Genomic DNA, 60,948 nt, shown 5'->3' on the forward strand with positions numbered 1-60,948 from the left:
TGCCCGTTCTCTGGGCCAGGTTGGTACTGGTGCCATAGTTACAGGAAGGATGACAGTCTCAGGCCTGCCTCAGCCCCCTGTTCTCCGTGTGAGCTCGGGGAAGAGGAGTGGGTTTGGCTGAACTAAGGGCTACATCTGCACATCACACAAGGAGAGGGGTTCCCACGGAGGTCCCTGGAGACACAGGCCATGACACAGCAGGCTGGATGGCTCAGGGTTTGCCACCGCAGTGAGTGGGTGCTGAGGGAAAAGGGGGTACCTGACTGTGGTGCTGGCAGCTTGGTTCTCCAGAAAAGAGGGTGCTGTCAGGGGAGGGGGCAGTGGGAGGGCCTTCCTTTCTCTTCACTCCCTCTCTCTTCGGATGGCACACACAGAGCCAGCTCCACCACCTGCCTACAGCCCGTAATTAAGCTGCCTGGCTGCACCAGTGCTTGAATGTTCTGACTGTGGAGAGCACAGTGATTGGCAAGTGCCTGGCGGGCCCAGCTGTCCTGGTAGCAGAGGCAGGAGCATAACTAAACAACTCCCCCCCACTTCCATGAAGTCTTAAGTTTTATCTTAACTCTAATTTTTTGCTTCTTCATCAAACTATATCAGTATTTGTTTTTATAGGGAAGTAAGTAATCTGTACTAATAAAAGGGTAATGTGCTAATTAGACCAGACATCTTCCAGACGTCCTTCCGGACAAAGCCACGGTGGTGGGGGCCGAGGCAAAGACGGTTAGGGGCCATCAGGCCACCAGGGGAGAGCAGTTAGGTGCAATCAGGCCGGAAGGGGAGGGCAGTTGGGGTGATCAGGCCAACAGTGGGGGGCGGTTAGGGGGCAATCAGGCCAACAGGGTGGAGTAGTTAGGCCAATCATGCTGGCAAGCAGGTGAGCGGTTAGGAGCCAGTGGTCCCGGATTGCGGGATCGGGCCTAAACTGGCAGTCAGACATCCCCCAAGGGGTACCAGATTGGAGACGGTGCAGGAAGGGCTGAGGGACAGCCCCCCGTCCCGTGCATGAATTTCGTGCACCAGGTCTCTCATTTTTCTAATAATACCACATTAAGTAAAACTAATGATCTATGAGCCATGTTCATTCTGGGCCTCTGAGTGCACCTGGCACACCTCTATGCCCCTCTGAGTGCACCTGGCACACCTCTGTGTCCCTCTGAGTGCACCTGGCACACCTCTGTGTCCCTCTGAGTGCACCTGGCATACCTCTGTGCCTCTCTGAGTGCACCTGGCACGCCGCTGTGCCCTTCTGGGGATACATGTGCCCAGCTAAGTATCTGGCATGACCCCTCCCACCAAATAGTATTGAGGAAAGCTGACTGTCTAGGAATTGGTGCAAGTGGAGGGATTTTGATGGTTTTGTGCATTGCGTTGGGGAAGGAAGACTTAGGCAGAGCACAGCAGTGAGAGGTCCTTCAGTCAGTGTGGTGGCATAGGTCCCTAGGAGGACGTGGGCAGGGAAGAGGAGGGAGCAGGCAGAAGTGTAGGCAAACTTCGGCTACTGTGAAACTTGACCAAATTCAGTCTTGGTGCTCAAGGGCCACACGGTGGGAAGAGGCAGCAGGAGGGTGGGACTGGGGTGGAGGAGGAGCTTGTGTGGGGAGGAGCTGAGGAGCCGAGGTTGGGCCGGGAGGTGGGAAGAAGAAGGACTATCAATAGCACCTCGATTTCCTCACTCTCGGTCTGGAGCACTCCTGAGAGGGCTCGCAGGGTGACCGGGAGTGGAGTCTGACCAGGGGCCGGCTGTCCGCATGCAGCCTGGTCCCTAGTGGCACCAAGAGGGGCTGGTGAACCCCCTGGGCCTGGAAGCACTCCGGGTCTTTGGAGCCTGGCACTAGGCCGGGGAAGAGGTAGTGAGGCCAAGGGGGCTCCCCCACCTCCTGATCTGGAGTCTGAGGCCTGTCACAGAGCTTGCCCCCTGTCCAGCAGTCCCGTCCCCACCTGTGGAGGCCCTCCCTGCGATTCCTACTTACAGACTCTGCCAAATGAAGCACAAACTTAACTACATCACCCCCCTGACAGGACAGGGGAGGGGCCGGGGCAGCACACTGGGCTGCTCAATCCCCCAATCTAACCGCTGGCGGGGGTCATTTCAATTACAGACACCAGAGTGTGCGGGGGCCTGGCTGCTCATAAGAGCCTCCATGCTGTTGCTCCGCTAATTACAAAGCTCGTACCGCCTCCCTCGGCAGGTAAATAACAGGGCTGAGAGGCTCAGGCTGCTGAGATGGAGTGTGAGCCAGGGATCGGGGCAGGGAGGTGCCTGGACTTGCAGGGAGGGAGGCACAGCCTTCCTGGAGGGAACATAGAACCGAGGCCTCTGCCCCGAGGTGACCATCCACCGTCCAGGAACTGGTGGAGAAACTCCTTGCCTGCACACCCAAGATCTGGAGTTTTTAGACACCGCAGGGCCGCAGGGCAGCCTCAAAGCTGTAAGCTCCAGCCCTTGCTCCTGGCCTCTCCTGTGCATGCGCAGGTCCTTGAGGAGTGAGAGGACCTGGGGAGCCCAGTGCGGAGGGGAGGGCTATCTGTCGGGCGGTCTCATGCTGGTGCTCTCTCATTGGCTTCCTGGTCTGACCTGTCCAGGCTTAAAGCCAGACCCCGCAGACGGTTGGGTCCTGGACATGGGAGGGGCGAGGGCTCAGCTCCTTGCCCACTAAAGCTCCTCTCCTCTGCACAGCCCAGGAAGGAGATGGGGTGTCTGGGAGGAGAGCGAGACCCTCTGCCACCGAATGAATGGCCACACAAAAGGCTGCAAAGGCTCCGAGAAACCGAGCAGCACCGGCAGTTATTCTGAGACGTATCGACGAACAGAGGCTGCCTTCTAGCCGGCGGCTGTGCCTAAACCTCTATTCCAGACGCCAGCGTCCCCAGAATCGGAGTGTGGTTTCTTGGTGAGTGCGGAAACTACCTTCGGCTCTGGGGAACGGCAGATGGCAGGAGCACTCACAGCTGGGAAAGCCCATTTTTGCTCTGTTCCTCAGTTTCCTTCCCCTGTGAAATAGGCAGCGTGAGATTTATAAACACTTGGAGCGGCTGCGCTAAGGCTGCTCTGTAAATACGGGCTCCTGGCACCCCATCTCCCTCCCATGGTGGAGGGACACCTCCCGGGAGGAGGTCTTCCGTGCCACTTGTCTTCCTTTTAAATATATATATATATTTTTATTGATTTAAGAGAGAAAGGGAAGAGAGAGAGATAGGAACATCAATGATGAGAGAGAATCATTGATAAGCTGCCTCCTGCACGCCCCACACTGGGGATCAAGCCCACAACCCAGGCATGTGCCCTGACTGGGACTTGAACCATGACTTCCTGGTTCATAGTCGATGCTCAACCACTGAGCCACGCCGGCCAGGTGCCACTTGTTAGTAATGGCATTTACTGGATGTAGAACTGGCCCTGGGCCTCCTTGCCATGTTGAGATCAGTATCACTTGGCACATGAGCAGAGGAGGCCACACTGGAGCCCAGCTTATCGGCCAGTCTTCATTTCTAAAGGGCTGCTTCTTATGGGCTGATGTAAAAAACTTGAGAGATGTTCTTTTTTTAAAATATTTTTAATTGAGTTTAGAGGAGAGAGAGAGAGACCCGCTACCTCCTGCGTGTCCCCTACTGGGGATGGATCCCAAAACCCGGACATGTGCCCCCGACCAGGATTCAAACCAGTGACCTCTCGGTGCATGGGATGATGCTCAACCAACTGAGCCACAGCAGCCAGGGCTTGAAAGACATTCTCTGGGAAGGGAGCAAGGAAGGAGCTGTAATAGGAGTGGGATAGAAAGTCCCTTTGGCAGCTCCTCCCCTCCCAAGTCCCCTCCAAGGAGGCATGCGATGGCTTCAGCCTTGACCTTGGGATCCTGGAATAAAGCACTTCGGGAAGTACCAGAGACAATAACTGGATTCTGATAGAGGTGGCTGGAATGGGAGCCCACACCAAAGACTCAAAACTGGAACCCATCTGCTCATAGCAAGCAGGTATTTTTATTTTGCGGTGTATTATTTACTCTTCAGAGTGCTGTTGAGTACATTGCTTCATTCTGATCTTAACAATTCTGTGATGTGGGTAGAGTAAGTATAAGCAGCCCCAATGTCAAATACTGTAGTTAAAGCTGAAGCTCTGAGAAGCTAAGCTCGAGGTCCCCCGTAGACAGTGGTGGCGCCAGGACGTAAACCAGGTGCTTTCTCCAAGACACGGCTGGAAAGGAAGGAGACTCCATAGCGGGGAGTTCGCCGCCGGCTTTTTCCTCCTCTAGCAACGGAGGTAGTGAAGGGGGATTGAGGGATCGACTTAGAGGCTCACTGAGCAGGTCGAGGCAGAGGAAGCCAGTGGTACAGAGTAGGAAGTGAGGAGGGAGACAGGTGGAGGCTTGCATGGACACTTCCTGTTCACAAACTTCTTATGCTCCTCATTTCATTAACAGCAGCAGTGGAATTTCATGGGCAATTGGCATTGAGCACTAACTGGGAGGTAATGAGAGAGAGAGGATGCAGGTAAAGGCTGTTTGAATTTAAATTCTTTTTCTTTGGGGGCAGGAGGAAGGAGGGAGGCAGATTTTTTTTAAAGGCAATTTGAGTGCTGGAAAAGTTTTTAGCAAACAGCTTTGGACTTTTGCATCCGCTGTGGCAGCGTTAGGAGTGATGACAGTCATCCAGCCCACCGTGCTCTCCTACCCACCAACTCCCGGTGGCTGCCTTGGGGTGAGAGACGCTGAGGGACTGGGTGTTGGACCTTAGGCAGATGCTGCCAATCAGACTTGGGAAGACACACTGGGAATATGTGCATCACCAATGAGTTAGAACGAGTTGCTCTGTAATAGTTATTGCAGAATTGCCATAAGCAAAACTCGGTATGGACCTGGGCAGAGATGAGGGATAAACTAGAAATAGAAAACAGGGTTACTGCCCTAGGAATGTGTGATCTATTTGACAAGTGACATACACACACACACACACACACACACACACACACACAAAACATTCAAAGGGAGGAGGGTAAAGGATAATGTAAGACTAAAGATAGAGAAGAGGGCAGGGTCATGAGGTGACAAAGTGACAACGGTCGGGGGAAGGAGGCTGCTGTGCGCAGGACTCTCAGTGACACTCAGGTTAGTGAACTGAAGGGAGAGGCTTAGATGGAAGTAAGGCTCCCCCGGAAGGTGGTCAGCAGGTCCGCTTGGCTGGACTAAGGACTGTCATCGGAAGCAATGAGAAATGAAGAGAGTCAAGTGTAAGGGGAGGGAAATTTTGTGGAAGGCTTGAATTCTAATCTTCGGATTCAGGTTATGAAGCCACTGGAACTGCCACAAAATAGGCAAATCAATGCAGATTTGGCTACGAAAGAGTATAAGCAAGAAGTGGATTGGGTACCCAGGTGCCAGGTGGTCAGGGCTCCTTTGTTCAGGACGAGGAGCTGTGGGCACAGATAGGAAGGTAAGGAGCCATCGGGGTGGTGATGGTTAACTTTATGTGTCAGCTTAGCCAGGCCATAGTGCCATTCTAGATGTTCCTGTGAAGTTATTTATTTAGATGGGGTTAAAATTTAAGTCAGTAGAATTTGAATAAGACTGATTATCCTCAAGAAAGTAAGTGGGCCTCATTTAATCATTTGAAGACCTTAATAGGAAAAGACGGACCAACCCCCAGAGGAAACCCTGCCTTTAGACTCAGACTACAACTCTCCCTGAGTCTCAAGCCTGCCAGCCTCCATAATCACATCAGAGTTAAGGGCTGAATTGTGTCTCCCCAAAATGTATATGTTATATCTTACAAAATGACTATATTTGGATATAGGGCCTTTTAAAAGGTAACTAAAGTTAAATGAGGTCAGTAGGACATGAGGTCAAATAGGTCATGAGGGCACATATGACTGTGTCCTTGTAAGAAGAGGAAGTTTGGACAGACACACACAGAGAAAAGACCACATGAGGATACATGGAGAAGACGGCCATCTACAAGCCAAGGAGAGCACCCTCAGAAGAAACCAACTCCGCCAGCACTTTGATCTTGAACTTCCAGCCTCCAGAGCTGTGAGAAAATAAATCTTGGTTTAAGCCACCCAGCCTGTGTCATTTTGTTATGGCGGCCCATGCAGACTGAAACAGGATAGATGATAAATTCCTTGAACCCAAGGGCCATGCATTGAGCCTGTCCCCCAGCTCAGTGCCTTGCACGTGGTGTGTGATGGCTGTGTGGACCTAGACTGCCCTGGAAGCCTTGGCACCTGGTTTCCCTCCAAAGTGATGCACTGGCTGCTGAGGCAGCAGAGGAAGATGGGCTCACAGCGGAACAAGAACTTCAGGATACAGGCATGGTGGAGAGGCTCGGGCTGCTGAGATGGAGTGTGAGCCAGGGAACAGGGCAGGGAGATGTCTGGACTTACAGGGAACTGAAGGTCGATGCAAGGTTGACCTCAGGAATCCAGTCAAGGGAAGGATGAGCTGTGACTAACTTGTTTTGTATTTTCTGGTGTGCTTAACACAATGCCTAGAATTTATTTGACACCCAATAAAGGTTTTGTTGAGTGACTATATAAGTGACCAAGACAGGGCTGGGAGATGGAAGGATCTTACACTTAAATAAACCTGCAGAAACATGCATGCATGCTGGATGTACTTAGGGATTTTCTGAAAGAGATTGCTAACTTTCCCTGTGTGCCCCAAACTGTTTCTGCATTTTCGTCATGACTGCATTACCCCTGGGTCATTTACTCTCTCATTAGGTGTGCAGACCTGGGCTGAATGAAAAGAGGCAAGAGGGGCTAGAGAGCTTTTAACCCACCATTCCTCTCCTCTAATCTCCCCACAAAATTTTCAGCCTCCACCTGCTGCGAGAGCACGTTGCTGGAGACCAGCCAAACCCGTCTTCACAGGCGGCTCCACAGTGCCCAGAGGGAGCACAGCGTGATGGCGTAGAGCCCCAGCATCACAAGGTAGCCTTGAAAGAGCAGTCGGTCAACGCGTTCCAGGAGGGCCAGCCACCCGACCTCCTGCTGGGCCGCCTGGTCCTGGGCTTGGAAGTAGTTGCTGATGGACTGAAGCTGGGACAAGACTTCCTTCAGGGTCCCTGAGGGGGCCTGGTGCTCTCGACAGACAGGGGACTCTGCGTGAGAGAGGAGAACACCCCAGTCAACCAGGGACGGCCAAGGCCCCGTGGACTTCCCACTGAGGCTGATGGCCTCACCCTTCAAGAAAGGTTGTAGGCGAAACTGGGCAGTGGGCTGAGTTGGGGTTGGGGACTCTCTTCCCACCTGCTGAGGGGTTCAGAATGAAGAAAAAACCCTTTAAGTTTTTACATAGAACTAATATCAATATTACTAATAATTATAATAACTAGAAGAAGCTACCATTTCCTTACCACTGCTGTTTGCTAGGCACCAGACTGTGTTTCCTATGTTTTGTCTTAGTCAATCCTCACAGCAACTCTAGGGCTGGGTATTCTTATCTCCATTTTTATAGACAAGGAGCCCCAGGTTCCTAGAGATGAAATTGCTGAAGGGAGCCCCGGAGAGCATATCTATGTGGGGTGTCCAGGTTAGACCCATCCAGGAGGCTTTCTGAGCTGGGGCCAGCCCATGTTGACCCAGGCAGAGCTTTGTGGCAGAGATGATTTTTAAACCTTTGCACATTAAGCAACTGCAATCCAAAGCTATACCTACACAGTGTGTGTGTGTGTGTGTGTGTGTGTGTGTGTGTGTGCGCACACGCGTGCACGTGTGCACACGGCACCTAGGAAATAAAACAAGCTAAGGGAATTGAGAACCTGACCTCCAAGCTGAAATGAAACTTTCTGGGAAGCTAGCAGGAGTTAGTGGCCTTCAGTCCCCAGAAAGGCCATGTAAAATGCAGCACAGAGGCCAATGAGCAGATGTTTCAGACTTTTCACGCAGCCCGGTGCTCCATCAGTGGGAACGGGTGCTTAGGGTAGGAACCTCAAAGCTTCTCACAAACCTGTCACCCCAACAAGCTGAGTCCTGTGATCCATTATAAGCCCATCAGCATCAGTGTCCCCTCCAAGGCCCAAGAGGGGCCGCTCCTGCCCGCTGTGCTGCTGATCATGAAGGAATTTGACCAACAAGATGGATTTAGATAAGCTGAGAACCAAGAAGGCCATGCAGACGGTGAAGAAGACGCCTGGGGAAGAAGAAGAACCAGGAGGTGGAGTTAGCTGGAGTCTCGGGGGCCTCTCCCTCCCCAGATCTGAAATGCAACAGCAAATCTTTGCCAGGAGTCATGCAAGACAAATGTCTGGCGACCCCAGGCTGCTTACCGATCAGAGGGGTGCTCACTGCGCTCTGTGGCATCTCGTCAGACATGTTGACCCTGAAAACGGTGTAGCCCACCAGCAAGCTGGTCTTGAATATAATCCTGGCACGGCAGGTGGGGGGGATGTAGAAGCTCCCCAGGTCCACAAGCATGAGGAAGATGCTGGGAATCAGCAGGCTCACCACATAGACCAGTGGGCGCCTGCGAATCACCACCTGGACAGGGACAAGAAATCTGCTGAAAAGAGGGTCTAAGCCAGCCGTGGGCAAACTACGGCCTGCGGGCCGGATCAGGCCCGTTTGAAATGAATAAAACTAAAAAAAAAAAAGACCGTACCCTTTTATGTAATGATGTTTACTTTGAATTTATATTAGTTCACACAAACACTCCATCCATGCTTTTGTTCCGGCCCTCCGATCCAGTTTAAGAACCCATTGTGGCCCTCGAGTCAAAAAGTTTGCCCATCCCTGGTAAGCTGATGGACTAACATTTGGCCAAAACCAAAGCCAAGAAGTCCTAAATAGGACTTAGAAATAGGAGACTATTTTGTGGTTTAAAACCATCTGTTGTTTGCTAGACACTGGACTAAGTGTTTCCTATGTTTTAATCTTAGTCAATCCTCACAGCAACTCTAGGGCTGAGTATTATTATCTCCGTTTTACAGACAAGGAAACCAAGATTCTTAGAGATGAAATTGCTTGTGTAAGCTCACATAGCTGGTCAGTGAGAAACTGTTTAAAACCAGGGCTTACACTAAAATCTTTCCTCTTAAACCATGTGTGATGCAACATATTGTGTGTATGGGGTCTAGTCTGTCTTCTTACTTGGAATGCGAGCTTCTTAGCACCTGTGAGTGTATCCGTCGGAGTCTGGGCAGGAACAGAGCATAACTGACTTGGGAAATCTGAGGAGGGCTTAATAAAGAGACGGTTTACAGGGTGCGGGCAGGGCACAGGAGAGCCACAGGAAGGAGGGCAGTGTTCCAGGGTGCTGGGGGCACTGGTGAGCTGTTCCATCCCTCAGGCCTGAAGGGACCTGAGAGAAGCTGTGGGGATAGGACTGCGACAGTTGTGCCTTCCTCTTAGGGACAAAGCCAGCCTGGCTGCGACCCCACAGAAAGAGAATGGAGAGACCCACTCACTCCCATCTTCTGCCTCTGTCCCTATTGGCCAAACATGGCCAGGGCTCCCATCCCTGCAGGCCACAGCTCAGTCTCAGGAGCAGGGAGCAGCGGCAGGAGGGGACCCGCCACAGGCCGACGGAAGAGGCCCAGCGAGGCCTGCAGTGGGGCTGACACGCAGGGTGCTGAGTGGGTTTTGTAGCTGGAAATCTGAGTCTCATAAAATCACTGTGATTGTTGTTGCCATTTTTTTTCGTTTCTCTGGGATGGTGACGGGAATTGTCTTTAATAAACACAAACTAGTCTCCTCCCTTGAGAGAAACCAGTGAATGACAGGGCTGTTTTCCTCACCAGATAGTGGACATTTTGAGGGTGAAAACAGCAACCTATTAAATCTCCCACAGAGCCTAAAGGAACGCCTATTTTGTAGCGGGTATTCCGTGAGTGCTTGCTGATCAAATGAATGGTTTGGGACCTTTACTGTTGGGGTTTCGGAAAAAAAAAATCTGAAATTTCCCATTTCTCTGATTCTCAAAGCAATAGAAGGTTTTCCACGTGTCAGAGGGTGTGCTTGGTGGGTGGTCTTAGGCACATGGTGTGGTTTATGTAATCCTCGCTGCGAGCTTGCTGGCAGGTAACCTAATAGGCCTGCTTTATGGATTTTAACAAATGAAGCTCGGCCCCTCAGTGAGATGAGTTAGTGGCAGAGCTGGGAAGAGCCCCGATGTCTCCCAATTCTGAGCCCAGGGTTCTTTTTCATACATTGTAGCTACAACTCTTGATCTGGCCAGACCTCTGAGTTGAGTTCAGAGTTCTTCTCCCTCCTCTCTGTCTCCTGTTCTGGAAGAGAACCACAGAGAAATGAGCCAAGACAGAGGCCAGGGATGGCGCAGACAGTGGCAGGGCAAGAGCTTGCCTGGGCGAGGCCAGACAGCACCTTGCTGATGAGAGCGGGGACCCTCCCCCTCCAGCCCGCCATTGGGTCTGAGAGCATATTCCGTCTCAGTGGTGCTTGACAGGCCCGAGTGTTTGGCGGATTGCAGTCTGCCTGTTGTCTTTCACATTAAACATAATTGGCTGCAGATACCTAAACCAGAGCAACACTCACTGCTTTGCAATAATTTGGTTAAAACACATTTGTACCAAAGTGCAATCAACAGCAAAACAACAACAAAATGAACTGTCATCAACCTGCACCCCCCTAGCTCCCGTCATCACGCTGCGCTTGACTGCGGTTAGATGGGGCAGTGAGCGGGGTGCCCAGTGGGCAGAGTCCATGGGGTCCTAGAGTGGGGGCCCAGGCTAGCCCACTGGTGATCTGGACATACGGGTGGGAGGTGACCAAGCCTGCTGTCTCTGGTGGGTAGAAGGAGAAGACCCCCTAGAGAAGCAGGTCTCAACCTGTGGGTTGCGGCCCCTTTGACAGTCAAACGACCCTTTCACAGGGGTCGCCTAAGACCATCCTGCATATCAGATATTTACATTACAATTCATAACAGTAGCAACGTGACAGTTATGAAGTAGCAACGAAAATAATTTTATGGTTGGGTCACAACATGAGGAACTGTATTTAAAGGGCCAGAAGGCTGAGAACCACTGGACTAGAGGCTTCGTGGTAGATGTTACATGAAGGGTGAAAAGAAAAGTATAGGTGGGCGCACTGGTTAAGCAGAGAGTCCAGGCGTAGTCCAGGGAACAGGGCTCCAGAGCCCTCGTCCCTAGAGCCTACATGTGCTGGGTGAAGCTCGGCCCCTCAGTGAGGTGAGTTAGTGCTCCTGGGTGAGGTATTTCACCTCTCCATGCCTGATTTTCCCTTTTTAAAATATTTATTTCAGAGATGAAGGGAGAGGAAGAGAGATATAGAAACATCAATGATGAGAGAGAATAATTGGTTGGCTGCCTCTTGCACACCCCACCCACACTGGGGATAGAGCCCCGCAACCCCAGCATGTGCCCTGACTGGGAATTGAATCATGACCTCCTGGTTCATAGGTAAGTGCTCAACCACTGAGCCACACCGGCCGGGCTGCTTTCCCTTTCTAAAAGATCAGTTTACTGTAGCCTTGCCGAACATCTTGGGTGCAGTTGATATTACTGTAGAAGTCTTTCAGTGGAGTTCCTGTATAAAAGCAGGACCTCAGATGACTGCTCTCCAGCCAGAGGCAGCTGCAGGGAATGAGGGTAAACCAGGGCCAGACCCAAGGATGGCAGCGTGGCTCCTCTGGCCCCTGGTTCCAGGAAGGTGCAGCTGCCGGGGAGAGCTGTGGCAAGAGCTAAGAGGCCGGGAGGCAGGCCGGCTCCCGGGGCATGGAGCCTGTGCAGTTTGTTAATGCTCTGCTGGTGCCATTTTGAAATTGGTAGTAATTTTTGAACAAGGGGCCCTGCCTTTTCACTTTGCACTAAGGCCACACAAATTCTGCAGCCAGTCCTGCTGGGAGGGTATTCCTCTCTGGACCAACAGTAGCTGAAAGCAGAAGGAAAACGGTGGGCACAGAACGAGACAGCTACGATGTAACGTACAGCAGAAACCGCTCCTGTCTGTGTTTGGCTTATAAAATTGTGAATCTAGACAGGCCCTCCAAAACGACCTCATCCATCTTCCTACCTTTAGCGAAGGATGCTCCCGTTCCGAAGACAGACAAGATAGTGCCTATAGTTTGGTTTTGCTTCAAGAGTGAAGGAACCACCTTTTCTTCTAGGTTGATTTAGGGGCAATGTTACCTATGTACTAGGCTAATTTTCTCTACTAGCTGAGGATAGCCTAAAAAATATTAATCTTACCACCCAGTTTTCAGAAACGTTTTGTTTTTTCATCTCTTTTGATCCTCAAAGCCCTTTATTCCCTTGCTCAAGGGACATTAATTGAGCATAAACAGTGTCAGACTCTATCCTAAATATTGGAGTCAGGACTGTTAATAGGAAACTTCCCCATCTTATGGGGTCAGGAACCAGACTCTGGCGGTTAGATGTTTCCCAAGTCTACAGAGGGAGAGGAATGGGCCATGCCCAGAGTCTGTGCCTGCTTTAGATGGTGAGATTTGGGTTCTTTTGAGTTTATATTAAGATGATATTTTGGTCTTAGAATTGGAGCAGGCTTGGGGTAAGATGTTTGGGGGTGCTGGGACAGGGTGAATGTATTTTGGGACAGACACAAATTTTCAGGAGCCAGAGGATGACAGACTGCAGTGGGTTGAATAATGAGTCCAAGAATCCATGCCCTCCTGGAAGTTCATCAAGTCGCCGAACTTGGAAACGGTAATTAGTTAAGAGGAGGTCGCACTGGGGAAGATGCGCCCTTCATCCAATATGACTAGTGTCCTTTTATGAAGAAGAGACACAAAAAGGAGAAGGCCATGTCAAGATGAAGGCAGAGATTGGAGTGCTACATCTGTGAGCCAAGGAATGCTGAAGACTGCCGGCAACCGCAGAAACCAGGAGAGAGGCACGGGACCGATTCTCCCTTGGAGCCCAGAAGGAACCAGCCCTGGTGACACCTTGATTTCAGGCTCTGGCTTCCAGAACTATGAGACGAATCAGCTCTGTTGTTTTAAGTCACACAGTTTGTGGTACTTTGTTATGGCAGCTCTCGGAAACTAATACGGGTGACTTGCCCAGTAACACACAGTGCACAGATGCCAAAGAATGGACTGGAATATACTGCATCATGTTTAATTGTATCATCATCACATAGGACGAGGCATAGTTTCTCGTGTTAGATTGCCTGGGTTCGAGCCCAGGCTCCACTAGTCACCCCATTACCTTGGTAAATTACTTAACTTCTCTGCAGCCCAGCTCATCCATTTGTAAAAACCTATCTTATAGAGGTGTGAGGGTTACATGTACAAAGTCGTGAAACGGTGCCTGACACAGAGTAAATGCTCACTTCTGTGGTTATTGTGAGTATGTTTCCCTGGGCGATTGTGAGGTCTATGACAGGTCCCATGAGCCTTGTTTTATTCATGTTTGTGTCCTCGGTGCTTACCATTGAGCCTGGCACAGAGAAGAGCTCAAAAGATGTTTGTTGAGTTGCATTGTAGTCAATTAATAATTCTATGTTTAGTTCAATGGGGTGGGATCCTGGGAGTAGCCCCAATGGGGGCTCTGCAGCTGAGGTCAGCCCTCTGAGAGCTGCCTCTCCTCGGGTACACCAGAGGCAACAGCCCTGCTAATTCTGGGGGAAGGTACGTCACCAGCTCAGTGAGACGCTGCTCTCTGCGGAGCTGCCCCTACCTAGAGCCCATCATTTCTAATGGACTAAGGGAGCTGGTGCCTTTAAATTTCACAGAGAGGGAAGGAAAAGCACTTTAGTTTCAGTCTGTGTTCTCCATTAGACACCCTTCAGGTGTTAGCAATATTATGCCACAATTTCATTATCCATTAAAGCCAGGTAATAATAAGTACACAAAGGTATTTGGAGCCTATTGTTGTTAATGAAAGAGATCAATCTAATTCAGAATGTGTGTGTGGAGAGCTCCTTGGAGATGGAATAGGCCCCAAGGTTAGCCTCTAATTGCCTCGGTGATGGCAGACCCCACCAGCACTCAATTTTGCATGACCGTCTTTATGACATAGTTGGAATTTTGACGCCCAGGCTCAGGCTTCATACTGAAGCCCGTTTTCCTCTTCTCCCAAGCCCCTCTCCACAGTCCTAATTCAGAAAGAATGGGAAAGTGGCTGCCATCTAAGATCTAAGTAAGATCCTTCCACCTTCCACAGAGTGGGAGTTTCTCAAACCTGGACCATGGATCAGCGGATTAGCAGAGTCCGTGATTCTGGGATTACCTGAGTGACCCTGGAAAGACTTCCAGGGCTCTAAATTCAAATATTCTCTCTCTCTCTCTCTCTCTCTCTCTCTCTCTCTCTCTCTCTCTCTCTTCCTCCCCGGCCCCAACCCCATCTCTCCCACTCTTGAACTGGTGGTGCTCAAAAGGATCTTCTATCAAGTTTATGAGCTGCATTCAATAGATATCTGAACAAAACAACTCTATCCTAAACTAGAAAAGAAAATCATGTCAGGAAAAGAAGACGAGGCACCTTTCTTTCTCCAATGGCCCTCTGCATTTTCCTGGACGCCCCCTGTGGGCCCCATTCCTGCCTGAATGAGCATTTACTCAGTGTGCGGCTCTGTGGTTGGACTCACTTTCATTCCCACAGTGTCCACCCTCTTCTATCCAACGTGGGTTCTTAAATTTTATTCCTACCTCCTCCCCTTCTACCCTCATTCTTTAAAAAACAAAACCAAAAGGCCACCATACCGACACCGAACGCTGGCCCCGCTGTTTCTGGGAACTAGCACCTCCGAGGGGGTGTTGGAAGAAACCTCCCCTCCGGTGGCTGCTGGCTCCGGCGCCAGCTGCTCACAGACATCCTCGTAGGCAGGGGGCTGTGCTCTGGACCCCCCGGGGCTGCAGCCTCACCCCAGGCTGCGGCAGTACGTGCCCCAGGGCTGGCACATATGATTGTACATTCGCTGGAACTAGCAGGGCAGCCAGAACATGGAATTTGGTTTCAATGGCAACAGTGCACCTCAGGCCCAGGTGACAACGTATTTAGAACAGATCATTGTAGCTCCTGCCTGCCCCACCTGTCCCCGACCCCCTGCTGTCCCAGCCTGGACTGGGACACAGCAGGTGATCAGACTCAGAGGGTGGTGACTCTGCTGCCAGGACCCCAGCAGCCCAATGTCTGAATGGAACTGGGCTCCCAATGTCTTGTCATTGGCCACGGGCTGCTGAAGGACACGTGCCTCGGCTGCTACATTCAGAGTAGGATGCGTGGTAGGAAGTCAGGGCACCTGAGCCCAGCCACGGTGCACAGAGCAGAAATGGGGAGGCAGGGGCCTGGCAGAGGCCAACGGAGACAGAATTGGGATAGTCACCAAATCTCCTTTAAGCTCCTGAGTCTAGCTCCCTGCCCAACCACAGATCACTGTGCGTCTACTCAGGATTCTTGCTCTAGTCTGTTCTGGAGGGCCAGGGTGGCCGCCAGCCCCGCTAGATCACCCACCTTGGGCCCCGGCAGAGGGCCTCAGGGAAGAGCTCTCAGAGCCTGAAACCTTATCTCTGCCTGCCTTCAGCACACCCATCAGAGACACTGTGAGTGGAGAATAAAGTGCCAGGACCATGGCTCCTGAGACCCGGGACCTTTCCTTCCATACGCAGTCTTTCACACCGCTGGTCATCGTAGTGCACAGACAGGCCTCAGCCACTGTTGAGATGACAGATTACTACTGAGGGCAAAGGGTGACATGTGTGTACCGATAATGGCTGCCTATGGAGAGAGTGTGTGTGTTTACCTACCCGTTTCCTGCTTTCCCTCGTCTCTCTCCATGCAGTGTAGGTAATGGCGTGTGCAGCGTTCTCGGGGTGCTTGGTAGGTGCCTGTGTCCCACCTTGCATGTGCTGCTCCCTCACATTTCCCTTTAATGCTCTCCATTATTCAGCTGCATTAATAATGTTTGCGGGCTGATATCTTTAAAATTAATGAGGTGTTTACTCTGAGCCAAGAAACTCATTGAAATTAAAAAAGCTTTCTTTTCTCCACTCCCTTTCCCTCGCTAAAAAAAGTGGACAAAAGAGCCACAATGCAGGCTTTGCTAAAAACCAAGCAGAATAGGCAAGAACCCAGACCCCACCACTGGGAAGATACAAGTTGTGATCAGCCAGTGCCCAGGGTTATACATGGGCCAGGTTCACACAACAGCTGTCTCTAAGAGGTTCTAACTTAACAAGATCTTTCCTTGAGAGCTGCAGACACCTTTCCACCAATGCAGGGGCACCTGTGCCCTCAATAACAGCTCCTTTCACAGCCGCAACCCCTTAACACGCAATTATCCATTGTAACCATAGCACCTTCATCTAGTCTGAATTTTCCTTCTTATCCAAAAGGCTTGTTTCCAGGACAATTCATCTTGTGTATCCTGGTCTGTCTGTAGTCTCTATTTTTCAATGGAATCCCTTCCCTGCCATAAAGGAGGCCCCCCCCCTACCACTCCCCAAACTGCCACCACCACCGGCTGATTCTGTGCAGGAAAGCAGAACTGAATACTAACGATGTGCGTCTATCGGTTGCATGGACTTGCTTTTGCTCACACTCGGGATGGTTTGCCAGGAGGGCCAGGGAGGAGAGAATGGCTCTCTGGAGTGCAGAGCAGCAGGCTGCACTGTCCTGCACCCCCACCCTTCCCCCCCTCTCCAGCCCTGCTGTACAAATTTCTCTGTGAACAAGGCAGCCAAGAGCATTCGGGGTGGCACTTCTGAGCAGTTCGGGTTTCCATCACATCCTTTTAGGGCAATTGTTCTCTCTGATCCGGAAACCACCAGCGGTCTCTGCGGATCCTGCAGGTGATTTGTTAGCTAATCCCTCCAGATATTCAAGTTAATAATATGGTAATTTTATGCACCTGCACCTGGAATTAATTAATAATTTACTCAACTAAAAACAGGACAATAGCGCTGAAGAGGCACTCTCTCCCAGTTGGTTGTTGTGCGTGGGTTTTCTTTGGTTCCTCTCCGTAGGGATTGAAGGTGGCGGTGTTGGTGTGAACTAACAGGCCTGAGCGCCTGCTGTGGTGGCTCATGTCTCTGGAGTGTGAAAACCACTCTCTTTATATTCACGTGGGGAATGGCTACAGCAGGAGCCCAGGGGCTGCGCCTGCCCCGCTGGCCTCTGAAACGCTGACAGCCAGTGGACGTCCGGAGCCGGCTGAATCGGCTGTTCCCGAAGGATAGTGAGTGAGGATAAGCAACAGAGCAGAGACCCCTCCGCCCAGCAGAGAAGGCCAAAGAGTGCGGAGAAGTAGGCGGAGGCGACGGGGAGGGAAGGACCTACGTGAAACTGAATCTGCGCGACATCTCCAGCGCTGCCCTGCAGGATGCTGTAGGCGGAGGACACAGAAAGAAGTTCCCACTCACTGTCATTCGAAAATGCTTTTCTGTCCTGCTTAACGTCTTCTCGGCTCCGCAGGAAGGCCAGGTCTACATCTTCCACTGAGAAGAACAGAAACAGTGGGCACCAACACAAAATCCTTCCTTTTACTCCTGCCCCGCCATGTCCAGCCTTATTGAGATGGAGTGGATATAATCATGTTGAATTAGGGGTAGAGGTGTGGGATAAAATCTCTCTAGCCATGGAAAAAGCATCTATGAATGTAGGGCTTGGATTCCACTATCCATCCAATGATGGAGCTGCCCCTGTGACTTCTATACCATTCCCAATGGCAGTAGAGGCCTAATATTGTATTCCCAAACAAAGAGCGGCAACTGGGCTGTGCGTCTGGGCCCAGCGCCGCACTTGGTCTGAATGACAGCACGAGCCAAATAACGGCAGGAAGAAATTTAGGTTTGCAAGAAGTTAGTTATGTGCAAGAATGAAATGGACCTGAAGAGTGGCATAATATCATTACGCCTGTGTGTGCCAACAAGCCAGCACAGGCATGTTCCCCCCAAGAAGGCTGTACCCCTCCTGGCTTACCTGTGTGCAGAATGCTGTTGAAGGTTAGGCTGCAATTCTGGATATCAAATGGAAAAGCGTATGTCTCTAAACTGCAGGCAGAGACCACCTGGATGGACTTAGAGTTCCTGATGGTCCCGGATGAGTTCACATACACATAGTGAAGTTCGGGTAGTCTTTCAATGTCCACGCTGTATGAAACACAAGAGAATCTGTTGTTAGAGAGAGAGCTGTAGTCATTCCAACGCGCAGAAATGATTGTGAGGTGGTAGTGACGACGACACCCAAGACTAACCTAGAAGCTCAAGGACAGTCACTTTTCCCCGAGATGATTCAGCAAGGACACCTCATAAATTAACTCGCTACTATTACGATACAAACACACTCCATGAGTAACCTCAAGCATTATCAACCAAATCCATATCTTAAACCAGTGGTTCTCAACCTTCTGGCCCTTTAAGTACAGTTCTTCGTGTTGTGACCCAACCATAAAATTATTTTCGTTGCTACTTCATAACTGTAATGTTGCTACTGTTATGAATCATAATGTAAATACCTGATATGCAGGATGGTCTTAGGTGACCCCTGTGAAAGGGTTGTTCAACCGCCAAAGGGATCGCGACCCACAGGTTGAGAACCGCTGTAAAACAATGTCAACTTATGGTACTTTTAACCTGAATATTCCCAACAGTATGCTGGTCTTTAAGTTGAGAAACAAAAAATAGCAACAATGAGTGAATGTAAGCAGAAACTATCCTGAATATTCTAAGACATCTATACCCCACAGAAATATATCCAAGGCACTTACAATTCATTAATGATGATATCAGGGGCCCAGATGGCACTTAGAGGTAGGGAGATCTGGCTAATATCATCAAACATGCTGGAGTTCCATGATAAAAACTCATCATCCCAAACCTGTTAGGAGTAGCCAGAAAGGAAACTTATCAAAAAGGGGCAACATCAACCTTACCAAAGAACTGAAAAGAGATTTGGAGAAATAACCCAACGGATCAGCCTGTTGGTACTGTTGGGGCAGAGGACTTCCCATCCAACACCAAAAGATGGTAGCCTCAACCAGGAAACATGGCCTCCACTTACATGGATTCTAACAAGTTAGGTTTGCTGCAGATCTAAGGAACTGTAAACACAGAGATAATGTCTATTCCTCAGAGTAATAACATGTTTCAACAGGTCAAGATCGGGAGGGCAGCATGCTCAGAAGGAAACAGTCCTTTACCTCACTGTACCAGACATTTGTCTTTAATTTTTGGTTCTGTGCATCCTGCAAAGCACAAAGAAAATACACACCAAATATTAGCATGTCAGCAAATCAAAGCCCAGTTCAACAATACGACAATTCAGAGGAAGAAAATCAAATGTAAGTAAATAACGCTCATTTTAGAAACATTATCTTGACTCTTCAAGATCGGAGTATTTTCAGTTCCTATTTATTACATACACCTGTCACTGTGAGCTTTACTATCTTATCTATGACAAAATGGCACTTTGACTGCACTTGACATCTTGAATGATTTGCTAATCTCTTTCCCACTCTGATTAGTTACTCTGCCATTAATCAGACTAAAAAACGATATGTAGTCGTGGTAAATTCTGGGCTAAAAGGATGAGACCAAGCTTATATTTGTAATCAAGATATTATTCATGCCTTTCAATGCCTGTTATCTCAGTCACTATTGGCAGCCATTCCTCAGTTACCTTATGTTTGGATTTCCATTCTTATAAATAGACTAAATGAGCATATGCAAATGAGGTATTTTTGATGATATAAATAGATGATTTCCCATGTCTGCAATGAGTCAGTGATTTTTTAATAGACCCCCAAAAAGAACAACCAAAATAAAACCTCCTTACTGATTTTTATATCTAATCTAGTAAAAAAAACAGTCTAAAACTACTATGTCCTAAGAGATTTAAAATTTTTATACCATATAAAAATTAACTTGACATGAATCACAAATCTTAACTTAAAAGCTAAAACTATTAAACCTTTAGAGAAAACACAGGAGTAGTCTTTCATGACTCTGAATTAGGCAATGGCTTCTTAGATATGACACCACAAGAACAGCAAAAGAAAAAATAAATGAGACTTTATCAAAAATAAAAGCTTTTGCATTTTAAAGGACATCATCAAGAAGTAAAAAGGCAGCTCACAGAATGGAAGAAACTATCTGCAAATTATTTATCTGGTAAGGGCCTTGTATCTAGAACAGGGGTGGGCAAACTTTTTGACTCGAGGGCCACAATGGGTTCTTAAACTGGACCGGAGGGCCGGAACAGAAGCATGGATGGAGTGTTTGTGTGAACTAATATAAATTCAAAGTAAACATCATTACGTAAAAGGGTACGGTCTTTTATTTCAATAGTTTTATTCATTTCAAATGGGCCGTATCCGGCCCGAGGGCCATAGTTTGCCCACGGCTGATCTAGAATATATAAATAACTCATAACTCAACAACAACAAAACATACAACCCAAATTAAAAATGGACAAAGTGCCAAAGCAATCTTGAGAAAGAAAAATAAAGCTGGAGGCATCATGCTCCCTGATTTCAAACTATATTACAAAGCTATAGTAATTAAAACAGTATGGTATTGGCATAAAAATAGACACATATTTCAATGGAACAGACTATGGAGCCCAGAAATAAATCCACACATATATGATTAATTAATTTATAATGAAGGAGCCAAGAATATACCATGGGGAAAGGATAGTCTCTTCAATAAATGGCATTGGGGAAATTGGACAGCCACATGCAAAAGAATGAAACTGGGCCACTATCTTATACCAGTCACAAAAATTAACTCAAAACGGATTAAAGAATGTAAGACCCGAAACCATAAAGCTCCTAGAAGAAAATATAGGTGGTAAGGTCCTTGAAATAGTTCTTGGCAATAATTTTTAAAACCTGACACCAAAAGCAAAAGCAACAAAAGCAAAAATAAACAAGTGGAACAGGACTACATCAAAATTAAAAGCTTTTATACAGCAAAGGAAACCATCAACAAACTGAAAAGACAGCCCCACTGAATGAAAGAATATAATTACCAAATATGTATCTGAGAAGCGTCAAATATTCAAAATATATAGAGAATATATATAACTCAATAACAAAAAACATCTAATTAAAAATGGGCAGAAGATCTGCATAGACATTTTTTCAAAGAAGACACATAGGTACATGAAAAAATGCTCAACATCATTAATCATCAGGTAAATGCCAATCAAACCCACAATGAAATATCACCTCACACCTGTTAAAATTGCTATTATCAAAGGACAAGAAATAACAAGTGTTGACAAGGATGTGGAGAAAAGGGAACCAACCCTTGTATACTGTTGGTGGGACTGCTGAATGGACTTTCCTCAAAAATTAAAAATCAAACTACCATATGGTCCAGCAATTCCACTTCTGGGTATTTATTCAAAGAAAATGAAAACATTAATTCAAAAATATATGTGCACCCCCATGTTTATTGCAGCATTTATTTACAATAGCCAATTTGTGAGAACAACTTAAGTGTTAACCAATGGATGAATGGATAAAAGAATTGTGTTACATATATAATGGAATATTATTCCACCATAAAAGAATAAAATCATGCCATTTGTAACAACATGGATGAACCCTGAGTGTATTATGCTAAGTTATAAATTAGACAGAGAAAGACAAATACCATATGATGTCTCTTATATGTGGAACCTAAAAATAAAAAACAGCAACAACAAAATCCAAGTTTATAGATAAACAGAACAGGTTGGTGGTTGCAAGAGGTAGAGTGGGAGGTGTTTTTGTTTTGTTTTGTTTTTAGTTATTAAATTAAAATGTAAAATATTTTAAAAAGAAAACAAAAGAACAACTTGACTTTCAATCATAATAAATGTTTAAGGGCTTTTACAAGCACTCTAAGTCATTGATTGTAAGCAGCTACTTACAACACAACATTAGCTTTCCAAATGATATTCAAATGATAATTAAATTTGACCATAAACAATATAACAATTTGAAGAGAAAGCTTTGTAGTAAAAATAATCTGAAATTTTGTATTTCATAAGAAAATTTCAACATTCAAAATAAAGCACACAAAAGAATATCTACAAAGGCTTTGAAGGCTATGTGCTTTATGTAATGTTTATTGGCTTCATGGTTAAATACACAATTCCAACTGGTTTCTTTTTAACTGTAAGGACAAAATTTAATTTCTCTATGAGAAAATACCTTACAGAAAAAAATGGACAAAGGACTGAATAGACATTTCTCCAAAGAATATATGTAGTCATATGCTGATAATAACTGGGTAATTTCTGAGAAATGTGTCATTAGGTGATTTTATCATAGTGCAAACATCATAGAGTGTGCTTACACAAACATAGGTGGTATAGCATGCTACACACCTAGGCTTATGATATAGACTATTGGTCCTAGACTACAGCCTGTCCAGTGTGTTACTATACAAAATAACAGGAGAATAAATCAAACGCAAGAGGAAATGATGCAATCAAATGCAGTAAACATGAGATGTATGAGGCTGCTGCCGGCATAACACAGCATAACACAGTTTTACTGCAAACTTTTTTACAAGTAGAAAGAGTATACTTTAAAATAACAATAAAAAGTATATATAGTAAATACATAAACCAGCAACATAGTTGTTTATTATCATTGTCAAGTATTATGTTCTCTACGTATTGTATGTGCTATACTTTTATTCGACTCAGTGGGGTAAGTTTATTTACACCAGCATCATCACAGACACGTGAGTAATGGGTTGTGCTATGATATTACTAGGCGAGAGAAAATTTTCAGCTCCCATTATAATCTTACTAGTAGCCCTGCGCACGAATCCTTGCGCCAGTAGTTTTCCAGTAGCTTGCTGCCACCCTCCAGTAGCTCTCTGCCTGCTACCCTACCCTCCTGTAGCTCCTCCCACCCCTCCACCCCCACCACCCCTCATAGCTTGCTGCCCTGCTCCCTCCAGTAGCTCTCTGCCAACCCTCCTGTAGCTCCTCCTACCCCCCACCTTGACCACCCCCCATAGCTTGCTGCCCTGCTCCCTCCTGTAGCTCTCTGCTGCCTGCTTGTAGCTCGTTGCCTCACCCTCCTGCTGATCCGGGATCCAGTCCACCATCCATGCAGTCCATCATTGATCAAAAGATTGTTATGCAACATGTGACTATACAAATGGCTAATAAGCACATGAGAAGATGATCACCGTCACTACTATAGACCAAATTGTGTCCCTCCAAAGTTCCTGTGACTATTTGGAGATAGGGCTTTAGGAGGTAATGAGGTTAAATAAGGTCATAGGATAAGGCCCTAACCCAATAAGATTAGTGGCTTTAGAAGAAGAGAAAGAGAGAAAGATCTCTCTCTCTCCTCCACGTGAGGACACAGTGATAAGGCAGCCATCTACAAGCCAGGAAGACAACTCTAACCAGGAACAAAATTGGTTAGAATTTTGATCTCGGGACTTCCCAGCCTCCGATTGTTTAAGCCACCCAGTCTATGATATTTGTTACAGCAGTCTGATTGACTAATACAATCACTAATCATTAGGGGAATGTAAATAAGAACCACAATGAAAAACCACTTCACACTCATTAGGACGGCTACTGGCTTAGGGTTGTTTTTGTTTTTGTTTGTTTGTTTCAGACTACTTTGTTTAGGTGGATTCCATTTTCACTCCTCAGTAGATTTTATGTATTTCTCATATGCTTCTTCACTCATTAGTTCATCTAGTTCTGAAGGGTTACTCAGTGTCATCTTGATCAGCCAACCATCTTCATAACAAGATTTGTTGACAAGTCCTGGATTTTCTACAAGAGCTGTATTAATTTCAGTTACTTCTCCTGACAGAGGACAATAGAGTTCACTAGCAACTTTCACACTTTCCAAAGCACCAAACTCACCTTGCTTGTTCAATTTTGTCCCAATTTCAGGCAGACTACAGTAAACAACATCTCCCAATGCTTCCTGTACAAAATTGCTGATTCCCACTGTTCCAATACCATTTTCTGTTATTATCCATTCATATTTATCTGTGAATTTATGCACCAACAGCAGATTGGGACCGGTGTGCAGTGTCCGGATGGCGCCCGCCCTCAGGCCCCAGGGCCACAGTGGGCAGGTCGCAGCAGGCACCCACGCAGTGCCCAAGCTGCAGGCTGCGGCCTGCACGGTCCATCTGGTTTAGTGTTTTTTAAAAGAAGAAAACAAGTGTTGGTGAGGATGTGAAGGAATCGGAATCCTGTGCACTATTGGTGGGAATGTAAAGCTGCTATAGAAAGCAATATGGCAGTTCCTAAGAGAAATTATAAATAAAATTACCATGTGGCCCATCAATTTCTCTCTTTAGTATACACTGAGCGGCCAGATTATTGTGCCCACCTGACGTTTGTAGGCAAATTAGCAATAATTTCGTGCTGAAGTTGCTAGAGGGCCAGACCATTATAAATAGGGAAGCAGGTTGTTTCCACGACAGAAGTGATCTTTTTCTGAAGATATGGGTAAACAACGTGATTTAACAGCCTTTGAATGTGGGAGATATATATATATATATATATTGAATGGCCAGATTATTATGACCATCCCATCAGTACTTCGTTGGGCCACCTAAGCCTTCAATACTGCGGCGATTCTTCTTGGCATTGACTCCACGAGATGCTGAAAGGTGATGTGAGGAATCTGACACCATGCCTGATGAATAGCACTGTCCAGTTCTGTGAGATTTGATGGTTGTGGAACCAGCTGCCTTGCCTGATGGCTCTTTTAACTTCATCCCACAAATGCTAAATTGGATTGAGATGTGGTGATTGTGGGGGCCACCTCAGCAAGGTAAAGTCTCCCACATGTTCTTGAAACCACTCCTGCACAATACTAGCACCGTGGCATGGCGCATTGTCTTGTTGGAAGAAGCCGTCTCCATTGGGATACGCCATCAACATGATAGGATGAACTTGATCAGCAATGATACTTAGGTATGTTGTGCTATTCAGACATTGGTCCACACGAATTAAAGGGCCCAAATCATGCCAGGAAAACTTGCCCCAAACCATAACACTGCCCCCACCAGCTTGAAGGGTTGTACTCATGCATGTGGGATGCATGCTTTCATGCTGTTTCCGCCAAATTCTCACTCTGCCATCTGCATGATGCAACTGGAAACGTGATTCATCGGACCACATGACTTTTTTCCAACGCTCGACTGTTCAATCCTTGTGTTCCTGTGCGAATTGGAGACGTTCTATCTTGGTAACTGCAGACAGCAAAGGTGTTTGAACAGGCCTTCGGCTTCCATATCCCATACGATGCAGTGTGTGGCTAATTTGCCTACAAACGTCAGGTGGTCATAATAATCTGGCCACTCAGTGTATCCAAAAGAATTGAAAGCAGGGACTTGGGTGGATATTTGTATACCCACGTTCATAGCAGCATACAGCAACTAAAGCATGAAAGTACCCCAAGTGTCCATCAACACATAAACAAAATGTGGTATGTACATAAATGTAATATTAATGTGACCTTAAAAAGGAAGAATATTCTGACACATACTTCAACCTGGATGAACCTTGAGACATTTTGCTAAATGATATAAGCCAATCACAAAAGGGCAAATAGCATATGATTCAACATATATGAGGTACCTAGAGTACTCAATTTTTTTGTGACAGAAAGTAGAATAGTGATTGCCAGGGGCTGGGGGAAAAGGGAATGGGAAGTTAGTGCTTATTGGGCATAGAGTTTTGGTGTTGCAATAGGAAAAGAGTTCTGGAGACGCATGGTGGTGATGGTTGCACAACAATGAGAATGTACTCAATACCATTGAACTGTACACTTAAAATGGCTAAGATGGAAACTTTTATGTTATGTGCATTTTATCCAAGTAAAAATAATAATTTTAAAAATGAACATAGGACTTTAATAGATATTTCTCCAAAGGAGATAAACAAATGACCAAAGAACACATGAAAAGACACTTCATGTCATTCATCTTTAGGGAAATGCAAATCAAAACCACAACGAGATACAACTTCACCCCACTAGGATGGCTAAAATAAAAAAGTCAGAAAAAAAAACAAGCATTGGCAAGAATGTAGAGAAATTGAAGCCCTTATACATTGCTAGTAGGATTATAAAATGGTGCACCATTTTGAAAAACAGTCTGATAGTTCATGTTAAACATAGTTACCATACAACCCATCAATTCCGTTCTTAAGTATATAACCAAGAGAATGAAAACCTAAGTCTACACAAAAGAACTGTACAGGAATGTTCATAGCAGCATTATTCATGACATTCAAAAATGGGAATCACCCAAGTGTCCATCAACTGATAAATGGTTAAATAAAATGTCATATCTATACAATAGAATAGTATTCAGCAAGAAAAAGTAATGAAATACTTATGCATGCTACAACATGGATGAACCTTGAAGACATATGCTAAGGACTTTGGTCAAAATGGCAGCATAGGTAAATGCGGTACTCAAATCTTCCCACAATGACAACTAAACTACAGAAAAAATATAATTCAGAAATGCCGAAAATCTAGCTGAACAGAAGTCTTACAACAAAAGATACAAAGAAGAAACCATGTGGAGACTGGTAGGAGGGGTGGAGATGCAGAATGGGCTGGCTCCACGTCCATGTGTGGCAGATAAAAATTGAAAGGGCTATCTCAGCTGCGAAGGTCCCTCCAGTGGAGGAAGGGGTCCCACTCTGACACCAGGCCCCTGAGCCCAGGGTTCCAGAGCCAGGAAGAGAAGTCCCCATAACTTCTGACTATAAAACCAGTTGGGATATGGCTGAGGGAGGCAGAGTGTTTCTGGAGTCTCAGGCTTTCCTCTTAAAGGGCCTGCACATGGACTTACTCATACTAACTTGCTCTAAGCTGCAGTACTGGGGCAGGAACATATGGGGAGGAAATGAATTGTCTAGCATCAAGGTAAGAGCTGAAGGAGTAGTTTTCTCCCAGAAAGAAGTACTGGCAGAAGCCATTGTTCCTTCTCTGAGGTGGGTGCCATATCTTAGCCTCCATCAACCTGGCTATCACTGCTCACCCTGCTTTGGTGATTCCATGAGATACTTCCCCCACCCTTCTCTACTAACTTGCAGGCCCATCCAAGCTGGTTCCAATGACTTTACCATACAAATGGCCTGTCTTAGCTTATGTTTCAGACTTCCCTAAAATCTCTCAAACAAGCAGCATCTGGCCTCAGTGTGCCACATACTTCTTGTAATGTGGCCCAGGCCCACCACTAGCAGTAGCCAGCCTTGATCACAGCTTAGCCTCTCCTGGGCATCTCTGAGCCAAGCACAAGTAGCAGCCATCTGCAGATTGCTTTGTAACTTGTGCCAGGTGGTCCTAGACAGGACACAGGCAGTGGCTGACCTTGGCCTGCACCTCCTGAGAGGCTCCAGAACCACCTTCATCGTGACACATTCAAGGAGCGAATTTAGTGAGCACCAAAGTCCCACTGCTCTGTGGGGGTGGTCCTCTGCACAACTGATATTCCATGCTGGTGGCAACCAGTCCTTGCAGCTGATCAGTCTGGGGTAAATCCCTACCATTGATGTGCCAAAAGCAATTAAGGCTCAACTACATCAGAAGGCTATCCACAGCCCACACAGGGGCCACACCTTGAGTGCTCAGCTTGGGTATTGGGGAGGCTGTGCCACTGGGCCCTACAGAACACCTACTACACAAGGCCACTCTAACAGCCTGGGACATGTAGCAGCTCTGCCTAATACACAGAAACCAACACAAGCAGGCTGCCAAAATGAGGAGACAAAGAAACATGTCCCAAATGAAAGAACAGAACAAAGGTCCAGAAAAAGAACTAAACAAAATGGAGACAAGTAAACCACCAGATGGAGAGTTCAAAACACTGGTTATAAGGATGCTCCATGAACTGAGGAAAGCATAGATGAACTTACTGAGAACATTAACAAAGAGATAGGAAACATAAAAACAATACTAGAAAACTAAAAAGGAACCGTCAGAAAGGAAGAATGCATTACTAGTAACTGAAAGGAAGAATGAATTACAGGGAATCAACAGTGGAGTAGATAAAACACAGGATCAAAAGAGATATTTAGAAGATAAGAAAGCAGAAAACACCCAATCAGAACAGCACAAAGAAAAAAGAGTATAAAAAAATGAGTATAGTATAAGAAGCCTCTGGGAGAACTTGAAGTGAACCAAAATTCACCAAAAGGAGAAGAGAGAGCAAGAAATTGAAAACTTATGAAAAAAAAATAATGACGGAAAATTTCCCTAACTTAGTGAAGGAAATAGACATACAAGTTCGGAAAGTTCAGAGTGTCCCAAACAAGTTGAACCCAAAGAAGCCCACATGAAAACACATCATAATTAAAATGCCAGCCCTAACTGGTTTGGCTCAGTGGGTAGAGCGTCGGCCTGCGGACTGAAGGGTCCTGGGTTTGATTCCGGTCAAGGGCATGTACCTTGGTTGCAGGCACATCCCTAGTAGGGAGTGTGCAGGAGGCAGCTGGTCGATGTTTCTCTCTCATCGATGTTTCTAACTCTCTATCCCTCTCCCTTCCTCTCTGCAAAAAATCAATAAAATATATATTTTTTAAAAATGCCAGAAGTTAAAGACAGAGAGAATTTTAAAAGCAGCAAGAGAAAAGCAATTAGTTATGTACAAGGGAGCTCCCATGAGACTGTCAGCTGATTTATCAACAGAAATTTACAGGCCAGAAGAGATTGGCATGAAATATTCACAGTGATAAAAAGCAAGGACCTACAACCAAGAATACTCTACCCAGAAAAGCTATCATTGAAGGATATATAAAGAGCTTCCCAGACAAGAAAAGCTAAAGGAGTTCATCACCACCAAACTAATATTATAAGAAATGTTAGCCCTAACCAGTTTGACTCAGTGGATAGAGTGTCGGCCTACAGACTGAAAGGTCCCAGGTTTGATTCCGATCAAGGGTATATACCTTGGTTTTGGGAACATCCCTAGTGGGAGGTGTGCAGGAGGCAGCTGATCGATGTTTCTAACTCTCTATCTCTCTCCTTTCCTCTCTGCAAAAAGTCAAACTGCCCTCTCGCAGTCTGGGACCCCTCAGGAGATAACGACCTGCTGGCTTAGGCCTGCTCCCGGGTGGCAGAGGGCAGGCCCAATCCCTAGGTGCAGCCCCTGGTCGGGCTCAGAGCAGGGCCGATTGGGGAGTTGGGGCACTGTCCCCTGTCATGCATAGAGCAGGATGATCGGGAGGTTGTGATGCCACCCTCAGTCACGCTCAGGGTAGGGCTGATTGGGGGGTTGGGGCACCGCCCCCTGTCACACTCAAGGCAGGGTCGATGGGGAGGTTGCGGCGCCACCCCCTGTCACGCACAGAGCAGGGCCAATCCAGGGGTTGGGGCATTTCCCCGGGTCACTCACAGAGCAGGGCCCATCAGGGGGGTTGGGGCTCTGTACCCTGTCACGCACAGAGCAGGGCCAATCAGGGGGTTGGGGCACAACCCCCTGTCACGCACAGAGCAGGGCCCATCAGGAGGTTGGGGCACCGCCCTCTATCACCCACAGAACAGGGCCAATCAGGGGGTTGGGGTGCCGCCACTCTCACACTCAGTGCAGGGCCGATGGGGAGGTTATGGCTCTACGCCATCACACACAGAGCAGGGCCCGTGGGGGGTGGGGGGGTTGGGGCGCCACACCCTGTCACACACAGAGCCGCAGGGTGATCAGGGGGTTTGGGCGCTGCCCCCTGTCACGCTGATCCCAGTGCTGGGAGGCATATTACCCTTTTACTATATAGGGTAGAGGTCTGGTGCATGGGTGGGTGCTGGCTGGTTTGCCCTGAAGGGTGTCCTGGATCAGGGTGGGGGTCCCCACTGGGGTGCCTGGCCAGCCTGGGTGAGGGGATGATGGCTGTTTGTAGCTGGTCACACATCCTTCAGGGTGGGGGTCCCCACTGGGGTGCCTGGCCAGTCTGGGTGAGGAGCTGAGGGCTGTTTTCAGGCTGGGGGTGACTGAAGCTCCCAACCGCTCCTTTTTTTTTTTTTTTTTTTTTTTTTTATTCTGGGCCAGCTTTAGCTTTGAGGCTTGGCTCCAGCTCTTAGGCCTCCACTGCTGAAAGTAGGTTTCTGGCCTTTGCTTACAATGTTGCGATCCTGCTGGCTGAAGCCCAGAGGACTAAAGCAGGTTTCCGGGGTTTTGTTTAGCTTATATGTTTGTTACATAGTTGCTTGCAGCTCAGAGGCCTGCAAGGGCAGGCAGGGAACGTTGGAGTCCTCCGTCACTGAAGCAAGCAAGCCTCACGTTAGTTTCAAGCTGCCTGGCTGTTGGCCGCCATCTTGGCTGACAGTTAATTTGCATATTGCCCTGATTAGCCAATGGGAAGGGTAGCTGCCGGGGTCCAACCCCAGCAGGTCCAGGGGTCCCCAAAGGTGTGGATGGAGTCAGCGAAGAAGGAATGACACAGAGACAGCGTTCAGTTGATCAGCAGCCTAGCCAGGATCTCTAGCCAGGATCTCCAGCCAAGTTCTGGTCTGGATCTCCAGTGAAGTTCTGCTTCAGATCTCCAGCCAGGTTCTGTGTCCATGTTCTCCAGCCAGGTTCAGTCACCAGGTTCTAGTCAGGTTCTCTTGCCCATTTCTGTAGTCAGGTTCAGTCCAGGATCTTTTGCCATGTTCTCTCCAGCGAAGTTCTTCTGTCTCTAGAGAACGTTCTGTGTAGGTTCTGTGCCTAGGTTCTGTCTCTCTTGGTTCTGTGTTCTAAGTTCTGTGTTCTAAGTTCTGTCTTCTTACAACTGTATTTATACCAGTTGATTCCAATCCTATCAATCTCTATTACAAAGATTAGGGCGTTTCTTATCTCCATTCCAGAGAGTAAAGATTATGTAGCTTAAGCATGATTGTTCATAGTTAAAGTGATTAATTACCCGCCTGGCACTTAGTTGAGGGGTTTTATTCCCTCCCTAACTTCAGGGGAAAATCCCTACCTGGGGAAACAACCTTTCTCAGAGACCTTGGTTAAAACACATAGTGCCAAGAAGGTGAGCAAACATATTAAGAACAGTATGCCATATATGCCAGGTCCTTTGAAACAGCAAGGATGGACCGGCTCCCGGCAGGTAGCGGTCGTACGCCAATTACCATGCTTCTCTTTTATTAGATAGGATTTTTTTTTTAAAGATATGTTAAAGGATCTTCTTTAAGATAGGAGGGGGTTTGGGAGATGGGTGAAAATGTGAAGGGATTAAGAAGTAAAAATTGGAAGTTATAGAATAATCACAGTGATTAAAATACAGGATAGGGAATATAGTCAATAATATTGTAATAACTATGTATGGTGCCAGATTGGTACTAGATTTATCAGGGTGATAACTAAATAAGTTATATAATGTCTAATCACTGAGTTGTACACCTGAAACTAATATAATACTGTATGTTAACTGTAATTTAAAAAATATTTTAAGTAAAAAAAAAAAGATATGCTAAGTGAAAAAAGTCAGTCATTGTATGATTGTATGATTCCATTTACATGAAATGTCTAAGATAGGCAAATCTATACAGGCAACGTAGATTAGTATTTGCCAGTGGGAGTGGGGCATGGGGTGTGAGTAAAGTGATGAAATATTCTGAAATTAGTGGTGATGTTTGGATAACTTTGAATATACTAAAAACCACTAAATTGTTAAGCTGCTATTTTAAAATTGCATTAATAAGGAAAAAGGAAACCATTTTGAAGACATTTTCAGGGAATTTATAAGTAAAAAGGCTAATAAAAACTATTAATGAAATTGCCTTGAAAATATGTATACATGGAAAATATGTATAAAAATTGCATTCCTAGAACAAGAAAAAGAGAAATGGAAAAAGTCAAGCAGAAGATGTGAAATAAAATGTGTAAAACGTTTCCCTCGATGATTTAGGTTCAGAGCTGAGGAGTTATTTAGATATCCTTTGTTTTTGTGTAGTATTTAGTAAAATATCAAATTTTAATGAAATAATAGAGTTTGGGGGACTGGTGTCAAAAAGCAAATAACAACTCAATTTTCCTCCTAGAACAGGATATATTAAACAAAGTATCCAACCACATCAAAAATGTTTAATTTTTGTACACTGGTCAAGACCACTACTCTCTTCAGTCTATGTTTGGTAGGTGATAGGGAGATACCATTGCTGTTTAGTCCGTGCAGGTGGTGTACCTGGAATTGTGCAGTACACAGGCTATCCAGACATACACAGGATGGTGCCATTTGGAAGAGAAACACTGAACTTTTTAGATTAAAGCTCCTCCTTTTTGCAATCAAAAAAGCAAGTTGCTAATGAATCGGCATTTTTAGGCACCATGAGAAAGAAGAAAGGATTGCGAGCAGATACGCGGTAGCCCTGTTTTAGGGGTCTTGACAGGGTCTAGTCCAGGGGTGGGCAAACTTTTTGACTCAAGGGCCACAATGGGTTCTTAAACTGGACCGGAGGGCCGGAACAAAAGCATGGATGGAGTGTTTGTGTGAACTAATATAAATTCAAAGTAAACATCATTACATAAAAGGGAACGGTCTTTTTTCTTTTAGTTTTATTCATTTCAAACGGGCCGGATCCGGCCCGCGGGCCGTAGTTTGCCCATGGATGGCTGAGTGAACTTGCTGCACAGATTTTTGTGGACTTCCGAATGGATACTTGGAAAAGGCCGGTTTTAAAGTAGTATACAAAGTGAAAAAACTGAATTCACAAGGTTTTCCACAAGGAACAGCTTGGAGGAGAAACAGAGGGGATGCCCAGCCAAGATCAGCAATGCAGAGGCCATGGTAGTCAAAAAAAAAAAAAAAAAAAAAAAAGCCCTCTGTTGAGAGCTCAAGGTTAGGTGACTCCACTTCCTTCCAGTCTTACCAGCTGAGAGACCCTGACATTAGTCACGTCTCATCCAGGAAAGCACAAAAGCCTCTAGGCTTAGGTGCAATCAACAAGGGTTCCCCACTAACGGGGAAAACAAGTCCACGTGCAGTTCGTTTCACTGGGAAATACAGCTGTTAGCTACTCTTTTACCACAAATACACGTCTACACCTAGGAAATGCCTTCAGCAGTTTCTTTACCACCGCCCTGCCAAGTCAGGAATCTCATTGACTCGGTCATGTAGCTGGGAGAAGGTCTCTATGGTTTTCACTTTATTTTTTGGTTTTGGTTGATTCTCATTAAGTACCATGTTGAAGCCTTAGCTCATTTTTCTCTGCTTACCCATTGCTTTGTCATAGGATATGTAATACTAGTGTTCAGAATTTCTTCTCTAACATCTTCTGGGGGGGTGTGGGAGAGTTCGTCATTCAGCCCTAAAGAACACAATGTCAAAAAGGAGTCTGAGGCTGAAACTGAAATCTTTTTTGTCAAAGGAAACAAGTTTCTCAATGCCAGCTGGTGAACATAATTGGTTCTCTAGTGGCATTATTCACAGCTTTCCCCTCTGTGTCTCTCTCTCTCTTTCTCTTTAGATAACTTCCATCTTGCTTGTTAAAAGCAGAGGATATTTCAGAGAATTGGAATTCATTAGTCTTCCTAACAGAGGGAGTCTATTTAGATCTAAATTGGTGGTTAGCAAATATATAGATAATTCCCGCACATTCTTATTTCTCTTTCCCAGTCCCGAAGACTATAGAAACAGATGCCTCAGCGTCTGGCTGGGAGGCTCTACTCAGTGTACTGGAATACAAAGGTATCTGGGATTCTGAATTGACAAAACTCAATAGAAACAAATTGAAACTTTTCACTGTTGAGTAGATTATCTCTATAATCAGATTTCCCTAAGGTACTCATAATACCCAGAAATTCTAAGATGAGACTGTAATCTTTCATAGAAACAGAACAAGAGGAAGAACATTATAATGAGAGTGAGGTGTTATGATGAAAACCGGGCTGGAAGCCCTTTCTCCAAACAAAAGTTGCCAGCAGTTCAGCTGCCGGCAGATGCATCCAACAAGTTATCTATTCACGTTGGGAGTGTCCTTGTCTGAGCTGAATCTGTGAGTGATCTGATCAAGTCCTTTAAACCTGGCCTTGCCTCTGGAATGAACTTCAGGTTTAGCCCAACTGAATATCATAAAGACATTTGCCAAGCATATTAGTCATAAAAGCAATCCTAGAATTTGTAGTTATACATTGTAATTAATTAGTTTGTTAGGCAAACATCTATCCACTATCTTTGAAGTAAGATATATTGTGTTGCCCGGTAGGTGTGGCTCAGTGGTTGAGCATCAACCTATGAACCTGGAGGTCATAGATTCTATTACCAGTAAGGGCACATGCCCAGGCTGTGGGCTCAATCCCCAGTGGGGGGCATGCAAGAGGCAGCGATCAGTGATTCTCTCACATCATTGATGTTTCTCTCTCTCTCTCCCTCCTCCATCCTCTCTGAAATCAATACAAATGTATTTAAATTTTAAAAAAGATATAGTGTTGCATATTGGGGGAAATATGAGTCAGAAAGTCCTTCCCTCAAGTAGCTTATTAATAAATTAGGGTATGTGACATTTTAACAACCATGTGCAATGAGAAATACACAGACTTCAGTGGATTTAAAGAAAGGAGACACTGCTTTCAGCTTGGAGAATTGAGGGGAAATTACACTAGGAGCTAAGATTTGAAGGACTATACTATTCTGCAGATGGAGAATGAAAAGGAAGACATTTCGTGGAGAAAATAACAGAATGAATGGCATACAAACAGGAAACAACAAGGGGTTCAGTTGCAATGTAGTCTTGAGCACATGTAGATGATAAAGTTAAGACAGCAGATAGGGATAAAAATAGAGGAAAGGGATATAAGGGAAGTTTACCACGCCCAGTAATATGATATGTCTAACTATTCTAGTAAAAATTAATATATTCCACAACAGTGGAGAAAAACACACCTTTGAAAAAAATAATGTTCTCCTTAGTTGCCATAAGGAATTTGATTTCATTTTTCTTATTAAGGTAGGAAGAAAGAGTTAGATAAAAGTTTTCAGTTGGATACGGTTGTTCTAAGGGGAAATCCTATATAATAAAAGGCTAATATGCAAATCAACCGAACAGCAGAATGACTGGTCACTATGATGCACACTGACCATCAGGGGGCAGATGCTCAACACAGGAGCTGCCCCCGGTGGTCAGTGCGCTCCCACAGGGGGAGTGCTGCTCAGCCAGAAGCTGGGCTGACAGCTGGCAAGCACAGCGGCGATGGGTCTTTATGTAAAAACCATACTCCTTTTCTATATTTACCTCCAAAAAGCCTCTAAAGGAAAGTCTGAGCAATTTTACTCTATATGAATCAATTTAGAAAGTAGGAGGAAGAGAGATCTAGAAGGTAGTCTTAATCCCCTACTCAAGGCTGGTTATTCCTCTGCCCCGAGGTTTCACATCATATGGTTCACATCCTGTGTCTATTCAAATCATGCTTTTTTCATTGTATGGTGTCTGATAATAACCCACTGACAACTAAGCAGCAAGGACTAATATTTCTCAAGGAGGTAAGGATATAGTCCCAGGAAATTGTTTCCAAAATTCTAGTTCAATATCCAATTAGGAAAGAGATTTAAAGAAGTTTTCTGTTGGAGTTTGTGTAACAGGAGGCCTTTTGGAGCAGAGGTGGGTGTTTCCTGGCATTTAATTACACAACATTTTCTAGGATCTTAGATCCAGTACTTTCACTAGTGTGAATGAGAAAATAAAGCTAGGAAAAGTAAAATTGGTTGCTAAAGGGGGGATTTTTTTTATTAGTTTAGTTTTCCTGTTTGTATAGAAATAATGACTACAGGGGTATATAAGCTGGAGGAAAATATTCTATAATAACTTGCATCAGACAAAAATAATCATTTAAACCCTGTTATAACATATCTATTATACTTTTAGTTTCAAATTATTTTTATCAATTGCATTGTCTAATTCTTAATCAGAAAATCAGAGTCTGTAATGCATAGCATAGCAGTCAGATATTTACATAGAAACCACCTCCATGGGTTCCTCAAAAGCTTAAATATGGAACTGCCTTATGATCCAGTGTTTCCACTCCTGGGTATATAGCCAAAGAGGCCCCAAACACTAATTTGAAAGAATATGTGCAAATATATGCCATATGTTCATTGTAGCATTATGTACAATAGCCAAGATAATGAAGCAACCTAAGTGCCCATCAGTAGACAAGCGGGTTGACCTAGAGGGCATTGTGCTAAGTGAAATAAGTCAGACAGAGAAAGACAAATACCATGTGATTTCCCTCATATTTGGAATCTAAAGAGCAAAATAAACAAACAGGCAGAACAGAAAAAGACTCATAGAGAACAGACTGATGGTTGCCTAAGGGGAGGAAAGCTGTTGGGGGGCCTAGGTAAAAAAGGTGAAGGGATTGAGAAGAACAAATTGGTAGTTAGGGAGTAGTCACAGGGTTGTAAGAGTACAGCGTAGGGAATATAGTCATTAATGCTGTAATAACTATGTATGGTGTCAGGTGGGTATTTGAAATATTGGGAGGACCTCTTTGTAAAGTATGTGGTTGTCTAACCACTATGCTGTTACACCTGAAACTAATACAAAATAACAGTGAATGTAAACTGTAATTGAAAAGTAAAATTTAAAGAAAAGAAAGAAAAACACACTTCCATTAAAATAATTTAAAGAGGAATTATTGTTATTTTAACTTAATTCAAGATAAGTACATTAAAACAATAACACTGAATTGTGAGGCATATTATGTATGTAAATGTACAATTGAGGGCAAAAGTAGTACCAAGGATGGGGAGCAGGTAAATGGAATTTTACTGCTGTAAGGCTCGTACATTTTATGTGAAATGTAATAACATTAATTCTAAGTACATTATATTAAGTGAATAATGGATCTGGAATTCTGTAAGCCAACATTGGAAAATAAAACAGTATAAAGAAGAGTACTAAAAGGCCAATAGAAGAACTAAAATTGAATATTAAAATTTTTTAATTTACCTAAAATAAGGTTGGATATGAGAAAAAGAAGAACATAAAACAAAACAGATGGGACAACTAGAAAACAAATAACAAGATGGCATTGGTAAATGGATCAAACACTTCAATAAAAATGCATAGATTGACGGTTTAAAAAAGCAATACCCTGGACTACTGCTTGGTTACAGGAATGAACTATTGATACGCACAACAGCTTTGAAGAACAGTAAGGGAATTAGACTGAATGAACAAACTCAGTCTTGAAGGTTACATACTGAGTGGTTCCATTATAATAGTCTTGAAAATATAGTTTTAAAAGGAGAAAATATTGACTGGTTGCCAGTGGTTAAGGATTGGGAGGAGAAAGGCCGGGGCTGGGAAGGAGCAGCACCAGGAAGCCCTGTGGTGATGGTGACTACCCTATGATAAAATTACGTAGAAGCACACACACCAATTTGAATACATGTAAAACTGGAGAAACCTGAATGAGCTCTGTGGATTGCACAGATGTTATTTTTCTAGTATTGACACTGTACTATATTAATGCAAGATGTTAATATTGGGAGACATTGGGTGAAGGATGCACAAAACCTCCCTGTAAAAAAAACCTCCCTGATTTACAACTTCCTATAAATTTATAATTATTTCAAAATAAAAAGTTGTGAAAAAATCAGGACCCACTACATGCTGTCACCAAGAAATGACTTCGAATATGACACAGCAAGACTGAAAATAAAAGAATGGCAATGTACACGGTGGGGCCAAAGTAGGTTTTTAGTTGTTCATATGGAAAAAGACATGCAGGTTATGATTATTACAGTAGCTTTATTAACTCTGTTTTTCATGTACTCACAACTGTAAACCTAATTTTGCCTATCCCTGTATATAGCATGCAAAAGTTAGTGTAAGAAAACTTGAAGAAAAAAGAATATTACCAGAGATGAAGAGGGGCATTTCATAGTGATCAATGAGTCTGTTCGTCAAGAATACATGAAACCCCATATGTGTATGCACCCACGGGCAGAGCAGACAATAGACAAACCACAATTATAGCTGGAGATTTTAACGTTCCTCACTATAAAATTAATGGAACAACAACAAAATTTTTTAAAAGTTAGAAGAGACTTTAACAATGCTACCAAACATATTTATTAAATTGATATTTATAGAACAGTATATCCTTTTATTCAGCACTGTACTGAAAGTTCAAGCCAAAGCAATAGGCAATAATAAAAGGAAAGGTTTAAAAAGCAGAAATAAAGAAGTAAAACTATCTCTATTCACAGACAACATGGTCTTCTACATAGAAAATCTGAAAGAATCTACCAAAAAAGCCTCTGAAACTAATAAGAGATGGTAGGATCATAGGATCCAAGGCCAAAATGTACAAATCAATTGTTGGGGTTTTTTTGTTTTGTTTTGTTTTGTTTGTATGCTAGCAACAAATGGAGACTCCATTTAAAATACCATTCATAATAGCATTAAAAATATAAACTACTTATGGATAAACTTAACCAAATATGTACAAAACCCTGAAAACTACAAAATATTACTAGCAGAAATCAAAGAAGAACTAAACAAATGAAGAGGTACTAGGACACTGTATTCATGGATTGAAGGCTATTAAGATGTCAATTCCCCTCAAATCGATCTGTAGATTTAATGTCATCCCAACAGAAATTCTATCAGGGTTCTTTCCACTAGAAATTGATGAATTGATTCTAAAGTTTATATGGAAATACAAAGGATGTAGAAGAGTCAAAAGAGTTTGGAAACAGAAGAACAAGGTTGGAAGACACACTACCCGATTTCACGATTTCTGGAATGCTAGGGTAATTGACAGTGTACTAGTGTAAGGAGGGACATATTGAACAGTTGTACAGAACACAGGACAGAAATAGACCCAAAGTACATATAAACAATGCTTGTAACTCAGTAAGATAATAAGCAACCCTATTTTACAAATGGGTAAAAGATTTTAACAAATACTTTTCCCACCAAAACACACAATTGGCAAATTAGCTCACAAAAAGATGCTCAATATCATTAGTCTGCAGTCAAATTAAAGTTAAAGACCACATGAGCCACCACTACAAATCTACTAGAACGGCTAAAATGTTAAAAGACCCACCACATCAAGTGCTGGTCATCATGTGAGGAACTGAAACTCTACTACATTGCCGGTGGATTGTAAAACGATACAGTCACTTTGGAAAACAGTTAGCAGACCTTTATGCAGTTAAATATAGACTTATCATACAACGCAGCAATCCCACACCTAAGTATTTATCCAACACAAGTGAAAACATATGCAAATGTTTATAGTGGCTATATTCATAATAGGCACAAGTTGGAAGCAGCCCACATATCCAACAACTGTTAAATAGATAAACAAATCGCAGTACATCTGCACAGTGGAATACTCCCGTTGATATATGCAACAACACAACATGGACGAATCTCAACAGCATTATGCTAAGTGAAAGAAGCCAAAAACAAAGTGGAAAATGCCGTATGATTTAATTTACACAGCATTCTGGAAAGGCAACATTATAATGAGGAAAACAGCTCAGTCACTTCCAGGGACTGAGGATAGAAGGAAGAGATTTGCTTAAGAAAGATGAGTTTCACTTTGTGTAATTTATATCTCAGTTCTAAATGTTTCAAAATTTTGTAAGATGCAACAAAAGAAGTGGTTAGAGGGAAAATTATAACTTTAAATGCAAAATTAGAAAAGAAAAAGGATCAAAATCAATAAGTTTCTCTTTTAAAAACAACTAGATGAAGAAAAATTAAATGCAAAAGAAAAAAGATATGAGCAGATATCAATGAAAAAAATAAATAAAAATTGATAAACCTTTGGAAATACTGGACAAAGAAAAATAAGAGAAAACACAAATTACTGATATGAGAAATGTAAAAGACAATATCACCATGGACACTAAAAGAATAAAAAAGCAATATCATAGCCCAGGCTGGTTGGTTGGAACATCGTTCCATACACCACAAGGTGGCAGTTCGATTCTGCTCAGGGCACATACCCCAGTTGTGGCTTCAATCCCTGGTTAAAATGTATGCAGGAGGCAACCAATCGATGTCTCTCTCTCTCACACATCATTTGTGTGTGTGTGTGTGTGTGTGTGTGTGTGTGTCTTTGTCTCCCCCCCTCCTTTAAAAATCAATGGAAAAAAATCAATTCTTCCTTAAATATCTCTGTAGATCCCACATCATTTTAAACAAACTCTAAGCAGGATGTGTGTGTTTTTTTTAATGTTTAAATAGAAATGGATGGCGGCTTCTCTCTGAAGCACACCCATACCTTTCTCCTTCTCCAGGCTCCTTCTGTCTGCCTTTCTTTTTCTTAAGCTTCAAAGGTCCTTCCTTTGCCTCTATAACTTGTTTCCTGAGGCCACACAGCCCAGCTGGCTCACCTTTTCTACCTCTGTGACTTTTTAAATAAACTTAACCATATATATATGGTTAAGAGAGAGAGAGAGAATTAGACAGGATGACTATAAAATGTATGAAGAAATACTAAGGTCATAAGAGCCAAACTATCTTAAAAACAAAAAACAAAATCCAAGGACTTATATTATCTGATTTCAAGAGAAATACAAAACAAAAAAAAACCCACAAAAACAACATCAAAAACCTTGACCCATACCTCATAGCATCACAAAAATTAATTCTCAATAGATCATAGAACTAAATCTAAGAAGCTAAAAACTATAAACCTTCTGGAAGAAAGTATTTTCTTGAACTTGGAGTAACAAAGGTTTCTTAGTATCTGAAAGCACTAACCATAAATAAATAATTGATAGAAATAGACTTCACTAAATTAAAATTTTCTGTTTGTCATAAGACCCATTAAGGGATGAGGCAATAAGCTGCGGACTGGGACTAAGCATTCACAGTACGTATATGACAAAGAACTTGTGTCCAGAATATGTAAACAACTCCAATAAATCCTACATAATAAAAGCCTAATATGCTAAGTGTCCAACTGTTTGACCGTTCGACCAGTCACTATGACATGCACTGACCACTAGGTGGCAGACACTCCGAATGGTAGGTTACTTGCGGCTGAGGTCTGGCCAATCGGGACTGAGCGTGATGGCTGGACATGTCCTGAGACCTCCTGCAGTCCCTCCCCAACCCCCATCATGCTCTGGTGGAGTCCCTCGGCCTGGCCTGCACCCTCTCACAATCCAGGACCCTTCAGGGGATGTCGGAGAGCTGGTTGTGACCTGATCCTTACAGGCGAGGCCAAAGGATCCCACTGGTACATGAATGCATGTACCAGGCTTCTAGTCTATAATAAAAAAACCAATAGCCAAATAAAAATAAGGAAAATACTTAAATACTTTACAAAGAAGCTATGTAAGTAGCCAATAAGCACATGAAAAAGAGCCCCAAATCATTAGCCGTCAAGGAAATGTAAAGTAAAAGCACAATAATATACCACCACACCCTACCAGAGTAGCTAAAAGTTAAAAGTTGATAGTATCAAATGTTGATGAGGATGTGGAGTAATGGGAACTCTCAGTGCTGACTGGTTGGAGAGTAAAATGACAACCATTTTGTAAATCAGCCTGGCAGTTTCTCAGTTAATCCACTTCTAGGTTTTACCTAAGAGAAATGAAAACATATGAACGCAAAAGATGTGCACAGGAGTGTTCATACCAGCTTCATTAATGATATCCTAAAACTGGAAACAACCCAAATGCTTATCAACAGAAGAGTACATACATAAATCATGGTATAGCCATAGCCAAATACTGCTTAACAACAACAACATGAGTAAACCTCAAAAACATTACACTCAAGGAAAAATCCAGACACAATAGATCAGCGGTTCTCAACCTGTGGGTCGAGACCCCTTTGGGGGTCGAATGACTCTTTCACAGGGGTCACCTAAGACCATCGGAAAACACATATATAATTACATATTGTTTTCGTGATTAATCACTATGCTTTAATTATGTTCAATTTGTAACAATGAAAATACATCCTGCATATAAGATATTTAGATTATGATTCATAAGAGTAGCAAAATTACAGTTATGAAGTAGCAACAAAAATAATTTTTTGGTTGGGGGTCACCACAACATGAGGAACTATATTAAAGGGTCGCAGCATTAGGAAGGTTGAAAACCACTGCAATAGATGAATAAAATTTCACTCATATGATGTTCTAAATATGGTAAAAATAATCTATGATGAAAGAAATCAAAACAATGGTTATTTCTATGGTGGAGGGAATGGGGATTGACTGGGAAGGAAATGAGGGATCTTTCTGGGATGATGAAAATGTTTGATAATTGATAGGTATGGATTATATGGGTGCACACAGTATCAAACCTCATTGAATTGTACACTTAAGATCTATGCATTTCAATATATGTATCTTATACTTCAATTAGAAAAAAATCGTTTTGAGAAGTAAATTGAAAAAAAATCATTAAACTACTTTAACAAAACAAGCTCAATAAAAGTCTGCTTATAAGAGAAATCAATGTATGGTGCCAGAGGGGCACTAGACTTATCAGGGTGGATCCCTTCATAAGGTACACGAATGTCTAATCACTATGTTGTACACTTGAAAATAACTTAACATTGAATGTCAACTGTATTGAAAACATAAATTAAAATAAGAGAAAAAGAAATCTGGGACCTACTGGTATTGAAGACTTTGTAATTAAGAAAAAGGAGAAAGAGCCAAGCTGGTGTGGCTCAGTGGTTGAGCATCAACCTATGAACCAAGAGGTCACGGTTCAATTCCCTGTCAGGGCACAGGCCTGGGTTGCAGGCTCCATGCCCAGTAGGGGGCATGCAGGAGATAGTTGATCAATGATTCTCGCTCATCATTGATGTTTCTATCTCTCTCTCCCTCTCCCTTCCTCTCTGAAATCAATAAAAAATATGTTGTGTTTTTTTTTAAAAAAAAGGAGAAAGAGGAAGCAAGGATAATCATCAAGACCATCATTTATTCACATGATTCTTTCTCATGTTATTCCCACAAAAACCCATTTTTCAGATATGGTAGGAAAAACATGCTTTAATAAACAAATCTTCTCCCACCAGCCTTAGCAAAAACCTTAGGTATAAGGCCCCTTATACACTCAACACCAAAGCACCTTTTTCTCTTTTTAAATTTTCAGGCAATACTATCACTAAGAAATGTGAACCACGGGGCAGGGTTGGAATACCTATTACCGTTCTTTGTTTCAGCAATACTCATAAAATATGCACCAGGTCTATGACCAGAATTCTTGAAACATCTTATTCTTTGAAATACATATTACTAGATTATCTGCCCACTCACGTGTAAGTTGGGGGCTAGAAAGCATGATTTTCCTAATATTCCACCTCATGCTCACTGCAAAACTGAGCTTAGCACAACCCCCCTACCATTTCAACTAAGAGTCTCAAGAACAAAACGATATTCCTAAGCTCCTGTGAAAACAGCAAGTCCCTTCACACCGGGGCAGCAGGAACAGGGGAGGGTAAGTGGTCCTTACCACATCCAGGACCGCACGGACAAACACGTCCAGGTAGACAGTGGTGGCCTCCGTCCAGTCGTGAACTGGTCTCACGTCCTTCTGATACTTCTGCAGTAGCTGCTTGGTGAGATGGTACAGAGCAGAATTCCTGGGATGAGGTGTATCTATGGCTAGGATTCCTGAACACACAGAAAACTATCATTGTGAAGTTGAAAATCAGAGGAACTCAGCATCTTTAGGAGAGTTCAGACTATTCCAAACTCCTAGCAGAATATAGCCTCAGCTCACCCCGATCAGCCTAAGTCCACAGCCGGCTGGTAGTTTTTTTGGCAGACAGTTTTAAACAACTGATGTCAGTAAGCTGATGGCCTCTGTGCCCAATAGAGAAATCTCATTGCAAAGATAAATAAATCAACTCCATCTTCAAGGAGGCCAAGCTGCACCCACAATTTCAGTTTTAAGCAATCGTGCATCTTGGAGACGATTCCTTTCCTTGTTCCTGTACCGCCTCTTCCTGTGCATGAGACGACCTTCCTGTACACTTAGCCAAAACTGAACTTTCCCCTCAGCATTTTCTTTTGATTTTCCATTTTTAATTCAACAGTTAAAATAGGAAACCCAGGCAAAAACATGGACCAACCAATGAACCCGAAGAGCTGTGTGGATTTCTAAATAATGGGATTAATGAGATTCCAATTCCTTTCTCCTAAGAAAGAAATCACTTTTCTCACTCGGTCTGTCTTTAAGTACAATGCACTTGTCAGAAAATGAGATCTTCATTTGGGGAAATTCTCTCTAGTTCCAGGGAGCACCCATTTCCTACGGCCCAGGAATCTTGATTTGTGGAGGAGCAGGGACTGGTGTTGGGGGAGGGGAGTCCAGGGGAAAAGAAGCAAGAGAAATGAGCATCAGCAATTGGAGGTGACAAATTTGTGAGGGTTTTCTCTGAATTGCAGAAAGGTATTTTGTTCACAAGCTTTGCCAGCCCTCGGGGGATCCAAAGCCTCGCTAAGTCATTGGACTGAAGCAAATTGCGTGCCTCCTGCCACAGCGCGTGAGTGAAGTCTATCTGCAGTGTCCTGCCTGTGAATTTGCTGGCGCGCAGTGGTTTTGATGGCTATTTTGATGAGCTGCCGAAGGTGTGCCGGATCCAGCAGGAAACTGTAAATGAGATATCTTCTCCCTGCGCGACAATCCTGTTTATACCCATTTCTCTATGAATGATGTCATGTCACTTGCAGCCACAGGCAGCAATTTCTATGATTTATCAATGTCATTGTGACCAAAATGCTAACGACGACGCTGGAGGTGCAATTCCAGACTCCTCGCGGGCAGTGGAATATTCACTTTCATTACCCACGGAACTGGGAGCCTAATGAGAACATTAACTCCCTAACTGCTCACCTGAGAGGTGCCTGGAGTGGCATGAGCTATTCAGGCGCGCAGACCCAGGTGCGTGGCTCGCATCAGGCATCATGTTTAGGGTGTTTGGTGAACTCTGATTGTCAAAGAATGTGCTGTGACTCTCTCCACCTGAGGCCATCTCTTGCTGGCGTACCCCAGGGGACGGAAGTCAGAAGCACAGAGGCAAGCTGGTCTGGTGCTTTCCCTGCGAACTCTGCTGTGGGCGACCTCACTTTTACCTCGCTCGGAAGCTCCCAGTTCCGGTCCCAGTTGGGGAAATACTGAAATTGCATGTTTCAACACAGTCAACTGCCCGAGACAGAATTAAAACAGTTCTGAGAAATGAGCGTGTGTTCCCTACACCCTCTCTGCTCACAAAGACTCAGATTCCCCGCTACTGTCTTTTCTAGGAACCACTCGACAGGCCCCCTTGGATAAACACATATTTCCCAGAGCATGTCAAGGTCTTTGGGTAAAAAGAGCAAATTCTGGAAGCCAGAACTAGGAACAAAAGAGAAACGAGCGTTGATAGGAGAAACAGAAGAAGCAAAAGGAAGCGGGCTTACATAAACTGTACGAGGAAAGGGTTCTTTGTTTAAAATGGGAAGAAATAATAAATTACATTTCTATGATGGATGCGAATTTGCCTGAGGAGAAAGATCTATAACAGGAGGGAGATTAAGGATCTAAGTGACCATTAATTAACAGTAAATTATGCCCCTCGGAAGCTAATGTGGCATTCACACGAGCGCTAAATGACTCACAGGGAAGTGATGTTTCAACAGACACTGATGGACGCTCCTGGCAGACCCCGCCCGAGCGGAGTGCTCCTAGCACTGCCTCCTAACAACCAGCTTCAAATAACTCACTCAAGATCGCGGGAAGGGGAAAGTGATAGGAACTGAGATAGGAAACACTTTTAGGTGAAGAGAGGGCTTTTTTAAAAGATAAGAATACAGTAGAATAATTCCTTAGTTTTCCTTATTTGAATGAGTTTCTCTGACACATACCTATAGTACAGTGTTCTGCATTTTGATTAAAAGAGCTGTTCTGGCTTTAGTGAGCATACCACCTTTAGGATTCTGCAAGGTATACATACATCTGAGGGGTGACAAGGAAATAGAGGTCTAGGTGTGTGGTTCCATGGAATACCTAATACTGATTGAATACTTGCATATATCAGGCACTAGGCTAAAGGCGCTTTCCCTGAATTCTCTCATTTAACGTTTGCCACAGCCTGTGAGATACATACTCTGCAGCCCCGTGCGTCACGATTATTACAGGTGAAGGGCTACGGCCTTGATGACGTTAGTACCGCCTGCGGTCATACAGCTTGCCAGCAAAGAGGCTGGGATTTAACCACAACGGATCTGTGGCCCAGCTTCCTGAAAATATTAGCCACTGCAGTGAGTAACCTTTGCAAAGAGAGACGGATGCCTTGCGTTGTACACTGTTGGGCAGAAACAACCCCTTGTAACTTTTTGCGAATGTGTTTTCAGGCCAATCATAGCTTCTGTTTGCGTTGCACCTTACAGTTCACCATGCTGTCTTGTCTGATCTTCATGAACATACAAACTAAATAGTTAACTTGCAGGAAAACTGAATCTCTAAGAAATTAACTGACTCGCCAGGGTCACCTGGCTGGCGAGGAGTGGCGCAGGAACTAGCAGGCTCTCTTCATCCGTCTGCCCAGCACACCGCCTCCAGCAGCAGCCGTGAAGTGGCGGCCGGCTCAGTGATCTCATATTTACAAATCCTCTTGATACTAACCCGTTAGAATTCCTGAGGGTGGATTTTTCTGCAACTAATGTGCTCAGTAGGATTTATGTTCAAGCACAGATTACTAGACACTGTTAAAACACCTTTGTCTGCAACATTTAGAACAAAAATCAAGCATAATACAAAACACTAGGAAGAGACGTTGTTAAGAAGAATTTCTTCTGTTTTCTTACCTTCATTTTTCTATTTTATCTTAGTTTAATGCTCATAATTATTTTCTGCTAAGAAACCCATTTGGCATTTAATGAAATTTCCTCTGTTTTCATTTTTATAATTAAGATAGGCTTTTATCCTTTAGGTTCAATAATCAGGATTTTTATACTTTAATGATAAGTGGCTACTTTTTTCTCCACTGAATAAAAAAATCATTTCCAGCTTCTTGACTACCAAATTCTTTCCTCATCTCCATAATTGACTCATTCCACTTCCAGTTATATTTTAAAACACGGAAATTCAGATATGGGCTCTAGGAGAACCCTCAAGAAAGGGGGATACTGGGAAATAGCAGCATAAAGATAAATTCTTTATTTGTGCATGTTTCCTAAGAATCAGTTGTGTCCTAACTAAAATGGCTTAATTCAATAGAGTTAATACTGGCACCATGGATGTTCAGTTCCAAAATTTTTTGGGGAAAAAATACGTTAGCTTCTAAGAGGAGTTGTTTCCTAATCTTAAGAGGAATTGTGCACCCAAAACATGTGAGCTGACAGCGCGCATCTTTGACTCGCCTGCACAGACTGTGTGGGTGGATGGAAGCCCCTGAAACCAAAATGGTCTTCAGGCATCTGTAGCCACAATGCGTCCAAGGGCCTCTCTCTCTCTGGGTTACTAAAAGCTTATGATGACGCCAAGACCATTTTGGATAATAAAAATGTACACTTCGACACAAAAGCCAATCTGAGAAAGAACGCCCCACACGCTCCATGGAAACTGCAGCAGAGAGAGGGGTCCTAGGACAGCAGAGGTTCGGCAAACAGGGCACCCAGAGGCCACGCTCACTCTGTGGGAACGCCTGGCCGTGGGGCCCTGTGTGTGCACGTGTCTGTAACTGCAGGAGCAGGGTCTCCATGGAGCTTCACAGGACCGGCCTGAGGCAGATGAGTTAGTCACATGGCACAAGTAGAAAACATTGTCTCTAGTTCCTCAGAGTTAGCACCCGCCCTGTTAAATCCCCAGAGGACTCACCTGACGCAGCCACCAGGATGAAGGGCCACAGAGGAGCCATCGCACTTGCCAAGCAGGAATGGCACTCAGTCCTGCCTAGCGGGCTCCTCTCCACTGGGCTGCCCTCTGCTGCTGTCCCTGCTGCTGCTACTTTGCAAACACCGAATGGAAACCAGAGGCAGTACCAGCGCCACAGAAACGTTTTGGAACTGGTGCCATCGCGATAGCCCTGAACTTCTCCGCTCGGTTCTGCCCCAGGATCCAATCACGGCCAGCGCTGCCATCCCCCCGACAGGAGGTTTCTAAGTGAATAATGTAATCTCAGAGGAGCCCCTGAGGACGGGAAATTCCACACTAATATGATTTCCTTGGCAGCCTTTACCTAAGGCAGAGCTCTTGCTAACGTTCAGGACACTAATCTCATTAATAACTGAGCCCCAAATCGCCGTTCCGAATATGCAGGGACGTCTTCAGCCTTCGCAAGGCTATCGGCCGTCGGAGCGAGTGGAAACCCGGTGCTGCCTCGCGAAGAACAGCTGCTGACTGCAGCGTGAAGGGCCTTTTGTTTTCCCTAAGCCCCTCTCATGAAGAGAGACGTTGGTTTTTGGTAAGGGGGAATGCTTTTTAAATTTCCGTTGCCCACAATCCAGAAAGTAACTATGTAAGAGAGGGCGGTCTAGAACCGCTGAAGTTTACCATCATTCAATAAATTTTGTCTTCACTTTTTGATTGAGTGCCCATTATCTCTTCATTATTTAAAAAAAGCTGCATAATTCTATAGAATATCTCTATCTTCCAGTAGTAGACTCCTAGATGCTCTAGAAACAAATACTGCATTTCATACCATTTTCCCAAAGCTGCCTTCTTTTTACTATCAATGAGATTGTAGAGGCACAAGTGTGAGATATGTTTTTACAAGCAAATTGGGGTGTGGGGGGGATATACCTGGTATACCTGATCCCTGTTCTCCTAAGTATTCAGTCCCTTTGTTTAGAATCCTTGGTGCTCTCTTCCTAATTTTCATTTACCAATAAAATGTAGCCCAATGGGTTTCCTCCTGTTGGTGAAGACTTACAAATATGGAAAAGGAGAAAACTAGGATGACGCCTGTGGTGATGAGTCAGTTTGGGGCAGAACAGTGTGAACTCAGGGTTTTCAATATATGTAGCTCAATATAGAAATAAATACAAATGTAAATGTGTGTGTACACATGCTCATATACACATAGCCCAATGAGTACAGCTAGTCCCCAGATCTTAGTTTCTAAATACCATATCACCTAAAAGGAAGAAATGGAGAAACGACGATGCCAGGGCTGAGAAGGGGATGGTAGAAGAGCCTAGAATATTTTGTTGTATCATAAAGTAAAGAAATGCTAAAGGAATGATGGGGGCATGATAAAAGGACATAGGCGCCAACTTGAAGGGGCTCCCAATTGCCAAGTCTGGGACATTTCAAGCATCAAAATCAATAATGATGGTGAAAAATCATAATGCGCTAAATAAGTAATAATCCACAAGTCTACACTGATTTTAGTAAATAAGTAAATGGAAAGAAAGGAAGGATTTTCCTTAAATTAGAATGCCAACTAATAAGTGTAGAAGGAATGATGGATCTTCATAGTAATAATTCACTCAAGAAACACCAATGATAAAAACTAGTCGGGGAAAGTTTGATGAGGAATAGAACATTTACCCAAGACAGTAATTACAAAGATTGGGGGGGGGGGACCTTCCAGTGGAGAAATCTGGCAGGCAGTACTTTAATCAAGTGATGAAAATGAACTTCACCAGTCATGGGAATGGTGTGCCATGAGGTAGGAGGAATGGAGAAGACACAGCTGCACTTCCGTTCTCCTGCTAAAAATTCATAAACTTGAGTCTACTCAGGAGGAAACGCCAGACACCCCATGATGTGGGACACACTACAAAGCAGCAGGAATGTAATTTTCAAAAGAACCTAAGTTATGAAAGTCAAGGAAAGACTAAGAAACCGCATCAAACAAAAGCAGATTAAAGATACAAGACAGCCAGGCCCATGTGTGTGTGCTTGGTTGGCTGGGCATTGTCTGTGTTGAACCATGTCACTGGTTCAATTCCCAGTCAAGGCACAGGCCTGGGTTGTGGCTTGATCCCCAGTAGGGGGATGTTTCTCTCTCATCAATGTTTCTGAATCTCTCTCCCTTCCTCTTTCTGAAATCAATAAAACATATTTTTTAAAAAACCATCATGACTCACTTTCCCTTAAAAAAAAAAAAGTACATGACAACTCAATGCAATGTGTGACTCTGAATTGGATCCTGTTATTATAAAGAACATTTGGGGGGAAATTGGTGAAACTCAAATGGAATCTGTGGGTGAGATAACAGTAATGATAGTCTGATTTTGATTATATTGAGAGTATATAAAAATATTCTTGCCTGTAAGAATAAAACGCTAAGCAACAGGCAAAAAGGCATCAGATGGCAACTTACTCTCAAGTGGTTGGTGGTGATGGAGGTGGGGGTGTGTACTATTCTTCCAATGTTCTGTGCATTTGAAGGTATTTCCGAAGGAAACAAAATGAAATGTTACCTGGTAGAGGAATTTTGATACAAAGTTATAGAAAGTTTATTGGAGAAATACTCATCAGAGATATTTATCTCTAGATTTATTCATCTGGTGACCAGATAAATGGGGCTTCATCAAGAGGTAAGATCAAACAAACGACAAGTGCTGGAGAGGATGCGGAGAAAAAGGAACCCTCATGCACTGCTGGTGGGAATGCAGACTGGTGCAGCCATTATGGAAGACAGAATGGAGTTTCCTCAAAAAGTTAAAAATGGAACTCCCATTTGACCCTGTGATCCCACTTCTAGGAATATATCCCAAGAAACCAGAAATACCAATCAGAAAGGATATATGCATCCCTATGTTCATAGCAGCACAATTTACCATAGCTAAGATTTGGAAACAGCCTAAGTGCCCATCAACAGATGAATGGATTAGAAAATTGTGGTACATCTACACAATGGAATACTACACTGCTGTAAAAAAGAAGGAATTCTTACCATTTGTAACTGCATGGATGGAACTGGAGAGCATTATGGTAAGTGAAATAAGCCAATCAATGAAAGAAAAATACCACATGATCTCACTCATTTATCCTATCTAATAAAAGACAAAAGGGTAATTAACTGTACCTCCCCTATGCTTCCCATAGGCTAATCAGCGAGATATGCAAATTAACCCAACCAACATGGCGGCTGGCAGCCACGCAGCTGAAGCAAGCAGGAGTCTTGCTTGCTCCAGTGATGGAGGAAGCCAAGGTTCCCCACCTGCCGTGGCCCAGCTCTGAGCTCCGAAAGCAACAAAGTTTCAATTATAGAAGTCAAACAAACCCCAGATACCTGCTTTCAGCCAGCCACGGCCTCAGAGCTGGGAGCGAGCAGGATGGCAACAAAGTTTCAATTATGGAAGGTAAATAAATCTCAGAATAAAAAAGAAAAAAGAAAAAAAGGAGAGGCTGGAGCTTCAGTTGCCGACCAGCCTGAAAACAGCCCTCAGCCCCTCACCCAGGCTGGCCAGGCACCCAAGTGGGACCCCCACCCTCATCCGGGACACCCTTCAGGGCAAAACCAGCTGGCCCCCACCCATGCACCAGGCCTCTATCCTATATAGTAAAAGGTTAATATGCAAACTGACCCTAACAGCAGAAGGACTGGGAATGACTGGTCACTATGACACACACTGACCACCAGGGGGCAGACGCTTAATGCCCTCTGGTGGTCATTGTGCTCCCACATGGGGGACCTCTGCTCAGCCACAAGCCAGGCTGATGGCTTCCAGTACAGCAGAGCCTCTCCTGCCTCCTCAGCAGTGCTAAGGATGTCTGACTGCAGCTTAGGCCTGCTTCCTGCTGGCAAGTGGACATCCCCCGAGGGCTGCTGGGCTGCCAGAGGGATGTCTGATTGCCAGCTTAGGCCCAATCCCCAGGGGAGCAGGCCTAAGCCAGCAGGTGGTCATCCCCTGAGGGGTCCCAGACTGTGAGAGGGCACAGGCTGGGCTGAGGAGAGACCCCCCCCCCCCCGAGTGCACAAATTTTTGTGCACCGGGCCTCTAGTGGATAATAAAGACCATTATAAACTGATGAACAAAAATAGATACAGAGGCAGAGCAGCATTGAACAGACTGTCAAACTACAGCAGGAAGATCAGGGAGGGTTGGGGGGGCGAGGTAAGAGATCAACCAAAGAACTTGTATGCATGCATATAAGCTTAACTAATGGATACAAGACACTGGAGGGTAGGGGAAGCTGGGGGAAGGTCAAGGGGGGAAAAAAGGAGACATATGTACCACTCTTTGTAATATTTTAAGCAATAAAACAAAATTAAAAAAAAAAAAAAGAGGTAAGATCACCAGGGATTGATCTGGCCTCAAAGTCCCAGCACTTCCCATCAGTTCTCAAACTGTTGGCTTCTACCTATGAGATGAATCTGGGCCAGAGGAAGGCAAGCTGCAGGCAGCATTTCTATGTGGGCAGCACCACGGGAAAGCACAGAAGCTTGCCTTTTGCGCAGAGGTTTCATTGAGACGATGATGGACACTACGTTCTCGCCAGTAAGAACTACTCTAAATCAAACCCTCCCATTTCTCCTCACTTCCCCGCACACCCATCTGTTACGGGAAGGCCTTTGCTAATGATGTGTACTACAGGTACATTACGACCTTCATTAGCTAATTTAACAACAGTCTGGTGCTCCTGCCCATTCTAGCGCCTTACTGACTGATTATTCTGCCAAGAGGGGAAAGGCTTTGTGTGAGCGGCTTGTCTTCAAAGTACTTTGTATACAGATGCTTCCTGGTCCTTCCTCAGCCACCCTGCCCCGCACAACCAGGCTTAGGTCTTCCTTTTCCAGCTTACGATTCTGTCTGCATGTGGCTGGTTTACTGGGTGCCTTTCAATTTGGTATCTCTCCTCTGCTCAACCTACACTTTTCCATGAAAATTGTTGTTTCTCACTCCTTAAATACGGCACTTTTAACTCGCACTGTTTCTTATACTCCCTTAGTCAAAGATTTCACACACACACACACACACACACACACACACACACACACACACCGTATACATCTCCTTAGGAAGCATGAATATTGGGGTTGCGGGAAATTCCATTCGAGTCCTTCAAGCAGATTAGTGTTTAAATAAACAACTAGAATTGTCACCTGGGAGAAAGAAAGACTTCTTAATCTGAAGTTTGACCTGCCCTTCTCTGACCGTGGTTCAGGACAGGCCTGTCATTAGGAGAGTACCTGGTATGAACTTCTTTCTGCGGTCCCTCCCCTCCCTCCCCCCACCTCACACACACACCTGTGAGCCTATGCACTGGTTTCTTTTTGTTGTTGTTGTTAATTCTCACCTGAGGATATTTTTCCATTGATTTTTAGAGAAAGTAGAAGAGAGAGGGAAAGACAGAGAGAAACATCGATGTGAGAGAGACACATCGATTGGTTACCTCCCACAAGTGCCCCCGACCAGGGCCTGGCCAGGGAGGAGCCTGCAGCTGAGGCACGTGCCCCTGACTGGAATCGAACCTGGGACCCTTTGGTCCGCAGTCCGAAGCTCTATCCGCTAAGCCAAACCGGCTAGCGCTCTCCATCGCTTTCAAGTAAGATATCGCACCCCTTAGATCAGTGGTCTTCAACCTTCTGGCCCTTTAAATACAATTCCTCGTGTTGTGATCCAACCATAAAATTATTTTCGTTGCTACTTCATCACTGTAATGTTGCTACTGTTATGAATCGTAATGTAAATATCTGATATGCAGGATGGTCTTAGGCGACCCCTGTGAGAGGGTCGTTTGACCGCCAAAGGGGTTTCGACCCACAGGTTGAGAACCGCTGCCTTAGATGGAGCAGTGTCTTTTGGAGGAAGCAGGGGAAGAGGGTTTATTATGCAAATATAATAAGGAAGTGTTTATTATGCAAACAGCAACTGAGTTATGTGTCCTTTAAGACTACTAAATAGTTTTTAATTACTGCTATATCAGTAAATCCTATAAATATGCAAATGCAATTAGTTCATAAAATAGGCCTTTAAATATCTCTATTCCTCTCCAACAAAGTTCTTTGAAGTTAATCGCCAGCTCTCTTTGTCTGCTCCCTTGGCAGCCCTGCTCAAAGTGACAGAGATTTTGACAGATGTACGTACTCGGAGGGAACCAGATTTTCTGAGCACATCTGGTCAGGCCAGAGGAGAAAGGCAGACACGGACGCTCTCGCCAAACTCAGATAGCTAATGAGGAGAGCCCCATGTGAAATTCCTTTTCCTCCATAGCATTGTCGTCTGAAATAAATACTGAGGTAACCACGGGCAGCACTTCAAGTCCAAAGCCACGCTCAATATTTGATTTTCTTCTGGCTCAGAATTTCATTAATAATAATAATGCACATTTTTTGTCCCTAAAAAAGTACAAATAAATGCACAAATAGAGCCCCCGTGACTCTGGCCCTCGGGGTCTACATGACGCATGTTCTGGGGGAGGTCCCAGGACACAGGAGCTGGGGTCCCAGGCTTTAAAGTCAGACACACTTGGTTTTCCCTCCCAGCTCACTGTTAGATGCTCATGGCTTTGGTCAAATTGCTTACTGTGTCTAAGCCTTGGTTTTCACACCTGTAAAAAGAGTACCACAGGCTCTGGTTCGTTTTCTATGGCTGCATAATGAGTTGCCACACTCCTAGCAGCTGAACTCAAGCATCAGCTCCCCGTTCTGAGGGCCCGAGCCCAGGCACAGCACGGGTGGGCCTCTGTGCGGGTCTCCGGAGGCACAAGCCACGTGGTGAGCTGGCGCCAGCGGCGCCCACCCCTCCCGAGTGTGCTCAGGGACAACAGGGGGGCAGCTTGGAGTCAGCCATGATGGGAGTATGTGGCACACGGAAATCGGAAAGCAGTACGCCTTGGGCCGCTCCAGCCCCTGCTCACTAACCGTCTGCAGCGCCCCTTGATCACTCCTGGAAAGCACCAGGTCTCGGGGGCACCCCCATTATTGCACGCATTCGAGTGCGTTGTGACTGTTTACTTTCCCAGCTCTGCCACGTGAATTCCTTGAAGGCAGAGCACTGTATCTTACTCATCTTCGTATCTGCAGCCCGGAGCTCGGTACCTGGTGAGTGCCCACTGAATGTTTGAGAAGCATAGAAGGAAGGGAGGGATGGAATAATTAAACGGGCAGAAAGGAACTTTGGTTTATGCACGAAAGATGACCGCTGAATGAAGGGTCTAGCTTTCCCACGGCCACATCCAACACGCCTTCCTTTCACCACGCTCTCCCAAAGGCTGGGTGAGCGTGACAGCCTGGGTTCAGAGCCAGACTGCTCTTGTGTGGGTTGCTGCACAGCCAGCCAGCGAGCAGTGCAAAGGACAAACATGGGACACAGGTACCAGCAGTTCCTGCCTCTCTGGTTCTCTCCGAGGGTGCCGATCTCATAGCTGCCTGGAGTGAGATGTCCCCGCTAAAGCCAGAGGAACAGGGACCGTGGGCTGGCTGCTTCTGTTTACGCCTCCCACTGTATCCGTTCAGCAAAGTGCTTAGGCTGCAACCGGAGGCAGCCGGCCTTACCCAGTGAACTGTGCTGCTCAGGCCCCTGCACAGATCGCAGGCCTGCAGGCCTTGCTGTGCCAGCGCTGGGGCTTGTCCGCCTCAGTGCGCACTGCAGGGCCCAGGGCTTTCCCATTGGCCCATTGAGGAGTTGTCTCTGGAGAGGCCTGGATACTGTCAACCACAGCAGCCAATAAGATATTCTGGTCCAGGTCTGCAGTTCTGGATATTTCCATCTCAGCTGTGGACTTAAGATGGGGCACGGTCTTTGGTCCTTTCGAGCTTGTTGCATTTATTTATTCATTCATCCGCTCACTGTGTGGGGCATTGTGGTAGACACTGGGGATATGTAAAGATAAGAAAGCTAAAGGAGCTGGGGCCGGAGGTGACGGATAGGAAATGCTTAGAACACAGTGAGGTAAATGCCAGCGGGTGAGTGACCCGGGGAGATGAGGGTAAAAGAAAATGAGCCCAGGCTTGGGGTGGGTGAGGGGAAGCTTCTGCGCTTGGTAAAGAGAGACCCGAGGTGAGGAGAGGGAGAGGGGAGCTCTGGCAGCAGGAACAGCGTGAAAAGGCAGGATGGTGAGAAGAGAGCACCTCCAGGAGGCTGGCAAGCCTCACTTTGGAAAATTGGGGGGTGAGGGGAGCAGGTAACTCCAGATGAACATGAGTTGAGTGGATTAACAAGTTCATGTTACCAAGTGTTGAGGGAAATAAATAGAAAAGTGAAATACTGTCTATGTATAAGTGCTGTGATTATAAAGCCGTCCCCCAATGGCCTGCAGCAATTACTCCCAAATGCACAGCAGCTGTATTTGTTCCCTTCCTGCCATTGCTGAGATTCACACTGTCATTGCTCCAGGAGGAAGGCTTGGCACTAATAACAGGTTGGCTGACTATGGCTGAAGGGTGACAGACCTCTAGTTAGAGCCCTTAATGACTGCAAGCAGAGTGGGGAAGTGGAAAGCTCGGTGGAAACAAAGTGAATGTAGTCAGAGCACCGCCTTGTGGCAGCTGTCATGCCTGCAGCCCCAGAAAACAATATATTTTATATTTTACTAGTGACTTGGTGCATGGATTTGTGCACACTGAAAGGGAAATAATTAGAAGAAATTTTAATATGCTATTTTCTATTTTAATAGTGCTATTTGCCCTTTCTCTCTCAATGCCTGGGAGCCGGGAGGCAGCCCCGCCCCCCGCCACTGCTGATCACTGCCTGTGGGGTAATCGGGCCTCCGCTTGCACCCACCTTGGCCTGGTGCCGCCCTCTCAACTGCTCCGCCATCCCACTGCAGGCCCACTCTCATCAGGGCCAGCAGCGCCTGCACTGCCGCCTGCTGCCAGCACCATGTCACCAATGCCCGCCATGTTCTGCGCCACCCCCTGGTGGTCAGTGCACGTCATAGCGAGCAGTAGAACTCCTGGTCTCCCGGTCGAACTCCCAGTCAAACCACCGCCTGAGGGGACAATTTTCATATTAGGCTTTTATTATATAGGATTATATCACTGATTTTTCAACTGGTGTCCCACATGCAATACCTGACTATTTAGTCAGCAACACTGACCTCTCTTTCCTTAGATTTTTAGATAAAATAAATGACAACAGCCAAAACAGCAATAGCTGTCCAGTGTGAAGAAATCAATATTGTACCTACTAGAGGCCCAGTGCACAAAATACATGCATGGGTGTGGTGTCTAGGCCTGGCTGGTGATTGAAGCACGAGCATCTAGCATGGAAGGGCAGGTCTCAGCAGACCGCTGGGCCCTGGGCAGCACCTGGGCCCATGGACACCTGTGTACCCCCTCCACCTGAGTCATGGTGCCCGAGTCCCCACACAGAGATGCAGTGAGTGTGGCCAGACGCTGCAAGCCAGGGCACAGCGTGGGCCTCTGGGCCTCCCAGCAGTGCTACACGGAAGCCAGGCAGGCAGCGTGCTTGTGGCCTCACAGACCGGCTTCTGTGCAAACCCACTAGGAGCCTGACCAGCCCCTGCGGTCCTGGCAGCTGCAGCCTGGCTCACCCAGAAGAGGCCGCACGGGTGCAGGGTGGGCTCCTCACGGGCACCCGGCACTTGAGCATGGGGGCTTCCCTGGCCATGCAAGCCCTGGGGGGAGGGTAGCAGGGGGAGTGAGAGCAAACTTGGTGGACACCCCGTATTCTCACTGCACCTTCGTCCCACTCACCCCCACTCCCAGGTAGCCGGCGAGAGGTCACAGCATATTCCACATCACCCCCGGTGGTCAGTGCACATCATCGCAAACATCAAACGACTGCCCAAAGGGACAATTTGAATATTAGGCTTTTATTATATAGGATTTTTTTTTCATATCCGAAAAATATATATATCTTTGGTGTGCTGCAGAATTTTAGTAATTAGTTTATATGTGCCAGAGGGGGTGGGGGGGTGAAAGAGGTTGGGCATCGTTGTATTATCTGTGCGCTTTTAGGTGACTTGAAAGTCATGTCATGCTCTATTCATGCCACCACTCTCTCTCTGCTCTAAGTATCCCTCCTTAGGTTCCCCAACACCAACTCACACCAACTATGCAATTTATTTCTACTCAGCTCACAACTGTCAATGGACTCCTCCCTGCTTACTTTCTTACTCTCGTGCCTCCAAACATTTTAGCCCTATGAGCTTTCAAGTTCCCCAGTAAGACAGCGACTTCTCAAGGGGTAACTTCTCTACTCTCTTCCTAACAGTAGAATAAATAAAGCTTTGGTTGTCTGTCTCTGAAAAGTTATAAACAATGTTATTAAAAGTCATATAGAGCCTGGCTGGTGTCGCTCAGTGGTTGAGTATGGCCATCCATGAACCAAGAAGTCACGGTTCTATTCCCTGTTGGGGCACATCCCCGGGTTGTGGGCTTGGTCCGCAGTAGGGGGCGTGCAGGAGGCAGCCAATCAATGATTCTCTCATTATTGATGTTTCTCTCTCTCTCTCCCTCTCCCTTCCTCTCTGAAATCAATAAAAATATATTTTTTAAAAAGTCATATCGATTTTTTTTGTTAATCCTCACCTGAGGATATTTTCCCATTGATTTTTAGAGAGAGCGGAAGGGAGGGGGAGAGACAGAGAGAGAAACATCTATGTGAGAGAGAGGCACATCGATTGGTTGTCTCTCACATGTGCCCTGACTGGGGCAGGGGATTGAGCCTGCAACTGAGGTATGTACCCTTGACCAGAATCGAACCCATGACCTTTCATTCCGATGGCCATGGAACCAAACCGGATAGGGCTAGAATTCCAATATTGATAGAAAGGGTAAAATTCCAGAAAGTTGACTTAGACTGGGTTTTTCTGAAGCATAACTGATAAGGATTTGTGTACGCGTGTTTATTACAGAAGGACTCACAAAAGAAACAGCTAAGGAAAAAAGGTGGGGTTAGCCTGGCCCTGCAGGGCAACTTGACGGTGAAAACGACACTAAGAGTTTGTTCCTTAGTAAGGGAGCCTGGCTGGCACTCACTTACACCTGTCAGGGGGCGGGGTGGCAGGTGGTGAACTCCCAGGCGCTTTCTGCTCTTTTCCTGAGCAAGCAAAATACTGAGTAGCCCAGGCAAAGAATTCTAGGTGTGGGCCTTTGGGAGCAATAGCACACAGAAGCCGCGAGAGGGAGCACAGGGACCGTGACAGGGGCCTAGGAAGGTCTGGGAAAACCAGTAGGGACAGCGGAGATTTCGGAGAGATGCTGCTCATCTCCCCAAAGACAGTTCCTGTCTAAGGAACCTGGTGACCCACTTTCTCAGAGCCTAATCATACAGAAATAAACACATTAGCTATTGTCAAATTCATACTCTTCCTCCTGAAGGAAGCTCTCTCTCCTCAAGATACTCAGTGATGATTTTACCGTAAAACTGCAGAGGCACGTGGTTCCTAACGTGATCACGTTTTTAAAGAATCAGACAGGGGCCTGGCCGGGTGACTTGGCTGGCTGGAGCATCGTCGTCCAAGCACCAAAAGGCTTTGGGTTCAATTCCTGGCCGGGGCTCCTACAGGAGGCAACCGATCGATGTTCCTCTCTCCCGTCCTCTCTTTAAACATATCCTCAGGTGAGGATTAACTTTAAAAAGAATAAGATATGAAAACATAAAATCTGAAGTCTTAAGTTATACTGATGTGAAGTCTAAACAAGTAGTTTGCAACCCTGACAGAACATTAGGATCAGTTGGAGCGTTTAAAAACTTTTAAACAATTACCTGGGCTCCACCTCCAGCGATGCTGATGTGACAGAACAAGGTGGGGACCAGGCGCCGGCGGGTTTCTGGAACTGCACAGGTGACTCTGATGTGCAGCCGGATCTAAAAAACACACGTCTAAACCAACGCAAATAGACGCTCTTGCAGACGCACGGGATACATTTCCCTTCATCCAGTTATTATTGAGTTCCACGTTGATGCTTATAAAAGGAAACTGTTGGGATATCTGCCCTGTCTACACGCCCTTCTCTGAGAATTGCCTTTTTTCTCCAGCTCCAGAGGCCATATGTATCCCGTTAGCTCACCCTCTCTGACCAAAGCCAGGAGGACAAGGGGACAAGGGCTGGACATCTGGACAAGTGGACCTCTAGACTCCCTCCTAGAGCTGGAAGCCAGTGGGTAGTGGTGCTGGGGCTGGGGAAGTATTGTGGACCCAAGGCTGGAGCGATGGCAATTTCCACCACTTCCACAGAGCAGCACAGAATGCTGGGCAGAGAGGTGAGGATGAGAAACCACCCGGGCCCGCTGCCGGAGAGGAGTCATTTCGAATCCTGGTGATTCTTTGAGAACCGGTCCCAGCTACTCCCACGAGATTGCTATGTGGCCTCTAAAAAAGGCTCCCTCCCTCCACGTATGAGAGCTGCTTTGTGCTGGTTTCTGTTACTTGCAACTAAAAAGCCTTTGTTAAAACAATGATACTTTGGCCAGGTCCTAAGTTTGTGCCAAAAATATCTTTGTTAGGTAAAATGTGTAGGGGCATGTAAGTGATAGTGGGTATACGCTCCTGCGCCTGTGTAGACATTCCTGGCCACCATGTCTGCCCGCCTCCCCGGAGGTCATGTCATCAACCAGCCATCACCCAGCACCTACAGTGGTGTGGTGGAGGTCCCATCAGTAGTTGTTGAACTCAAATATTAGGCTTGTCAAAGAATACGTATGTATTAGTGTGCGAGGGCTGCCATAGCCAAGCACGGCAGATGGGGTGGTTTAAACAAAAGAAAGTTATTTTTTCATGAAGGTGTCAGCAGGGTTGGTTTCTCCCGAGGCCTCGCTCCTGGGCCTGCACTTGGCCATCTTCTTGCCGTGTCTTCATGTGGTCGCCCCTTGGTCTAATCTCTCCTGGTAAGGACCCCACTCATATTGGACTAAGGGCCACCCTAACACCCCATTTTAACTTAATCACCTCTTGAAAGGCTCTGCCTGCAGGTACAGTCACATTCTGAGGTACTGGGGGTTAGGGATTCATGAGAATTTGCAGGGGACACAATTCAGCCCATAACAATGTATGTTCACTCATTTATTTACTCCAGACACTTTTGTGGATCGCAATGAAACAGGCCTAGTGTAATCCTCCAAACCAAAGCCTTTTATCAATGCTAAATGTGCCAGCTCCTTCATAGTGTCAGTTTATAACTTTCAAAGCATCTTATAGATTGAATTTCTCCAAATTACATGATTAACTCTTGGAGGAAATCTAAGGCTACAAACTTCGGAAAAATGGGTAAGTTCCCAGCACACAGTTTTATTAACAAAATTAGCATGG

General features: G+C 45.1%; 1 protein-coding gene across 1 annotated transcript; it reads right to left on the reverse strand.

Annotated features, from left to right (window-relative positions):
* Window positions 1-6,859: 6,859 nt before the first annotated feature.
* On the reverse strand, window positions 6,860-47,847 carry HTR3B (5-hydroxytryptamine receptor 3B). The gene is made up of 10 exons (XM_036323976.1): window positions 47,814-47,847; window positions 47,650-47,775; window positions 43,300-43,460; window positions 19,070-19,114; window positions 18,638-18,747; window positions 17,851-18,020; window positions 17,209-17,366; window positions 8,263-8,473; window positions 7,944-8,126; window positions 6,860-7,095 (listed from the first exon to the last, which is right to left on the reverse strand). The coding sequence occupies exons 1-10, from the start codon at window positions 47,845-47,847 to the stop codon at window positions 6,860-6,862; spliced, it is 1,434 nt and encodes a 477-aa protein (XP_036179869.1).
* Window positions 47,848-60,948: the final 13,101 nt, after the last annotated feature.

Source organism: Myotis myotis, unplaced genomic scaffold, assembly GCF_014108235.1.
Source record: "Myotis myotis isolate mMyoMyo1 unplaced genomic scaffold, mMyoMyo1.p scaffold_m19_p_10, whole genome shotgun sequence".
Taxonomy (NCBI): Eukaryota; Metazoa; Chordata; class Mammalia; order Chiroptera; family Vespertilionidae; genus Myotis; species Myotis myotis.

Excerpts from the sequence above, each read along its gene's own strand:
- HTR3B (XM_036323976.1), bottom strand. The coding sequence starts at position 47,847 with ATGGCACCAGTTCCAAAACGTTTCTGTGGCGCTG. Across the intron at positions 17,367-17,850 it reads CAACAGCATTCTGCACACAG|TGGAAGATGTAGACCTGGCC; the intron begins GTAAGCCAGGAG and ends TGTTCTTCTCAG. Across the intron at positions 7,096-7,943 it reads TCAGCTTGTTGGGGTGACAG|AGTCCCCTGTCTGTCGAGAG; the intron begins GTTTGTGAGAAG and ends TCTCTCACGCAG.